The sequence below is a fragment of the Chamaea fasciata genome, unplaced genomic scaffold (genome assembly GCF_029207755.1).
Source record: "Chamaea fasciata isolate MVZ Bird 193981 ecotype frontalis unplaced genomic scaffold, bChaFas1.0.hap1 SCAF_51, whole genome shotgun sequence".
Classification (NCBI taxonomy): domain Eukaryota; kingdom Metazoa; phylum Chordata; class Aves; order Passeriformes; family Sylviidae; genus Chamaea; species Chamaea fasciata.
Genome location: NW_027094136.1, coordinates 413,954 through 484,631, shown reverse-complemented (window position 1 = coordinate 484,631; position 70,678 = coordinate 413,954). Strand labels below are relative to the sequence as shown.

Sequence of the window (70,678 nt, the reverse complement as noted above, 5' to 3'; positions counted from 1 at the left end):
CCAGTCTTTTTTAAAACACATCCAGAGATGGTGATGCCACCACCTCTCCAGTCAGATCATTCCAGAACTTTATCACCCTTTCCGTAAAAATCTTTTTCCTAATTTCCAACCTATATTTCCCTTTGTGCAGCCTTAAGACTCTGTCCTCTCATTCTGTCAGTGGCTGCCTGGAGAAAGAGTCCAAGCCCCACCTGACTACAAACACCTTTCAGGGAGTTGTAGAGAGTGATAAGGTCACCTCTGACTCTCCTTTTCTCCAGGCTAAACAACCCCAGCTCCCTCAGTCGTTCCTCACAGGAGTTGTGTTCCAAGCCGCTCACCAACCTTGTTGTCTCCTCCGGACACATTTAAGCATCTCAAGGTTATTCTTAACTGAGGGCTCAGAACTGGACACAGCACTCGAGGTGTGGCCTCACCAGTGCCGAGTACAGGAGAAGAATGACCTCCCTGCTCCTGCTGGCCACACCATTCCTGATCCAGGCCAGGTGCCATTGGCCTTCTTGGCCACCTGGGCACACTGCTGCCTCATGTTCAGTTGGCTGTCGACCAGAACCCCCAGGGCCCTTTCTGCCTGGGCACTGTCCAGCCACACCGTCCCCAGCCTAGAGCACTGCAGGGGTTATTGTGGCCAAAATGCGGAACTCAGCACTTGGACTTAATAAACTTCACCTTGTTGCACTCTGCCCACCCATCCAACTGTTCCAGGTCTCTCTTCAGAGCCCTCCTACCTGCCAACAGATCGACAAATGTTCCCAGCTTAGTGTCATCTAAAAATTGACTAATAAGAGATTCAATAGCCCCATCCATGTCGTGAATACAAATGTTGAACAGAGCTGGCCCCAGCACAGACCCCTGAGGAACACCCCTGGTGACTGGCTGCCAGCTGGATGCAGCACCCTTCCCCACCACTCTCTGGGCCCGGCCATGCAGCCAGTTGTTAACCCAGCAAAGAGTGTTCCTGTTCAAGCCGTGGGCTGCCAGCTTTTCCAGGAGCGTGCTGTGGGAGACAGTGCCTAAGACCTTGCTGAAGTCCCAACAGACAACATCCACAGCCTTTCCCACATCCACCACACAAGTCACCTGGCCATAAAAGGAGACATAAAAACTGGTCAAACATGACCTACCCCTCCTAAACCCATGCTGGCTGGCTCTGATACCCTGTCCATGAAACAATATAAACTGCTCCGTGACCTTTACCATGTACTGAGGTCAGGCTAACTGGCCTATAATTACCAGGATCCTTCTTCCCACCCTTCTTGTGAATGGGTGTCACATTGCCCAGCTTCCAGTCATCTGGAATCTCACCAGTGGGCCAGGACTGTTGGTAAATGATGGAGAGCGGCTTCACAAGCTCATCTGCCAGCTCCCTCATCACCCTGGGGTGGATCCCACCTGGGCCCATAGATCTATGAACATCCAAGCAGCTCAGCAGTTCTCTGACTGCCTCCTCCTGGACACTAAGTTCCCTCCCACATCCAGTACAGAACAAAGGTTGGCCTTCCTATTGCAGTTAATATATTTGAAAAACTTTTTTTAATATCCTGTACAAAATTGCCAAATTAAGTTTGAATTGAGCTTTGGACTCCCAAACACTTTTCCTACATGCTCTAGCAATCCCCTTAAATACTCCTTGACCTGACCCTCCTTCCAAAGATGATACATGCTCTTTTTATTCCTAAGTTCCTTCAAAACCTCCTTGCCCATCCAGGCTGGACGTTTGCCTCGTCAGCTCATCTTTTGGCACACAGGGAAAGCCTGTTCCTCTGCCCTCAAGATCTCTGCTTTGAAGCACGCCCACCTTCCCTGGACTCCTTTGTTTTTAAGGGCTGCTTCCCTAGCAACTCCCTGAATAAGTCTTGTAAATAGGCCAAAGTCTGCTGATTGGAAGTCCAGTGTAAAAGTCTTCTTGATGTTCTTCCTGATTTCACCAAATATCGAGAACTCTATAATTTCATCATCACCGTGTCCCAAGGAGCCTCCAACCACCACATCTCCCACCAGCCCTTCTCTATTTGCAAACAACAGGTCGAACATAGGCCCTCCCCTGGTGGGGCTCACTCACCAGCTGCAACAAAAAGTTGTCCTCCATACACTCCAAAACCTTCCTGGACTGCCTCTTTCCTGCTATATTAAGTTCCCAGCAGATATCTGGCAGCTTAAAGTCACCTACAAGAACAAGGGCTGGTGATCCTGAAACATTCTCCAGCTGCTTTTAGATTAAGTTGTCCACCTCTTCTTCCTGGCTGGGTGGATGATAACAGACTCCCAGCAGGTTCCCCTGGTACCCCGTCCTGTTTTCTTAGGGTACAACGGTAACAATGAAAACCTTACCAAGGGCACAACTCCCAAGTCCACAAGGAAAAGAACAGACAAGCTGTCAAGTTCTTCAAATATTTGTCCTGCTTTGCTGCAAGACTCCTACTGCACACACAGTGTGGAAAGCCAAAGGAAGCTGTAGTTGGTGGCACGTCTTGTGACAGAAGCTGCACCTCGTTCTCCAGGAAGTGTTCTTGGAAAGAGCAGACGGGACTGTGGAGAAGATTCTGGGAAAACTGAAGGATCTTTTAAGAAATGAAATGAAAATGTATAGAACCAATACTAAGATGTCCTTGTCAAATGATTTTGATGCTCCCCTTTTCCATCTTGCACTACTTCTCCATCCCATGAACTACAAATGGATCTCACCTCTAAGATCCATGATTTGGCAAGTTTGAGATGCTGTAAAATACCATGAGCTACACACAATTTGCCTTCCCCTGTTTTTCTTGGAAAGCAATGCTGGAGACACAAGTGCAGTGCTTGGGCCAGGTACAAATTCTGCATTCAGGGAACGTGCTCTGACAGTGTCTGACCCTCAGCAGGGACAATGCACAGCAGCAACCAAGGGGAATGCTCTGCCACAGTGCAGGAGTCAAGACTCTGTGTCTTGGCTCCTGTGGGCAAAGTTCCCGTGTTTGGACAGGCTCGGGGCTGCCCCCGGGGAGCGCGGGGCTCGGCGTGGGGCTGAGCGGGCAACGGACAAACGGACCTGGGGAAAAACGGCCCCGGGGCTTCAGTTGCTACAGCAGCAGCGGCAGCAGCGGCAGCAGCGGCAGCAGCAGCGGCAGCAGCAGCAGAAAAAGGACTTTTCTAGACTTCCTCCTGCTTTTCCTCTTCCTCTCCTGCAGGCCCGCACCCTCTCCCTTAGTCCCGCACCCTCTCCCGATCTCCCTGTCCCGGTGTCCCCATCCTCTTGCAGTCTCCCTCTCCCCTGCAGGGCCGGGCCATGCCCCCGGCCCGCCCCCGGCCCCGGGTGGGGCTGCCCCGTCCCCGCCCCCGGCCCCGGGCCTCCCGCCGCGGTCTCGCCTCCGCCGGGCTCTGGCTGTCCTGGTGATGGCGGTGGCGGACGAGGATCAGTGCCTGGGGCTGCAGCGGCATCGCCGCCCTTTGCCTTCGCCTGTGCCGAGCCCGGCCCCGGCCCCGGCCCCGGCCCCGGCCCCGGCCCCGGCCCCGGCCCCGGCCCCGGCCCCATCCCCGGCCCCGGCCCCGGCCCCGGCCCCGACCCCGGCCCCGGCCCCGGCCCCGGCCCCGGCCCCTCCCGGGCCCCGCGGAGGACACAGGCGGTGCGGCTGCTCCCGCGGCCTCCGCCGCGGCTTCCCCGGCCCGAGCTCCGCCGCTCGGCAGCGTGGCCGCCGGCCCCGAGCTGCCGCTGTCGCGTTGCCAGGAGCGAACGCCTGGGGATTCCCGGCCCGGGGCGGTTGAGGGGCGCTCGGGGGCCGTTGCTGGCCCCGGGCCGAGCACTGACAGCCACGTCTCGCCGGCAGGGAAGGCGCAGCAGGGCCTCCAGGAGCAGTACCGGCTGGGTTCGCTGCTGGGGCGCGGCGGCTTCGGAAGAGTCTTCGCAGGGACGCGGCTCTCGGACGGCGCACCGGTGAGCGGCGGGGCTGGCGGCGGGCGCAGGAGGAGGAGGAGGAGGGCGGAGGAGGAAGAGCATGGGGCTGGGCAGCGTGGGCAGCGTGGGCAGCGAGCTCAGGCCGCTGCTCCCCTTGGCTTGCAGGTGGCCATCAAAAGGGTGCCACGGAACCGCGTCCGGCACTGGGGAGAGCTGGTGAGTGAGCGGGGGCCAGCGGGAGAAGCCGGGGCGTGCCGGGCGGGGACGAGCCGAGGCCCGGCAGGGTGGAAGCCGCCAGGACGCCTCGAGGGAGAGCGGGCGTGGGGCCAGCGGAGGGTGCAGAACATCCCGGGCTGGGTGAGGGCTTCCCCACCCCTGGCACGGCCTCAGCCCCACTGACGGCATCGTGGTCATCCCACAGCCCAACGGCACCAGCGCACCGCTGGAGATCGTGCTGCTGGACAGGGTCTCCACTGGCTTCCCTGGTGTCGTCCAGCTGCTGGACTGGTTTGAGCTCCCCAGTGAAATCGTGATGGTGCTGGAGCGCCCGCAGCGGTGTCAGGACCTCCAGCATTTCATTCGGGCACGGAGGTTCCTGTCCGAGGAGGTGGCGCGGGAGCTGTTCCGCCAGGTGCTGGAGGCCGTGCGGCACTGCACCAGCTGCGGGGTCCTGCACAGAGACATCAAACCAGAGAACATCCTGGTTGACCTGGCCACCGGGCAGGCCAAATTGATCGATTTTGGCTGTGGCACCTACCTTCAAGACACGGCATACACGCAATTTGCAGGTGAGCCCACGCAAGGATGTGCTCCCAGCTCCTGACATCTCATGGCCCAACATCTCACAGCCCAACCTGGGTGTGGCAGTGGGGATTCTCCCTTTTGCTGCCACTCATGGCACTGAGACTTCAGCTGAGTTGCTTTTGAGCAGGGGTGGGTTGGGGCCCAGCTTCCAGCCCTGCTGGCAGCCTTTGCCAGTCACTGTGCCCAGGACTGGGGCTGGGGCAGCCAGCCCGACAGAAACACCCGTGGGTGGGGCTATCAGAGAGCGTGGAGTCAGAACCTGTGCACCAGCCAGTTTGGTGTGCAGGTGAGAAAGGGCTTGGACTGCTCCTCTGGCCTTCTTTGTCTTGTGTTCATAATGTTATTTGGGGCAATGCAAGCAGGGAGGAGGAAGGCATGGTTTTCCTCCTGCTCTGAGTGGGTTTTTTCTTGTTCTGTTCAGGCCTGTCCAGGGCTTCTGCCGCCCTTTTCCTACACCAGTGGTTTCTTTTCCAATGGCAATTTTTCACACAAGTCGCAGGTCCTGGTGGGAGGGCAGCGGGTCACACCATGTGCCACTGGGGCAGTCCCCACATGCCCAGGGATGCTGGGGCCAGGCTCTGGGAGCAGCAGCATCCCCCTGATGAACTCCATCTCTATTCCACAGGAACACCAGCATACAGCCCCCCAGAATGGACCGACTTTGGCTGGTACTATGGCGAGCCAGCTACCATCTGGTCCCTGGGCATGCTCCTGCACCAGATGGTCTGCGGGCAGCACCCTTTCAGGAGTGGCTGGAACATCAGCTGGGGCCAGCTCCCGCTGCCACAACGGCTCTCTCAAGGTGGATCCTCATCTCTAGGCACGGGGGGAATACCAGTGCTGGGAGACAGCAGTTGGCTCGTGAGCATCCTGCTCTGGCAGCTGCTGAGGAGGTGGCACATGTCCTGCTCTCCTGCTCTCCTCCAAAACAGGGAATTGATGGGAAAGTTTAGGCCCAGCTCTGAGCACATCCAGCATGGCCTGGGCATGGGAATGTGAGGCAAAGCAGCCAGGGGCCTTCTCCAACTGACTGGCAGTTTCTGGTTTCTCTTCCCAGAGTGCAAGGATCTCATCAGGTGCTGTTTAGCCGTGGATGACATGGAAAGGCCTTCATTAGAAGACCTTTTTGGTGATCCTTGGATGCAGGAGATTCATCTGGAGTAGAAGAAGGGAGAGAGCCAGAGGCTCATTTTGATGCAGGGCCCTGGTAAGTTTCAGCTGCACACATGCCTTGGCAATCAGAAGCAAAGAAAGCCAGACTTTTTTGTGCTGCCTGTGTCACTGCACAGGGGTGATCAGGTGGGCACAGGCAGCCCTTGTGCTGGAGCTGAGCTGCTCTGCCCACCACTGGTGGCTGCCGTGCGAGTTGTTTTGGCTTGTGCTGGTTCACTGACAGCTGGGGCCCTGGGCAGAACACTGACAGCCTGGTCTCACCCCCAGGGAAGGAGAAGGAGCCCCTGGAGAAGCTGGACCAGGTGGGGCTGCTGCTGCTGGAGACAGTGAGGACGACAACAAGGATGACAACCTCTTCCTGAACCTGGCCACCAGCAATTGAAGGTGATGGACTTCAATTCTGGCACCTTCTTCAAAGCCAGGCTCCACAGCCAATTTGCAGATGACTTCACACACAGGGGGATGCTCCCAGATTTGGGCATTGCACAGCCTGGCCAGGAACCAAAGGTTCCCCCCTTTACTGGGGCTGATGCAACTGATTGTTCAGTGGGCTGCCAAGCTGCTTTTTGGCAGGGCTGGGGGCACGGGCTGGGGTGGTTCTGAAATGGGAGTCGGCTCCTGGCCCTGCCAACAGCCGCCACCCCCCACCATGCCCTGAGCTGGGGCTGGGGCAGCCAGCCCGACACAAACCAACCCCCAAGGTGGGAGCAGAGGTGGGACTCCAGAACCTGTGCTCGGCTGCTTTGCTTTGCCAGCAAGGAAGGACTTGGGCTGCTCCACTCCCTTTGTTTTCTTTGGGATCACCATTAGTTTGGGGGGCAGTGTAGGGGGGGAAGAGTGAAAGCATGGGCTTCCCTCAGTGGTGGGTGGGTTTTTCCCTAGCATGCAGGGCATGGGGGCTTCCTCAACCTCTGACAGAGATAGGATCTTTTACCTTTTCCCTTTTTTCCCTTTTTTGTCTGTAATCTCTTTTTGTTAATTTGATGTTTTTTTTTTTTAAAGGAAGCCTTCTAGGTGGTGTCCAGTCTTGACTGGGAAGTGCTTGGGACCAGCTGTGGAGTGGATGAAGGAGAAGGCTGAGGACGTGGTTTGGGAGCAGCTTTTCTTCCCGCAGCGGATGTCGTGAGGTGTGTCGCCCTCTTGTTGGCACGGGTGGGGTAAGAGCTTTTGGGAGATGGCAGCCAGCACAGGAGCATCCTGCTCTGGGCAGCTGCTGGGGAGGTGGATCTGCCCTGGCTGGCTGCAGGCTGGGCACGTGTCCTGCCCTCCTGCTCTGCTGCCAAAGGCAGCAATGATGGGCAGCTTTGGGCCCCGCTCTGAGCACGGCCAGCATGGCCTGGGCACCGCGGGCGGCTGGGACAAGGGCACAGGAGCCTTCAGCTGACGGGCGGTTTCTGGTTTCTGTCCTTGCATCCGGGCTCTGCGGATGCTGAGGCTGCTCTGGGCTCTGCCAGGGCTCTGCTGGAGCTCAGCACCGGGCCGGGATCAGCCAAAGAAGAAACGGTGTGACCTGCAGCAGACTTGCCTTGAGCATTTCGCCAATGCAGCTCAAGTTTGCAGAGGATGCATCTCCAAGGGAAAACATGACACCCCCCCAAAATAAACTTGTTTAATACCTTCTGAAATGAAATCAATCTGGGGTGACGCCAAATGACATTTTTCAGCTTGCTCAAGCTGTAGCTCAGGCCTTCTCTGAACAGTTCTGTCCCCCACCTGCATTTTCCTTCACAACTGCTCCCTATTTTCCCCCAGTGAGTTCCCAGCTGATTGCAGTCTCCATCACACACAGGGCCCCCCAAGTGCCCGCCCAGACCCCGAATTATCCGACAGAATCCTTTAGTGCCCCGCCAAGGGCCCACACGGCTCCCCCAAGTGTCCTCCAGACCCTTAAGTTCTCTAGAAATTCCTTCCCCAGCTCCAAAACATCCCCAAATGTGCCCCAGAAACGTCTCCGTGGACCCCAAAGTAGCCCCTTTTACCCTGTCTTAGAAAATGATGAATACAATTACAAAAGGACTAAAAACCGGACTAATTAGCATAAGAAGGGACAAATCAATAGCCAATAGAGGTCAATGAATTAATGAAGGGAATTGTGTTACTTAGAACAAATGACCAATATTGTCTTTAGTTGCTAAACATGTGTACCTTTTTCAATTTAAATCTAAAATTAGGTATGTAAAGAACAATAATAACATAAATCTGGAAAATATAATTATAATTTTAAAATTAATTACATTTTATTTTTTAACATAATTTTTTTTATGTTTTGGGAGGTCCGTCCGTGGTGGGTGAGGTTAGATATGGTGAAGTTGGGGTGAGGAGCAGGTTGTCCAAACAAGGTCAGCCTGCAAGGGGCTCATTCTTCACCATGCCCAGACCTCCTAAGGAGACATTCTGAATTAAGATCACTTGGGGAATGCTTCTGTCACTTCTTCAATGAACTGAAATATTAAAAATGTGTCTTTTATTAAAAAAAAAAAAAAAAAACAAAAAATAAAGAAAAGCACACTTGGAAATCTTCCTCCTTAACAGAACTCCAAACTGACTCCAAGCAGCTGCACAAGCCTTAAATGATAAGGACGGGCAAGGAGACCAGCTCCTTCTCAATGCCATTACTAAGATCAGCTATGGGTGTGGGGGGCTCGAAGAGCTGCGCCCACCGCCACTGCCCCCGACGAATAACGCAGGGAAGATGCCAATCACCATTGCCACAGGGCAGAGCCAGGCTTTCCACCCTCGCGAAAGTCCCTTGGACAGAACCCCAGGAAAAACACTCATAACTCGTGGGCTAGAGATGCCTGTCTGGTCGAGTGCTGTTCAAGTTATGGTGATGAGGCAGAATCTGGCTTTGATTGCTGTCAGGTTCTCTATGGTTCTGCCGACCCAGAGGGGTTTGTCTTAGCCCTTGGTTTCATGTTGGCTCGTTGTTTTTAGGGTTTTTTTCCGCTCCTTCTGGGCGCTGAGGTCCGTGGGAGTCTTCTTCATTTACATACCGGGTGGAGTCACCGGTTGCTGTGCGGGAGCCAGCAGGGCGGGAGCCGGCAGGGCAGGAACAGGTACTCGACGGGGAAGAATACAGTTCTAAAGGAAGAGACTTTGAGGTAAATAGCATTTACCAGGGAAAGCATTACAAAAACAATGGGTATGGGGTAAAGAGTATTTAACAAAGCAGACCTTTCAATAGGTATGAGATACTGCGATAAGTAGCCTTTAACGAGAGAAGGCAGGTGTGGGGTAAACGGTATTTAACAAAAGAGACCTTTCAATAGGTACAAGATAACAAGGTCACCAGTATTTTAACTGAGAGAAGGCACCTTACAGTAGAAATCTTTAACTGTGTTTAGAAATTTGTATTTTATTTCTTACATTGGAGACATGAAGACAACTGAAGAGAGAGAAAGAGCTCGTGAAGGTATTCTGTATTTTCATGAGCCCCACACTGGATTTGGGGCTGAGTCCAGAAGCTCCAGGCACTGAGAGAGGGTTGAAGAAGCTGCTCAAGGAGGCAGAAGCAAAACTCCAAGTCCCTTGGAGCATCCCTGGGCCCCACTGAGGGCAGGGAGTGCCAAAGGCTCCCCAGGGACTGCTGAGAGCAGATCCTTGAGGCCAGGATTGCAGGGAGCCGCAGGCTGTGAGCAAGGAACTGCAATGCTGAGCAAGGCCTGGGCTGGTTGGAGGCAGCAGAAAGGCCAAGCCCTGAGCCCAGGCCTGGCACAGCAGGGCCTGTCCCTCCCGGGTGGCTCGGGGCTGCTTGTGGGACAGTGGGATGGGAGGGGCAGCGAGGACAAATGGCACAAAGCTGCAAGCCCTGCCAGCCTCCTCAGGGAGGGGCCGGGCAGGAGCAAAGTGCAGCCCCTGAAAGGAAAGTTCCTTCTGTGGGGCCTGCAGAGGCGCTGGCAGAGCCCAGGGGACAAAGGCCTGGGTGCCAGCCCTGCCCAGCCCTTGGCCATGTGTCCTGCAGGCTGTGCCCCCTGTGCGTGCTGCTGCTGTGCCCTGGCCGGCTGCACACACCCATCTCGCTGTCCCCCCAGCATTTCTCAGCCCAGCATTTCTGTGCCCTCCCTGGGCTCCCTGCACCCAGCGCTGCCGGCTCCTGGCACACAGAGCCAGGCCATGGCCCGGCCTCACGCTGGGACACCTCCTGCACCAAAATTCTGCCCTGGAGGGACTTTTCTTTTTGCTCAGCTCCAGACTGAACCTTTCAAGCTTTGGGGAGGTTTCCTTCTCATCCCACTGCCAAGGAAAGCTCTGTCTCTTGCTGTTCAAAAACAGAGAAGGGCTGGTGGGAGATAAATGGTGGTCAGAGGCATTTTGGGGCAAAGTGACCATGAAATTACTGAGTTTTAAATAGTCTGTGAAAGAAGGAGGGGCATCAAAAAAACTTGTACACTGGCCTGACAGAGAGCAGACTTCAGTCTAATCAGGATGCAGATTTGGGGAGTGCCAAATCAGGTACTGATATTTTTAAGGGAAACAGCCCTTTAAAACAAAGGATTCCAAGAAGGATGGACACACTTCAAGAAAGAAATCTGGAAGGAGCAGGAACAGCGTGTCCCTCTGTGCCAAAATATGAGCTAGCAAGGAAAATGACTGGCCTGGTTGGGCATGGGGCCTTTGCAGGAACTCATGGGAGAAAAAGACGGTGCATCCCCTTTGGACAGATGAGCAGGCAACTCAGGAAATGTTTAAAGATGTTGTTAGGTCAAGCACAAAGAAAATTAGAGAGGTGAAAGCTCAATTTGAGCTTAACCAGGCCACTTCGGTGATAGATAATAAAAATGTTCTTATAAATACATTAATGGCAAAATGAGAAAAGGAGAGGTCAGGACAAAATCCATTCTTTATTAGATATGGTGGGGGGAATATAGCAACTAAAGATAAGGAAAAGGCTGAGGTACTTAACCCCTTCTTTGCCTCAGTTTTCAACAATCAGTCAGGTTGTCTTTAGGACAAGTGTTCTCCTGAGCTGGTAGATGGGCACAGGGAGCAGAACAGCCCCCCTGTAATCCAGGAGGAAGCAGCTGCTGACCTGCTGAGCCACTCAGATGCTCACAGGTGTCCCTGGGACCAGATGGGATCCATCCTAGGGGGATGAGGGAGCTGGTGGATGAGCTCCCCAAGCTGCTCTCCATCATTTCTCATCAGTCCTGGCTCCCCAGGGAGGTCCCAGAGGACTGGAGGTGCCAATGTGAGCCCATCCCCAAGAAGGGCTGGCAGGAGGATCTGGGGAACTCCAGGCCTGTCAGCCTGACCTCGGTGCCCAGCAAGGTTATGGAACAGATCACCTTGAGTGCCATCACACGGCACCCACAGGATGGCCGAGGGATCAGACCCAGCCAGCGTGGATTTCAACATCTGCATTGATGGTCTGGATAAGAGGATTGAGTCCACCATCAGCAAATTCGCAGCTGACACCAAGCTGGGTGTGAGTGTGGATCTGCTGGGGGGTAGGAGGGCTCTGCACAGGGCCCTGGACAGGCTGGATCCAGGGCCCAAATCCAGCAATGGGAGGTTTAACAAGACCAAGGGCCGGGTCCTGCACTTGGGCCACAACAACCCCTGCAGTGCTACAGGCTGGGGACAGAGCGGCTGGACAGTGGCCAGGCAGAAACAGACCTGAGGGGACTGCTGGACAGCAGGCTGGACATGAGGCAGCAGTGTGCCCAGGTGGCCAAGAGGGCCAATGGCTCCTGGCCTGGATCAGGAATGGTGTGGCCAGCTGGGGCAGAGCTGCTGTGCCATCACTGATCTGTCCCCAGTTAGCACACAGACATTGCTGCTGCAGCTGCAAAGGAAGGGAACAAAACAAGGGATCTCCAGTGAAAACTTTTCTGGGAGACTCTTTAGTTCATTTAGAGCCACTGAGTGCACAGCTCCTCACTGACACAGTCTTTGACCACAGAAAATCTGGAGGCAAACAAAACAAGACAGGGCACAAACAATGGCCTTGCTTTGTGAACACCACTGAAAACTCAAAAAAAGAATAAAACCCTGACAGCCACACCAACAAGTGGTATCAAAGATGACTTTTATCACAAGTGATTTGCAGAAATAAGCAAGCGGTTTAATGTTTCTGAAATCGTCTAGTGATCAGTGTCCACACTTCAGCCTTGAGCTCCTGGTTCCTCAGGCTGTAGATGACGGGGTTCAGGGCTGGAGGCACCACCGAGTACAGAACTGACAATGCCAGATCCAGGGATGGGGAGGAGATGGAGGGGGGCTTCAGATTGGCAAATGTGCCAGTGCTGAGAAACAGAGAGACCACAGCCAGGTGAGGGAGGCAGGTGGAAAAGGCTTTGTGCCGTCCCTGCTCCGAGGGGATCCTCAGCACAGCCCTGAAGATCTGCACATAGGAGAAAACCATGAACACAAAACAACCAGAAGCTACACAGACACTAACAGCAAGAAGCCCAAGTTCCCTGAGATTGGAATGTGAGCAGGAAAGCTTGAGGATGTGTGGGATTTCACAGAAGAACTGGCCCAGGGCATTGCCATGGCACAGGGGCAGGGAAAATGTATTGGCCGTGTGCAGCAGAGCATGGAGAAAGGCACTGGCCCAGGCAGCTGCTGCCATGTGGGCACAAGCTCTGCTGCCCAGGAGGGTCCCGTAGTGCAGGGGTTTGCAGATGGACACGTAGCGGTCATAGCACATGATGGTCAGGAGGGAATACTCTGCTGAAATGAAAAATAGAAAAAGAAACACCTGTGCAGCACATCCTGCATAGGAGATGGTCCTGGTGTCCCAGAGGGAATTGTGCATGGCTTTGGGGACAGTGGTGAGGATGGAGCCCAGGTCGGCGAGGGCCAGGTTGAACAGGAAGAAGAACATGGGGCTGTGCAGGTGGTGGCCGCAGGCTACGGCGCTGATGACGAGGCCGTTGCCCAGGAGGGCAGCCAGGGAGATGCCCAGGAAGAGGCAGAAGTGCAGGAGCTGCAGCTGCCGTGTGTCTGCCAATGGCAGCAGGAGGAAGTGGCTGATGGAGCTGCTGTTGGACATTTGCTATGTCTGGACATGCCAACCTGCAGATGGAGGAAAGACAGTGACATTTGAGGGGAGATTTCTCACAGAAGAGTCAAAGTCCTTTCTCAGAGAACATTCTCTGTCACTAAACACCTCCCCTTTGTCTATGTCTAGGAGAACTTCCTTCACCTTGGTTGCTCAAGCCCTGATTGCTGCTGGCCAATGTTCAGTGAGGAGCCAGACCCTGACCTGCAGGACACCTGGGAGTCAGCCCTGACCCCCAGTCAGTGCAGGGGAACAGTGAGGGCAGGGGCCAGTCCTGGTGTTAGAACTTGGACAAAGAATCTCCTGATAAGGCACGGGAGTTGCCAGGGCAAAGAGATGGAGATTGCAGGAAGCAGAATGAGATAGCTGCACCTGGGGAAAGCAGGGAGGAGGAGGATTGTCTGAGGCTGACAGCAGACTGAGGGGAGCTGCTCTGTCCCTGTGACGTGTTCCCAGGAAAGCTCAGTGTGATGTTTTAAGAGCCTCAGCCCCTGCTCTACCCTGCACAGATGAGTTTCCATTGCTGCCAAGTTGAGTCAGGGAAAAATGGGAGTACAAATTCAGGAAAGCAGAGACTCAAGCAGGGAACTCCTACCCTGAATGAGCTCATGAAAAGTCCCCTCAGAAATGACCTGGGCATGAGCTGGAGCTCTGAGCAGCCCTGGCACACACAGCACCCTCTCCACAGCAGCAGGACCTGCCCTGGCAGGAGTCACTCACTGCACCCACAGCTCCCCTCCAGCATCCGTGGCACCTGCCAGGCAGGCTGAGAGCTGCCCCTGGCAGGTGACAGATCCCCCGGCCTGGCCAAGAGCCCTCAGGGCTGCAGAACCTGCTCTGCACGACAGCCCTGGGCACCCCTGGCTGCAGCCCCAGCTTCAGCCCCTGCAGCCGTCCCTGGCAGCAGGAGCCGTCCTGCCCTGTCCCTCTGACGGTGCCCAGGGCAGCCCCGCTCTGGAGCACATCCTCCCCCAAAGCAGAAAGGGCAGCAGAGCCATCCTTACAGTGCTGACAGTCCTGTCCTGGGTCAGCTTTAGGAGATCCCTGCAGCCAGAGACTGACCGTGTCTGAAATGGTGAGGATTTCTCCATGAAGAAGTTCAGAATTTTTAAAAGTTGTGAAGATTTCTCCGTGAATTATCTCAGAATTGTCCTTCCAGTTGCTTTAAGCTTCTGTCTGCTTCACAGCTCTCAGGTGCCTGCAGGCAGTGCCCTCAGCCCTGCTGGGCTGGTAGAGGAGCTGCTCCTGAGGAGAAATGTCTTTTTAAAGTTCTTCCTGGTTGCCAGGAGGTGCCTCTGTTTCAGGAGCCCAGCCCAGCTCAGCAGCATAGACACAGTACCAGGATTTTAATGACCCTCTTGGAGCTTTGGTGTTGTTTACATCAGACTCAGTCCCTAAGAGAGTATTTAAAAAACTTTCTGAGAACTCCTAATCAGATTGAAACTCCAGAGTTTCTTGAAGTTTTAATGGGTCCCACTGAAAGACATGACTGAGAAAATGTCCCCAGGTTCCAGTTAGAGCAGAATACTGTAGTCACTGATGACAGGTGGGGACAAACAAGGCAAAGGTGTCTGTGATGCTGAGCAAACCTGCATGTGTTTCAGGAATGCAAAGGGCCAAGGCCCGAGCCCCAGCCCCTGCCAAGGCACATCCTGTCCCTCCCTCAGTGCTCAGGGCTCTTCCCGGCCCACTGGGATGTGGGGATGTGCAATGCCAAGGGCAGCAGCATGGGGCGGCCCCTGCCAGGCTGCTGAGCAGGGACAAGGAGGCAATGAGGCCCCAGGCCTGCAAGGGTCACTTGTCTCCTCCTCATGGCTCAGGCCCAGGCCCAGCAGCCATGGCCAAAGTGCTGCAGGAGTTGGCTCTGTCAGGGCCTTGCAGCTGCTGCCCATCCCTGTGCCCTGTGCAGCCCAGGCTGTGCTACGGTGTCCGTGCCCTGCGCCTCTGTCCCTGCAGGCTGTCGTCATCCCCCGGCTGCCCCACCTGGCTGGGCCCTTCCTTTGCTGACAGCTCTGCGTCCTGCCTGCCTCTGCCTGGCCACACAGAGCCTTGGGCTGCTCCAGACTCCTTCGGGGGGACATGTTGCACCACAGCCCTGCCCTGGGATGGAAATTCCTTCGTTTTTGTTCCCAGTCTGGGCTCCCCCAGGTGCCCATGGCATTATTTTTTCCTTTCTCTGGCTGTTCTCTATGATGTCAAAAGGATCCACCATCTCTGAAACCACCCTTCAAGCACTCCCAGGGCTCTCATCCCCTGTCCCCAGACTCCACTCCAATGAGCACTGAGCTCCTTTGTCCCTAGATTGTGGCCTTGTGCTTGACGCCATGGGCACCTGGACAAGTACGGTTCTTTTCTATAGAAAGGAAACCCAGGGTTTTGAAGGCAGATGAGAGGCACTCACCTAAGGCCAAAGCAAACCAGACCTGTCTGTCCTTGCAGTTTTGTCTGAAAGGAGCCCTTGATTATATGTGGAGTTTTGGAGGTGGGATTCCATTTCAGCTATTGGTGCCAGGACTGGAATGACAGTTCTTCTAAACAAAAAGGAATGGACAGAGCCCCAGTGTTTCAAAGGCTGATTAGATGCAGCCCCAAGGAAGCCAACACCAGCAAGACCTGTTTGTCTTGGAAGCTTTTGTCTGGTAGCAATCCTTGGATAGATGGAGTTTAGGGGGCCAAATCCCAGCTTTGTCCATGGATGTCAGGACAGGAAGGGTAGTTCTTTTCCACAGGAAAGAAAGTAGGGAGCCCCAGTGTTTCAAAGGCAGATGAGAGCTGGCCCTCAGGAAGCCAAGGGAACCCAGACTGTCCTTGCAGCTTTTGTCTGGGAGCTATCCTTGGATAGAAGGAGTTTTGGAGGCAGGTTCCCAGTTTTGGCCATGGACATCTGGACTTGAAAGACGGGTTGTATTTTGGGTTTTTTTTTTCCATAGAAAGAAAAGCACAGCCCTCCAGTGTTTTGAAGGAAGATAAGAGATGGCCCCTAAGAGGCCAAGGCCAGCCAGAGCTGTCTGTCCTGGCAGGTTTCATACGGGAACAATCTTTGGATATAATTGAATTTAGAGGAAAAATCCCAGTTTTGGCCATCAAGCCCTGGAGGAGGACATTTCTTTCCTACAGGCAGGAATGCACAGAACTCCAGGGTTTCAGGGGTAGATGAGAAGCAGCCCTCAACATGTCAAGGTCAGCTGGACCAGTCAGACCAGAGGCCAAGCCAGCCAGTCCTGTTCCAAGTTCTTGGATCCTTGGGGCCCTGCAGCATCACAATTGCCCCTTGGTTCCATGAGGTTCTGTACTGTACACAGATTCTCCATGGTGTGGGAGGATGGATTGTAAAGAGAATAGGGATAGTGCTGAAGGCAATCTTGCCCCTGATCAATTGCAGCGGTACCATCTCCCAGGAGTGGGAACAGCCTTGCCCTTAATAGATCCCAGCTACATCCAATGAGAATGAGTGTTATAAAACAGTGGGTTAGCTGGTTGAGAATCAGTTGGAGGCTGTGCTGTGAGGAAGAAGGGTCTAGCAGGTGTTTGATGGACAGAAAGGGTCAGGTGATCATGCAAAAGGCAGGAAAGAGTAATACAGTGCTGAAGAAGGAAGTGAGGAGGAAGAGAGTAGGAAGAGAGAAGGAGTCAGAAAGCTGCATGGAGTTGTCCGTGGGTAGGCTACAGAGAGAAAGGTATGAGAGTTTTTAGATAATGAGGGACAGACACAGGCATCAGTTGTGACTCCACTGTCAACTGGTGCCCCCTATGAGGACTGGGTGACAATGAGTGGTGACCCTGATGTGATCCTGGCAGACAACTACAGACCTAAGAGCAGTAAGATGGTGGAGCCCAGCTGAGCTGAGCCAGGCTGATCAAGAGCCTGACCAGCAGAGCAGGCGAACCTGAGAACCTGAGAGCAAAACAGGCAGACCTGAGAGCCTAAAAGTCCAGACGAGTTGCAGCCAGGAGGACCTGAGAGCCTAAAAGCAATGTAGGCAGCCCTGAGAGTCTGGGTGACTTATGAGACACCGACCCCAAGGTACGGCCGCAGTTTGCGGATCCTGGGGCGGCATGTGCCAGTGTTGGTGGCAGCACAGCGTAGCTGGAAGCAGCGGCAGAGCTCTGAGAGGCAGAGTTGGAGCTGCACAAAAGGAGCGTAAGAAAAGCTAGGAGTGACCAAATAAAGCAAAAAAACCAAAAAGAAGGTGACCGAACTTGAAGAGAAGAAATGTCATGGAAACAACTACAGAACTGCCCAAGGGGAAGCATTGGAAAGAACAAGACAAGAGGGAGAGAAACAGCAAGCAGAGATGTTGATTCAGCTGATGGAAGAACTGAAATTGCAGAAGAAAAAAGCAACAAAAACTGAAAAAGGAGCAAGACAATTTACTGAAGCAGCAGTGGGAGCTAAAGACAGATTAGTTCTATTGTTCAGTTCTATGTGTTTATTAGTGTGCTGGTGAAACGCACGTATTGTATTCAAAAGTTAAAATTCCATAGGCATTGATACCAACAGGCATTTATGCAAAAGCTAATATTCCATGTAAGAGAATGATGTTCTCTACTGTTAAAAGCAAAATTAACCAAAACAAACAAAAAAGAAAGTGTTAACAATTGATGAGAAAGGAACAGGAAAGGTTGTTTGCCACTGTAAACTTTGACTCTGAGTCTACATTTCAAATAGCAAACAAAGGTGAGCCATCTGAAGAAGGATTTCTCCTCAGGATAAATGTCTTTCTAAAAGTTTTCTTTGTTGCAAGGAGCTGCCTCTGTGCCAGGAGCCTGGCCCAGCTCAGCAGCACAGACACAGCACAAGGACTTTAATGACTCTCCCGTGGATTTGGTGTTGTTTACATTCAACTCTGTCCCTGAGAGAGTGTTCAAAAAACTTCTCAAGAACTCAAAGTCAAATTGAAACTCCAAAGTTTCTTGAAGTTTTAATGGGACATGACTGAGGGACACAACTGAGAAAGTGTCCCCAGGTTCCATCACTGCAGGCAGTGATGACAGGTGGGGACAAACAAGGCAAAGGTGTCTCTGATGCTGAGCAAACCTGCATGTGTTTCAGGAATGCCAAGGGCCAAGGCCCGAGCCCCAGCCCCTGCCAAGGCACATCCTGTCCCTCCCTCAGTGCTCAGGGCTCTTCCCGGCCCACTGGGATGTGGGGATGTGCAATGCCAAGGGCAGCAGCATGGGGCGGCCCCTGCCAGGCTGCTGAGCAGGGACAAGGAGGCAATGAGGCCCCAGGCCTGCAAGGGTCACTTGTCTCCTCCTCATGGCTCAGGCCCAGGCCCAGCAGCCATGGCCAAAGTGCTGCAGGAGTTGGCTCTGTCAGGGCCTTGCAGCTGCTGCCCATCCCTGTGCCCTGTGCAGCCCAGGCTGTGCTACGGTGTCCGTGCCCTGCGCCTCTGTCCCTGCAGGCTGTCGTCATCCCCCGGCTGCCCCACCTGGCTGGGCCCTTCCTTTGCTGACAGCTCTGCGTCCTGCCTGCCTCTGCCTGGCCACACAGAGCCTTGGGCTGCTCCAGACTCTTTCTGGGGAACGTGTTGCAGCACAGCCCTGCCCTGGGACAGAAATTCCTCTCCCTCTGTGTCCAGTCTGGTCCTCCACTGCTGCCCTTGCTACCATTCTTTATTTTTCAAGCTATTTTCTGCTCTGAAGAAGAGCTCTAATATCCCTGAAACCACCTTTCAATTCCTGCCAGGCTACTCTTTTTCTATTCTCAGTTTTCACACCACTGAGCCCTGGGCCCTCATTCTCTATATGAGTCATGTGCTTAAGGCCTCCAAATTTCATCTTGGGTGTCTTTTGTGTCCTCCAAGGTCTTTTCAGATTAAAACATTGTGGTCATACATAACCCAAGAAAGACTGTGTTTATTTTTAGGCCTTTAGTGGCAGAGGAAAGGGAATGCCTTTAAAATGGACAGGGATAAATTTAGATTTGATATAAGGACAAAATATTTTATGATAGGTTGACAAGACAGAAAAACAGGTTGTCAGTGGGAGTGGATGTCCCATCCCAACGGTGTTCAAAGTCAGGAGATATTAGCATCCTGCACCCTGGTCCAGTGGTAGCTGTGCCTTCCCATAGCAGGGACAGTGCAGTAGAGGATATTTTTGGGCCATTCTAATTAAAAACAAAAAAAATTACTTCAAGGAAAGTTCTGACACTTCTTCCTGAAAGACTCACCAAGGGAGTCTATGGCAGAGCTTTCCTGCATGACCTTGCCAGTTGAGCATGGGGGGGTTCTGAGATACATGATAAGCATCCACAAAGGGCATTTGGAGCCTGTGCAAGATTTCCCATGGAATGTCTGAGAAAAGAGCAGAGGAACAGAAAGGATTCGGAGATCAAAGTGGTTTTATGAGGAACAGGCATAAGAAAACAGAGAGAAAGAAGGATAAAAACAGTATCATAATGTATAAAAAGCATTTACACTATTTGCTGGTCAGGACAAGTTTTGGCTGTGCCCTGTAGCTGATCCCCACAGCCTGTGGAATTTTCCTAAACCCTTGATTGCCAACAACTCTCTGGGACAAGGCAGCTCTCTCTGCTGTGGTACTGAGGGATGTCCAAGTGCCAGATACTGGATTGGGGACCACAAACCATCAGGGTCTCAGCTTATATCCAGGCTGGAATGCTTGGTTCCTCCCTCTGGGCAGAGCATCTCACAATGGGATAGTGAGTCATGTGATAAGGCCTGATGGGCCCATTAACAGGAGGTAGTCCAGGAGGGGGTCATGTGTGAGCTGTGCAGCAAAGGTGCTGATGGGCCCATTAACAGAAGATAAGCCAGAGTGGAGGAGGCAGGGAGCATTGCCTCACCTGGTTTCAACAGTTCATGAAGATGGTGATAGAATATACTTCAACCCAGGACATTGCCCCTCTCCGTAGACACGTGAGCGTTGTCCGCTTTCGGGATGACCCCGGCTGTGTCAGGGGGTGCTGCTACGTGGACACGAGACAGCCGGTCCTGTCCTGCTGAGTCCCAGCAGTGCCTCACAGCAGTCCTGCATCCCCGTCAGGATGCCGGCCAAGAGAGGTCCTGGAAGATGAGGGAGCTGATTTGAAGCTTGCGCAGGTGCCTACAGGTCAAGGCCAAGGGCGTTCCCTCAGGATAGAGCAGTCCTGAGAGGTCTCTAGAATTCAAAGAAATCAGCAGACAAATGCATTGTCCACCAAAAGCTCTTTGATTGGCAGGAGGTTAGGGCTCTGCACCCCACCACAAGGCTTCTTTGCCACGTCCAAATTGCAGTGGCTTTCTGTAGGAATTCTATCAAAAATACCTTCCGTCTTTACACTGCTGAGGTGATTCCATAGGCAGGGGCTTAGAAAGAAACACATTGCATCGGAATCCTAGACTTGAAGCTAATGTCCACCTGCTGGCCAGGAGGAGTCTCAGCGCACCAAAGCAGCTCATCTTCCTCACCCCTTCCCTGCACAGGGCTGATTCTGTAGCCGCCCTTAGGTCTTCCCCAAGGCTATGTCTAAAGCTTTTTGTCAAGTCACTCTCTCGCCAAGTTAGCCTTCCAGGTTTTTCTTATGTTAACTGGTGCTAAGTACTTCTGGATATCTGTGCTAAGTACTCTTTCCTTCTGTCAATTGCCTGTGCTTCCTTACATCAAACAAAGGCCCTGTTTGGTTCCTAAATGTGCCTGATGCTGGCCCAAGTTTTTGGCACTGCTTGCTTTCCTGTGGCATGTTCTACCTCCCCCGATAGTAAAGAGGGAGCTGGAGAAGGAGCTTGCCAGGCTGCTCTCCATCCTTTACCAGCAGTCCTGCTGAAGCGGACAAGTCCGAGCTGAGCACAAATGGAACAGCCGAGCACGGGAAGGGTGAGTGGGAGGGATGATCCAGGAACCGTAGGCCTGGCAGCCTGAGCTTGCTGCCGGGGAAGGCCTTGGAGCACATCCTCCTGAGTGCCATCCCACAGCACGTGCAGGGAAGCAGGGGGTGGGAAAGCTCTGCGGAGGGATGGGGACAGCTGCGGGTCTTGGCAGGGCGTTGAGCTGAGGTTGGTGTTGCTGGGCGTGTTGGGGAAGGAGTCGTCTGGAAGAGGAGAGGTCTAGGCTGGAACTGGAGTCACTTTGAAGGCACCACCTGTGGTATGGCACAGCTTTGGTTATGGAGGACAGAAGGAATAGCTGGGACTTCTCAAAAGCCTGATGTCTCTGTGGAAGTGAAGAACGACTCGAGAAAAATGCAGAACACTTCCACAAGCCAAACACAGGTCCCAAATGGGAAAACAAACAAACAAAACCTTGTGACCTCCAGAAGGAGCCCATGCACCCTTGGGCTAGAGCGCTGCAGAAGCCAAGACATAGAGCTTCACTGAGCCAGATGCTCACCTGGAGCACCAGCCCTTTGGTGCCTCAACATGGCAGATCAAAGCCCATTTCCCAGCTGTCACTGGCTGGGGCAAATGCTAGGTCCTGGCAGGACTGCAGCACTCAGGATCTTTAGCCAGCAGCAGCAAGTGCTGGCTGGGCAGAAACTTGCACCTCTGCCTTGCACTAAAGGCAGCACCCTCCAGAATTGGCATTTACTATCTCAGGAAAATCTGACTCTGCTGTCACCACAGCTGTAGGGTTGTGGTAACTTTGCTCATTTTGCTCCTCTTTGGCCTCTTCTCCAGCAGAAGAGAGAGCCATCAGCACTGCAGGTGGCTGAGGAGCTACCACTAACTGTAGCAATGTATCTGCAGCAATGTATCTGCATAACTTGGAATACAAAGTGCTCAAGCCCAACTACCACCTAGAGATATTAGTTACAAGTAGCAGCTCTTTGGGAATATATCAAGGCCACAGAGACACAAACTGGTCTAAAAAGAAGAGAAGCCTGGGAAATTGAATACCAGGACAAGAAGAATGAGCTAGAGGCCATGAAGGCTCGGAATTATAGCCAATCAAATTGCCTAAGGCACGTGTGCTGAGCCAACAAAGCAGACGAACCAATCAAGAAAGGCATGAAGGTGTGAACAGTGGTCTTACAATCTATAAACATAGTGTAATGTAAATATGAAATGGCTTCTGCAGAAATCCTATCGGTTCTGTCGTTCAGCGGTACCGAGCTCCCACAAGTATCATTCAGATGTATTTTCTGGCAGGCAGAAATGAAAATTCAGGACTCAAGCTGTAGCCCTAAAGAGCAGGGAGATGCTCGAGGAGGCACCACCTTTGTTTTAGCAATTCAGCAAGCGAGCGAGTCCTTCTGTGAAAGGAACCGCTACCCCCCCTTGCCTTCCTTCTGGCACCTGAGAAGGACAAAGACTGTCCCAAATGCAATTTGCAGGCTGCCACAAGTCTGTGCTTCTTGTGTCTTTTCAACACAGCTCTACCCAAAGCTGCAGCCACAGCTGACACCAGAGAGGAAAGCCCCTGAGAGCAGCAGAGTCTGTGGGGGCTGTTGACATTTACCTCTCCTCCTTCTGTGGCAGTGTTGACTGCTTTACAAACCTCTCCAAAAGTCCGAGAAACAAAAGAGCCACAAAGAAAGGAGAAAGCGTTTAGATCTTGGAGTGCAAGCCAGCCCAGACTGGAGATCTCTGCTGGAAATGCCTAAAACCTGCAGGATGCAGAAGGGCTCTGTCAGAAGGCAGATGAGGCATTTTGCTCTCAAGTGCATGGCCACTGGGCCTGAAGCATTGAGGATGACTGCCTCAGCTCAGAAGGAGAGTTTCTTCTTTCTTCTCGGGTTTCAGTCTCTAAATGATGCATTTCTAATCCTGACCACGGACTACTTCCTTCAGCAAACTCTTGGAAAGAAAGCTGTGATAGAGGGTAGGTTTCTCTTTCAGACAAGCAAGATTCTTCTCCTTCTATTTGTGTTGCCAGCTGAATATAGATATACAAAAATGCTAAGGAAATAAAAACAGAGCTGTCCCATGCTTGAGAGACCAGGAGATCTACCAGGTCATTTTCCTTGCTCCAGGCAAGACCTTGGCAGTGTGACCATTTGACAATTTGACAATGCCTTCTGGCCACGTTTACAAATTCTGACTGGTACTGACAGATGGGACAGTCTAGCCTCAGTGTCTGAACATTTTTGCAGCTTGCCTGACTTCAGACTTGATAGATATTCTACCAGGAAAACACCTGGCCCATGGTTTTGTGGTTGGACTCACCTGTTGCCGATATTTTTGACTTTGATGGATTTTGTCATGGGATTTTCCATGCTCACAATTGTCCCTGAGGAAAACAAAATTCAAGATGCTCGCTTTGAAGCAGAGATCCCAGCTTCCAGGAGGCACAAAAGGCAGCCCCATTGCTGGGGCTCTGAACACTTTGTGGTCAACTGGGTAACAACAACAAAACAACCAGACAGACAGCTTTGAAGCAGAAATGGCCAGCAGAGACTGATTTTCTCTAGAAGTTCCTATGGGGAATCCTAAATGTCCCTGTGATATCAAACTGAGGAGGAACATTTGGTCCAGCTACACTGCCACGTGCACACAATACGCTATCCTCCAGACAACAAATACACAAGACATACTCAGTAGCTCCAGGGAGTCCTCCTCGATCTGCTGTTGCTGAGCAGCAGCTGTGTCAGTGCAGGAGATGAACCGACTGCCCGGGATCACCGTCTCAGCTTGGGGAGCAAAGGCTCCTTGACACAATGCTCCTGCTGCAGCTGGTTTGGTGCAAGAGCCTGTGTAGATCTGGGAGAAGAAATGAGTTTGGTTCAGAAAGGTGGCTGGCAGAGATGACCCTGAGATGCCATTCCAAATGCAAGCCCTTAGGAAGATGCTGTCAGCCTGCCACACGCAGGGCTCTTCAAATGGATTTTTTGCACGTCCACTTCCCTTTGACTGGATGGGCCAAAGCCAAAGGCTGGTTTTACTGGAGTTCATGGCCAGATTCATCTTCCATTTTCAGGGATTTTCTGAAGGAGGACTGCCACAAGGACCATTCCACCTCCTCCCAAGAACCATATTCCACTTCCTCCCTCTTTTCCCCTCCAAGGGCTGCAGACACACTTGCAGTTCCTTGTTCAAATGTTCTACCTCCTCCCACGGAGTGCTCTTTTCCTCCACCACGTTCAGGTCATGCTTAACCGGCAGCACTTCTGGTGGAGGCAGTTCCTGTGGCTCACACTGATCCTGGGGCTCCTCCTCCTCAGTCATTTGCAGGAGGCCTTTGCAGGCTGCCTGGCCAGATGTCAACACTTCCACCTCGAGTCAAACAGAAGAAAGCAGTCAGAGACTACAGCTCGTCCCTGTCAGCCAAGAGTCATCAGCTGTGAGCAAAGGGAAAGAAGAGATTTACAAGGGCTACAGACAGCTTGTTTCCATCCTCCGTCTTGGGCACCATGTTCCACTGTTAAAAGACCACAGGATCAGGAAGGGCAGAGCCATGGGGGAGGGAAATGCACAGGGACTCCCCCTGGGAGGGTCCTCGGGAGGTTTCCAGGCCAGGCCAAAGCACAGTCAGTGGAGAAAGGGACACAGGGAGGGGCTGTCTGTGTGCTCTGCCATGGCAGGATGAGATGCAGAGCTGCACAGACACCCAGACCATGTGGATCCCTGCAGGAGCTGATCTCACTCAGTGGCTCCCAGGCCTCTGCTGCTCTCTGTTTGCTCTGGTTTGATGTTCCCTGGTGGTCACACCCAGCCCCACACACACCAGTGCTGTGTGCACACACACCAGTCTCAACAGTGCCTGGGCCCCAAAGGACACAGGACCTGATAGTTTGTGGTCCCCACGCCAGTATCTGACACTTGGACATCCCTCAGTACCACGAGCAGAGAGAGCTCCCTTGTCCCAGAGAGTTCTTGGCAGCAGGGGGTTTAGGAAAATGGCACAGGCTGTGGGGATCAGCTCTAGGGCATGGCCAGGGATGGGCACTGACCATCACCTCTGAGCAAACCACCTTGATCCCCCATCCTTTCCCTTCCTGGGGCCCTTTCTTAGATACCCCATGGGAAATCTCGCACATTGCCCAAATGCCCTTTGTGGATTTCCATCATAAATCTCAGACCTCAACGCACAACCTCCCATGCTCAGATGACATCATGCTGGAAAGCTCTGCCATTGACCCCCTTGATGAGGCTTTCATGAGGAGGTGTCAGAACTTCCCTAAAATTAAATTTTTATCTTCTGGTTTTTTTAAAATTGGAATGGCCCTAAAATATCATGTACTGCAGCCCCCTTGCTGTGAGAAGGCACAACTACCACTGCAACAGATGGTCAAAGCTCCAGATCTTGAACACTTTTTGGGATGGGGCACTCACTTTTGTGGACAACCTGTTCCTGTCCTGTCAGCATAAACACAATATATTTCATTCTTATATCAAGTCTGAATTTATGCTTGACAATTTTAAAGGCTTTTCCCTTTCCACTGCCAATACAGGCTTGTAAAAACATGCCAATTTTTCTGGGATTATGACCATGATGTTTTAATCTGAAAAGACCTTGAAAAGACACAAAAATCTCCCAAGATATGATCTGGAGGCCACAAGCACAAAGCCCGTGAGACTAGGGGCCCTGGGCTCAGTGGTGTGAGTAGCCTGAGAGGGCCTGAAGGGGTGTTTCAGAGATGGTGGAGCTCTTCTTCATTGTGTGAAACTGCCTGAGGATGAAATAATGCCAAACAGATCTCCTGGGGAGTTCCAAACTGGACACAGAGGGAGAGGAATTTCTGTGCCAGGGCAGGGCTGTGGTGCAAAACATCCCCCAGAAAGAGTCTGGAGCAGCCCAAGGCTCTGTGTGGCCAGGCAGAGGCAGGCAGGACGCAGAGCTGTCAGCAAAGGCAGGGCCCAGCCAGGTGGGGCAGCCGGGGGATGACGACAGCCTGCAGGGACAGAGGCGCAGGGCACGGACACCGTAGCACAGCCTGGGCTGCACAGGGCACAGGGATGGGCAGCAGCTGCAAGGCCCTGACAGAGCCAACTCCTGCAGCACTTTGGCCATGGCTGCTGGGCCTGGGCCTGAGCCATGAGGAGGAGACAAGTGACCCTTGCAGGCCTGGGGCCTCATTGCCTCCTTGTCCCTGCTCAGCAGCCTGGCAGGGGCCGCCCCATGCTGCTGCCCTTGGCATTGCACATCCCCACATCCCAGTGGGCCGGGAAGAGCCCTGAGCACTGAGGGAGGGACAGGATGTGCCTTGGCAGGGGCTGGGGCTCGGGCCTTGGCCCTTGGCATTCCTGAAACACATGCAGGTTTGCTCAGCATCAGAGACACCTTTGCCTTGTTTGTCCCCACCTGTGATCACTTCCTGCAGTGTTCTGCTCTAACTGGAACCTGGGGACATTTTCTCAGTCGTGTCTGTCAGTGGGACCCATTAAAACTTCAAGAAACATTTGACTGTGAGTTTTGAGAAGTTTTTTGAACATACTCTTAGGGACTGAGTCTGATGTAAACAACACCAAATCCACAGGAGGATCATTAAAGTCCTTGTGCTTTTCCTGTGCTGCTCAGCTGGCCTGGGCTCTTGGAACAGAGGCAGCTCCTGGCAACCAAGGAAAGTTTCAAATAGTCATTTCTCCTGAGGAGAAATCCACCTTCAGATGGGCCACCTTTGTTATTTGAAATGTAGACTCCAAGTTTTCAGTGGCATAACATACTTTTCTGTTCCTTTCTCATTAATTGTTAACCCTCTCTTTTTTGTTTGTTTTGGTTTAGTTTTGCTCTTAACAATATAGAACATCATTCTCTTACATGGAATATTAGCTTTTGCATTAATGCCTGTTGGTATCAATGCCTATACAATTTTAACTTTTGAATACAATACGTGTGTTTCACCAGCACACTAATAAACACATAGAACTGAACAATAGAACTAATCTGTCTTTAGCTCCCACTGCTGCTTCAGTAAATTGTCTTGCTCCTTTTTCAGTTTTTGTTGCTTTTTTCTCCTGCAATTTCAGTTCTTCCATCAGCTGAATCAACATCTCTGCTTGCTGTTTCTCTCCCTCTTGTCTTGTTCTTTCCAATGCTTCCCCTTGGGCAGTTCTGTAGTCATTTTCATGACATTTCTTCTCTTCAAGTTCGGTCACCTTCTTTTTGGTTTTTTTGCTTTATTTGGTCACTCCTAGCTTTTCTTACGCTCCGTTTGTGCAGCTCCAACTCTGCCTCTCAGAGCTCTGCCCCTGCTTCCAGCTACGCTGTGCTGCCACCAACACTGGCACATGCCGCCCCAGGATCCGCAAACTGCGGCCGTACCTTGGGGTCGGTGTCTCATAAGTCACCCAGACTCTCAGGGCTGCCTACATTGCTTTTAGGCTCTCAGGTCCTCCTGGCTGCAACTCGTCTGGACTTTTAGGCTCTCAGGTCTGCCTGTTTTGCTCTCAGGTTCTCAGGTTCGCCTGCTCTGCTGGTCAGGCTCTTGATCAGCCTGGCTCAGCTCAGCTGGGCTCCACCATCTTACTGCTCTTAGGTCTGTAGTTGTCTGCCAGGATCACATCAGGGTCACCATTCATTGTCACCCAGTCCTCATAGGGGGCACCAGCTGACAGTGGAGTCACAACTGATGCCTGTATCAGTCCCTCATTATCTAAAAACTCTCATACCTTTCTCTCTGTAGCCTACCCACGGACAACTCCATGCAGCTTTCTGACTCCTTCTCTCTTCCTACTCTCTTCCTCCTCACTTCCTTCTTCAGCACTGTATTACTCTTTCCTGCCTTTTGCATGATCACCTGACCCTTTCTGTCCATCAAACACCTGCTAGACCCTTCTTCCTCACAGCACAGCCTCCAACTGATTCTCAACCAGCTAACCCACTGTTTTATAACACTCATTCTCATTGGATGTAGCTGGGATCTATTAAGGGCAAGGCTGTTCCCACTCCTGGGAGATGGTACCGCTGCAATTGATCAGGGGCAAGATTGCCTTCAGCACTATCCCTATTCTCTTTACAATCCATCCTCCCACACCATGGAGAATCTGTGTACAGTACAGAACCTCATGGAACCAAGGGGCAATTGTGATGCTGCAGGGCCCCAAGGATCCAAGAACTTGGAACAGGACTGGCTGGCTTGGCCTCTGGTCTGACTGGTCCAGCTGACCTTGACATGTTGAGGGCTGCTTCTCATCTACCCCTGAAACCCTGGAGTTCTGTGCATTCCTGCCTGTAGGAAAGAAATGTCCTCCTCCAGGGCTTGATGGCCAAAACTGGGATTTTTCCTCTAAATTTAATTATATCCAAAGATTGTTCCCGTATGAAACCTGCCAGGACAGACAGCTCTGGCTGGCCTTGGCCTCTTAGGGGCCATCTCTTATCTGCCTTCAAAACACTGGAGGGCTGTGCTTTTCTTTCTATGGAAAAAAAAAACCCCAAAATACAACCCGTCTTTCAAGTCCAGATGTCCATGGCCAAAACTGGGAACCTGCCTCCAAAACTCCTTCTATCCAAGGATAGCTCCCAGACAAAAGCTGCAAGGACAGTCTGGGTTCCCTTGGCTTCCTGAGGGCCAGCTCTCATCTGCCTTTGAAACACTGGGGCTCCCTACTTTCTTTCCTGTGGAAAAGAACTGCCCTTCCTGTCCTGACATCCATGGACAAAGCTGGGATTTGGCCCCCTAAACTCCATCTATCCAAGGATTGCTACCAGACAAAAGCTTCCATGACAAACAGGTCTTGCTGGTGTTGGCTTCCTTGGGGCTGCATCTAATCAGCCTTTGAAACACTGGGGCTCTGTCCATTCCTTTTTGTTTAGAAGAACTGTCATTCCAGTCCTGGCACCAATAGCTGAAATGGAATCCCACCTCCAAAACTCCACATATAATCAAGGGCTCCTTTCAGACAAAACTGCAAGGACAGACAGGTCTGGTTTGCTTTGGCCTTAGGTGAGTGCCTCTCATCTGCCTTCAAAACCCTGGGTTTCCTTTCTATAGAAAAGAACCGTTCTTGTCCAGGTGCCCATGGCGTCAAGCACAAGGCCACAATCTAGGGACAAAGGAGCTCAGTGCTCATTGGAGTGGAGTCTGGGGACAGGAGATGAGAGCCCTGGGAGTGCTTGAAGGGTGGTTTCAGAGATGGTGGATCCTTTTGACATCATAGAGAACAGCCAGAGAAAGGAAAAAATAATGCCATGGGCACCTGGGGGAGCCCAGACTGGGAACAAAAACGAAGGAATTTCCATCCCAGGGCAGGGCTGTGGTGCAACACGTCCCCCCGAAGGAGTCTGGAGCAGCCCAAGGCTCTGTGTGGCCAGGCAGAGGCAGGCAGGACGCAGAGCTGTCAGCAAAGGAAGGGCCCAGCCAGGTGGGGCAGCCGGGGGATGACGACAGCCTGCAGGGACAGAGGCGCAGGGCACGGACACCGTAGCACAGCCTGGGCTGCACAGGGCACAGGGATGGGCAGCAGCTGCAAGGCCCTGACAGAGCCAACTCCTGCAGCACTTTGGCCATGGCTGCTGGGCCTGGGCCTGAGCCATGAGGAGGAGACAAGTGACCCTTGCAGGCCTGGGGCCTCATTGCCTCCTTGTCCCTGCTCAGCAGCCTGGCAGGGGCCGCCCCATGCTGCTGCCCTTGGCATTGCACATCCCCACATCCCAGTGGGCCGGGAAGAGCCCTGAGCATTGAGGGAGGGACAGGATGTGCCTTGGCAGGGGCTGGGGCTCGGGCCTTGGCCCTTTGCATTCCTGAAACACATGCAGGTTTGCTCAGCATCACAGACACCTTTGCCTTGTTTGTCCCCACCTGTCATCAGTGCCTACAGTATTCTGCTCTAACTGGAACCTGGGGACATTTTCTCAGTCATGTCTGTCAGTGGGACCCATTAAAACTTCAAGAAACTCTGGAGTTTCAATCTGATTAGGAGTTCTCAGAAAGTTTTTTAAATACTCTCTTAGGGACTGAGTCTGATGTAAACAACACCAAAGCCCCAAGAGGGTCATTAAAATCCTGGTACTGTGTCTGTGCTGCTGAGCTCGGCTGGGCTCCTGAAACAGAGGCACCTCCTGGCAACCAAGAAGAGCTTTAAAAAGACATTTCTCCTCAGGAGCAGCTCCTCTACCAGCCCAGCAGGGCTGAGGGCACTGCCTGCAGGTACCTGAGAGCAGTGAAGCAGACAGAAGCTTAAAGCAACTGGAAGGACAATTCTGAGATAATTCACGGAGAAATCTTCACAACTTTTAAAAATTCTGAACTTCTTCATGGAGAAATCCTCACCACTTCAGACACGGTCAGTCTCTGGCTGCAGGGATCTCCTAAAGCTGACCCAGGACAGGACTGACAGCACTGTAAGGATGGCTCTGCTGCCCTTTCTGCTTTGGGGGAGGATGTGCTCCAGAGCGGGGCTGCCCTGGGCACCGTCAGAGGGACAGGGCAGGACGGCTCCTGCTGCCAGGGACGGCTGCAGGGGCTGAAGCTGGGGCTGCAGCCAGGGGTGCCCAGGGCTGTCGTGCAGAGCAGGTGCTGCAGCCCTGAGGGCTCTTGGCCAGGCCAGGGGATCTGTCACCTCTCAGGGGCAGCTCTCAGCCAGCTTGGGAGCTCCCATGGATGCTGGAGGGGAGCTGTGGGTGCAGTGAGTGACTCCGGCCAGGGCAGGTCCTGCTGCTGTGGAGAGGGTGCTGTGTGTGCCAGGGCTGCTCAGAGCTCCAGCTCATGCCCAGGTAATTTCTGAGGGGACTTTTCATGAGCTCGTTCAGGGCAGGAGTTCCCTGCTTGAGTCTCTACTTTCCTGAATCTGTGCTCCCACTTTTCCCTGGCTCAGCTTGGCGGCAATGGAAACTCATCTGTGCAGGGTAGAGCAGGGGCTGAGGCTCTTAAAACATCACACTGAGCTTTCCTGGGAACACGTCACAGGGACAGAGCAGCTCCCCTCAGTCTGCTGTCAGCCTCAGACAATCCTCCTCCTCCCTGCTTTCCCCAGGTGCAGCTCTCTCATTCTGCTTCCTGCAATCTCCATCTCTTTGCTCTGGCAACTCCCGTGCCTTATCAGGAGATTCTTTGTCCAAGTTCTAACACCAGGACTGGCCCCTGCCCTCACTGTTCCCCTGCACTGACTGGGGGTCAGGGCTGACTCCCAGGTGTCCTGCAGGTCAAGGTCTGGCTCCTCACTGAACATTGGCCAGCAGCAATCAGGGCTTGAGCAACCAAGGTGAAGGAAGTTCTCCTAGACATAGACAAAGGGGAGGTGTTTAGTGACAGAGAATGTTCTCTGAGAAAGGACTTTGACTCTTCTATGAGAAATCTCCCCTCAAATGTCACTGTCTTTCCTCCATCTGCAGGTTGGCATGTCCAGACACAGCAAATGTCCAACAGCAGCTCCATCAGCCACTTCCTCCTGCTGGCATTGGCAGACACGGGGCAGCTGCAGCTCCTGCACTTCTGCCTCTTCCTGGGCATCTCCCTGGCTGCCCTCCTGGGCAACAGCCTCGTCATCAGCGCCATAGCCTGCGGCCACCACCTGCACAGCCCCATGTTCTTCTTCCTGTTCAACCTGGCCCTCGCCGACCTGGGCTCCATCCTCACCACTGTCCCCAAAGCCATGCACAATTCCCTCTGGGACACCAGGACCATCTCCTATGCAGGATGTGCTGCACAGGTGTTTCTTTTTCTATTTTTCATCTCAGCAGAGTATTCCCTCCTGACCATCATGTGCTATGACCGCTACGTGTCCATCTGCAAACCCCTGCACTACGGGACCCTCCTGGGCAGCAGAGCTTGTGCCCACATGGCAGCAGCTGCCTGGGCCAGTGCCTTTCTCTACGCTCTGCTGCACACGGCCAATACTTTTTCCCTGCCCCTGTGCCATGGCAATGCCCTGGGCCAGTTCTTCTGTGAAATCCCACACATCCTCAAGCTTTCCTGCTCACATTCCAATCTCAGGGAACTTGGGCTTCTTGCTGTTAGTGTCTGTGTAGCTTCTGGTTGTTTTGTGTTCATGGTTTTCTCCTATGTGCAGATCTTCAGGGCTGTGCTGAGGATCTCCTCTGAGCAGGGACGGCACAAAGCCTTTTCCACCTGCCTCCCTCACCTGGCTGTCATCTCTCTGTTTCTCAGCACTGGCACATTTGCCAATCTGAAGCCCCCCTCCATCTCCTCCCCATCCCTGGATCTGGCATTGTCAGTTCTGTACTCGGTGGTGCCTCCAGCCCTGAACCCCGTCATCTACAGCCTGAGGAACCAGGAGCTCAAGGCTGAAGTGTGGACACTGATCACTAAATGATTTCAGAAACATTAAACCGCTTGCTTATTTCTGCAAATCACTTGTGATAGAAGTCATCTTTGATACCACTTGTTGGTGTGGCTGTCAGGGTTTTATTCTTTTTTTGAGTTTTCAGTGGTGTTCACAAAGCAAGGCCATTGTTTGTGCCCTGTCTTGTTTTGTTTGCCTCCAGATTTTCTGTGGTCAAAGACTGTGTCAGTGAGGAGCTGTGCACTCAGTGGCTCTAACTGAACTAAAGAGTCTCCCAGAAAAGTTTTCACTGGAGATCCCTTGTTTTGTTCCCTTCCTTTGCAGCTGCAGCAGCAATGTCTGTGTGCTAACTGGGGACAGATCAGTGATGGCACAGCAGCTCTGCCCCAGCTGGCCATACCATTCCTGATCCAGGCCAGGAGCCATTGGCCCTCTTGGCCACCTGGGCACACTGCTGCCTCATGTCCAGCCTGCTGTCCAGCAGTCCCCTCAGGTCCGTTTCTGCCTGGCCACTGTCCAGCCACTCCGTCCCCAGCCTGTAGCACTGCAGGGGTTGTTGTGGCACAAGTGCAGGACCCGGCCCTTGGTCTTGTTAAACCTCCCATTGTGGGATTTGGGCCCTGGATCCAGCCTGTCCAGGGCCCTGTGCAGAGCCCTCCTACCCTCCAGCAGATCCACACTCACACCCAGCTTGGTGTCAGCTGCAAATTTGCTGATGGTGGACTCAATCCCCTCATCCCGACCATCAATGCAGATGTTGAAATCCACACTGGCTGGGTCTGATCCCTGGGCCATCCTGTGGGTGCCGTGTGATGGCACTCAAGGTGATCTGTTCCATAACCTTGCTGGGCACCGAGGTCAGGCTGACAGGCCTGGAGTTCCCCAGATCCTCCTGCCAGCCCTTCTTGGGGATGGGCTCACATTGGCACCTCCAGTCCTCTGGGACCTCCCTGGGGAGCCAGCACTGATGAGAAATGATGGAGAGCAGCTTGGGGAGCTCATCCACCAGCTCCCTCATCCCCCTAGGATGGATCCCATCTGGTCCCAGGGACACCTGTGAGCATCTGAGTGGCTCAGCAGGTCAGCAGCTGCTTCCTCCTGGATTACAGGGGAGCTGTTCTGCTCCCTGTGCCCATCTACCAGCTCAGGAGAACACTTGTCCTAAAGACAACCTGACTGATTGTTGAAAACTGAGGCAAAGAAGGGGTTAAGTACCTCAGCCTTTTCCTTATCTTTAGTTGCAATATTCCCCCCACCATATCTAATAAAGAATGGATTTTGTCCTGACCTCTCCTTTTCTCATTTTGCCATTAATGTATTTATAAGAACATTTTTATTATCTATCACCGAAGTGGCCTGGTTAAGCTCAAATTGAGCTTGCAGCTCTCTAATTTTCTTTGTGCTTGACCTAACAACATCTTTAAACATTTCCTGAGTTGCCTGCTCATCTGTCCAAAGGGGATGCACCGTCTTTTTCTCCCATGAGTTCCTGCAAAGGCCCCATGCCCAACCAGGCCAGTCATTTTCCTTGCTAGCTCATATTTTGGCACAGAGGGACACGCTGTTCCTGCTCCTTCCAGATTTCTTTCTTGAAGTGTGTCCATCCTTCTTGGAATCCTTTGTTTTAAAGGGCTGTTTCCCTTAAAAATATCAGTACCTGATTTGGCACTCCCCAAATCTGCATCCTGATTAGACTGAAGTCTGCTCTCTGTCAGGCCAGTGTACAAGTTTTTTTGATGCCCCTCCTTCTTTCACAGACTATTTAAAACTCAATAATTTCATGGTCACTTTGCCCCAAAATGCCTCTGACCACCATTTATCTCCCATCAGCCCTTTTCTGTTTTTGAACAGCAAGAGACAGAGCTTTCCTTGGCAGTGGGAAGAGAAGGAAACCTCCCCAAAGCTTGGAAGGTTCAGCCTGGAGCTGAGCAAAAAGAAAAGTCCCTCCAGGGCAGAATTTTGGTGCAGGAGGTGTCCCAGCGTGAGGCCAGGCCATGGCCTGGCTCTGTGTGCCAGGAGCCGGCAGCGCTGGGTGCAGGGAGCCCAGGGAGGGCACAGAAATGCTGGGCTGAGAAATGCTGGGGGGACAGCGAGATGGGCGTGTGCAGCCGGCCAGGGCACAGCAGCAGCACGCACAGGGGGCACAGCCTGCAGGACACATGGCCAAGGGCTGGGCAGGGCTGGCAGGGCCACAGGCACCCAGGCCTTTGTCCCCTGGGCTCTGCCAGCGCCTCTGCAGGCCCCACAGAAGGAACTTTCCTTTCAGGGGCTGCACTTTGCTCCTGCCCGGCCCCTCCCTGAGGAGGCTGGCAGGGCTTGCAGCTTTGTGCCATTTGTCCTCGCTGCCCCTCCCATCCCACTGCCCCACAAGCAGCCCCGAGCCACCCGGGAGGGACAGGCCCTGCTGTGCCAGGCCTGGGCTCAGGGCTTGGCCTTTCTGCTGCCTCCAACCAGCCCAGGCCTTGCTCAGCATTGCAGTTCCCTGCTCACAGCCTGCGGCTCCCTGCAATCCTGGCCTCAAGGATCTGCTCTCAGCAGTCCCTGGGGAGCCTTTGGCACTCCCTGCCCTCAGTGGGGCCCAGGGATGCTCCAAGGGACTTGGAGTTTTGCTTCTGCCTCCTTGAGCAGCTTCTTCAACCTTCTCTCAGTGCCTGGAGCTTCTGGACTCAGCCCCAAATCCAGCATGGGGCTGATTCAAATCCAGAAAGCAGTCACGACCTCCTTTTCTTCCTTCACTTGTCTTCGTCTCCAGGGCTTGTGCAGCTGCTTGGAGCCAGTTTGGAGTTCTCTTATGGAGGAAGATTTCAAAGTGCCCCTCATGATTTTTTTTCTAATCAAGGCTGCATTTTTTTTTATTTTTCAGTCCATTGAAGAGGTGAAAGAAACATTCCCCAAGTGATCTTAATGCTGAGTGTCTCCTTAGGAGGTCTGGGCATGGAGAATGAGCCCCTTGCAGGCTGACCCTGTTTGGACAACCTGCTCCTCACCCCAACCTCACTGTGTCTGAAATCATCCACCAAAAACTGACATCTGAAATAATTTTTGTAAATTAGCAATTTTTCTTTAAAAATAAAATTTATAAGGAAATCATAATAATATTTATAAATATATAAAATATTATTATATATGTTCTTACCCATGTTTGACATATATTTAAAAAAAACCAAATTGCGACATATTTAGCAACCCAAAAAATTATTGGTCATTGGTTCTAAGTAACACAATTCCCTTCATTAATTCATTGACAACATCTGGGTATTGATTCCTCCCTATTTATGCTAATTAGTCCTATTGTTACTCCTTTTGTCATCCTCCTTATCGTTTTCTCAGACAGGGTAAAAGGGGCCACTTTGGGGTCCACGGAGACATTTCTGGGGCACATTTGGGGCAGTTCTAAACCTGGGGATGGAATCTGAAGAAAATTTGGGGTCTGAAGGACATCTGGGGGAGGCGGGTGGGCACTTGGAGGTCAGGGAGGGGAATCTGGGGCCCTTCGGGGTCCGGGCGGGCACTTGGGGGCCCTGAGGGGACTCTCTGGGGCGCGGGGGATGATGGGAGTTGTAGGCGCGGGTAGAACACGGTGTAACGGGGCCGCGGAGCATCACGGGAGTTCGAGGCGCGGCTCCAATGGCTGTCGGTGGGGCGCGGGGCATGACGGGAGATGGAGTCACGGCTGGAATAGGGCTCCGTGTGCGCCGCGGAGCATGCTGGGAGCTGTAGTCCCGGAAGTGCATAAAGCCGAGCTGTGGCGGGGCCGGGAAGGCGCTTGGCGGACACTTCTGCGTCCGAGTCGCGACTTGAGGCCCTCGGGGGAAACGTGTGCGGTTCGGGAGGAATTGGGGGGAACTTGGGGAGCTCGAACCGGGCGCTTTAGGACACGGGGCACAGCAGGAATTTTCGGCGCGAGACTGTGTTGGGCAGAGCTCTGAGAGCACGGGGGATGATCGGAGATGAATTCCCAGAAGTGGCTCTAACGGGCATCTCTGGGGTTGGGAGCATTCAGGGGAGTCGGGGACGATTTTGGGGGGTTCCAAATAAATACTGAGGGGGCACTTCGGGATCCTGGAGGGTCTGGGGGAAACGTAGGGTACACATGGGGGGGAGGGGGGATACGGGGGCGGGGTTCTGTGGAGCGCGGGGCATGACGGGCATTGTAGTCCGGGGTGCAATGGGGCTCAATTGGGCCGCGGTGCATGACGGGAGTTGAAGGCAAAACCGACACGTGGCACCGACACCAGGCACCGCCCCGAGGCCCCGGTTTCCTGGCACTGATTGGGTGCTGGCGGTGACGGGCGGGAGCCTCGGCAAATGGGAGTTTGCGGAGGCGGGAACAGCCGATTCAGCCCCTCTAGTCCTTCCCAGTACAGCCCAGTTCATCCCCAGTACAGCCCAGTTGTACCCCAGTGCCCCTTCAGTCCCCCCCTTTACAGCCCATTTCATCCCCAGTACAGCCCAGTCCCTCCCAATACACCTGAGTTCATTCCCATTCCCTTCCAGTTCTCCCCAGTATCTTCCATAGCACGCCCCAGTATTCCCCAGTCTTCCCCACACTGTTGCCATTGTCCCCAGTTTGTCCCAGTGTGTCCGTGGCCACAGCCCCTTGCAGTGGCCCAGGGCAGGTTGGGATGCTGATCCACCCTCACAGCCGGCCCAGGGCAGGGCTGGAGTGGTTTTGGTGGCCCCTTGGGCTGGCACACACTTGAGGAGTGTGTCTGTTTTCAGTGGGGAAAATTACGAGTTTTACGTTGCTTCAAAAATAGAAGAGCCCTTTTTGCCTGAGTGCAGGCAGCTCTCTGAGCAAAGCAGGTCCCAGGTGAGTGAGGACAGGCAGGATGGGCTTGGGGAATGTGGAACAAGGTTGTCCACACTGGGTCAGACCTCAAGGCACAGCTTCTCTGAGCAGGCCAGACCTAAGGAGGGACCATGGATCGACATCAATCACAGAATGCTGCAATCACCTCTGCTCCAAAGAGAACAGTAATAAAACACACCCTTTATAACAGGAATGTGAATTTCTTAGAAGCTCTTTGAAATCTTTCTCCATAACTGCAGTACAAAACCTTCCTAATGAACTGCACCAGAGCAGAGGGAAATCAAGGCAGAGCCGTGGTTTGTCAGGACTTGCTTGATCCCAAAGAGCCCCGTGGTGCATTTGGTGCTGAGCCCTCAGGGCCTGAGAGGAGATGGCACAAACCTTTCCAGGAGTCCAAGTCAGAGGAAAAACCCAACGTGTCTCAAAGCATTCCTGGGGCCCACTGAGGTCCATCCCCAACACAGGCTCCTCATGGACTCCTTGGAGGAGAGAACTGGAGGCCAAGAGTGCCCAAAAACCTCTCAGAGACGGAGTGTGGGAAGGAAAACCCAAAGTACCTTAAAAGACATTGAGTATCTCAGAGCATTAATGAGCCCCACTGAGTGTCAGTACAAAGCCTCTCTAGGGACTAATTACCGCAGATAATTGGAGGCCATGACTGCACAAACCTCTCAGAGTGATTCAGTGTCAAAAAGTAGTACTTTAATGACTCTTGAGTAACTTGAGGCATTAATGAGCCCCACTGAGTGTTGTTAGTGACAAAACATCTCAAGGGACTAATTACAGCAGACAATTGGAGGCCGTGATTGCACAAACCCCTCAGAGACTCCCAGGCAAAAGCAAAACCCAAAGTGCTTTGAAAAACCTGCAGTCCCTGGGAGCACTGAGGAGCCCCCCAGGGCCATTCCTGACCAAGGCTCCCCAGGGACTGGTCCCAGCAGATCCCTGGGGCCACTGGGATGGATGTGGGGGGATGCTGAGGGCAGGACAAGGGGGTGACAGTACCCAGCCTTGCTGGGGCTGTGCCAGGAGGCCCCAGGGCCTCAGGACAAGGTGTCGCCTCCCAGCCCTTGGTGGCACAGACCCTGCTGTGCCCCAGGGCACCAAGACTTGGCTTCTCCTGGGCACTGCCAGCCCTGCCGGGCCCTTGGCCACGTCCAGCACAGCTTGTCCTGCGCTGTCCCACAGCTGCTGCTGTGTCCCTGCAGGCTGCACACTCCCATCTCGCTGCCCCCCTGGTTCGGCCCTGCATTTCCCTTTCTCTTCTCCCTGATATCCTGGGATGGAACGTGTGAGAATGGTTCAAAGCTGTACCAGGGAGGGTTTAGACTGCACAGGAGAAAGTCTTTCTTTACTGGGAGGGTGACTTTGGGGTTTCAAACTTTGGGGTTTCAAAGCAGGGCTGATGGCTGTCCCAGGAAAGGAGCTGGGACAAGGTGTGCATCGCTCAGGAGCTGTAATTTGGATTGTCACTTGCCACTGTTCCTCTGAGCTCTTCTCTTCCAGAGATGGGCTCTTAATGAGCTGGTGGCTCTCCTGAGATGGGCCTGGGAGCAGCCTGGGCAGAGAATGAACTGAGTTTGTCCTGCTGCCATTGTTGGTGCCCTGTCTGGGAGTGCAGATGAGTCTCTTCTCTCTTAACCTGACACAATCCAGCAGGAGCATCAATCTCCTGAGGCAGCCGTGTTTGGAGGTTGCACACACAGGCACTGGTTTTGTGTAACAGATGATACCAGATCCTTGGGATGGCTTTCCAGAAATGCACCATGCTTAGAGGAAAGGCTTTGTTCTTGGCCTGGCAATGGATTTGTTCAGGGCCAGGATCACAGATTTGTTCCCAAGGCTGCAGATGAATGGATATAGGAATGGGAACAGGACTGTGTTCAGCAGAGCTCCAGTTCTGTTGGTCCTCAAGGAAACATCTTCTGCAGGACACGTGCAGAGAGCAATGCAGCTCCCACGGGCAATGGATAAGGTGATGGGATGCGAAGAACACGTGGTCAAAGCTTTCTTCCTCCCAGAGGCTGCTGGAAGATGCAGAACACAGAAAAGGACGCAGATGTCAAATGCCAGAGTCAAACATAAGGAGCCCAGCACGACACACGGTAAGAAGACAGAGTCTGTTTCCCAAAGCAGGCTGGTGTCAGAGCAGGACAGTTTGAACAAGGGGGAGTTGTCCCAGAGGAAATGGGGGATCTTGGAGCCACAGAAAGACAGCTCAGAGAGGAAGAGCAGCAGTAGCTCAGCAGGACAAAGCCGAGGACCCAAGCAGCAACACCCAGGTGGACACAGAGCTGAGGCTTTGTGATGTCAGCATAGAGCAAAGGGTGGCAGATGGCAACACAGCGGTCAAAGGACATGACAACCAGGGAAAAACTCTGTGCAGCCCAGGGCAAAATAAAAATAGTTTTGGGCAAAGCAGCTGCCGAGTGAGAGAGTGTTCTGACCAGAACTCAGCATCACAAAGCATTTGATGCTTGTGGAGGATGTAAACCAGATTTCCGGGAAGGCCAGGCTGCAGATGAAAACGTCCATGGGGGTTTGGAGGTGGTGATCCACACACAGGAGGAAAAGGATGGTTTCACTCCCCATCACTGTTGTCAGGTACATGAGCAGAAGGACCTGAGATAAAAACATCCGCAGTCTTGGATCAAGCTCTGGGAAACCCTCTAGGATGAACTCAGTAACTGCTGTTGCATTTTCTGGTGCAGAATTCCAGCTCTTCGTGCTGAGACAGGAACATGGCAAAAACAAGGGCGATAATTTCACAGTCTGGACAAACATTTCTATCCTTCCTTCTCTGCTTCTTTCTTTTCCTGCAGTCTTGCCAAAAAGCAGAGTGATTGCACTTCAAACACTTTGTTGCCCAGTACTTTTTAGAGGAGTAGTTTCCTGCCCAATAGTTTCTTGGGGATTAGTTTCTTGCCCAATATTATCTTACCCAGTAGTTTCTTGGGGAGTAGTCCCGCCGTCCCTTTTATTTAATCTTCCTTTTTTTCCTTTCTCTCTTTCTCTCTCTCTCTCTCTCTCTCTCCTTCCTTTCTTCCTTCCTCCCTTTCTGTAATGTGGTGCCCTTATCCTCCCCAAATCACTGCCACGTAACCTCAGCCCTGCACAGCTTGGGACCTTTACCTCTGCCTTCCCAATTTCACTGTGATCTCCCAGAATGCACTTCTAGGCCCCAAAATTGCTACAAGCAACAGGAGCCTCCAAAAAGTGCCTCTTGCTTTCCCTTCCTCTAGACCCACTACTCCAAGAGCAAAAATTCCCCAATACCTCATTGCAATCCCTACACCTGCCAAGTTTCTTACCACCACCCTACCCCACGGTACCCTACACCATCCCATCCCATCCCATCCCATCCCATCCCATCCCCTCCCATCCCATCCCATGACTTCGGGGCAGGAAATCCCTTCCAACCAGGACTTAAAACCTCCCAGGGATTCGGGGGCAGCCGCAGCCTCTCGGGCCAACCTGGGCCACGGCCCGACCGCCCTCCCAGGGTACAATCCATGCCTACATCCCATCTCGGCCTGGCCCCGGCAGCACAAAGCCCTTCCCCGTGGCCTCTCCTTGCAGACCCTTGGCAAGAGTCTGTCTCAGCCAGCAATTACTGCTCCTCCCTGCTGTAGGTCACAAGCTGCAAGTTGATTTTCTCCCCGTGGCCCCGGCCCAGCCCAGAGCCAGGGCCAGGACCTTTCCCCGCAGCTCTGCGGCCGCTGCCTCCCTTCGGCCGCAGCCCAGCAGACGCAGCTCGGAGCTCCCCGGGGGCTGCGGCTCCTTGCCAGGGCCGGCGCTGGGGCAGCTCCACCTGGGCCCCGGGGGAGCAGGGACAGCAGCCCAGGGAACGGCTGGGGCTGGGCCAGGCTGGCTCCGGGCCAGAGAGCAGCAAAAGCTCCTTCCCCTACAGGGGGCTGGGACACTGACCAGGCTCCCCAGGGAATGATCACAGCCCCGAGGCTGCCGCAGCTCCAGGAGCCTTTGGACACCCCTCCCAGGGATGCCCAGGCCGCCATTGCCTGCACTCCATCATTCCTCTGGGTCCCTCTCGGCTCAGCCTCTTCTGCCATTCTCACCTCTGGCTCAGCCTGTGTGTCCACTCCAGGGGCTGACAGAGCCCTTCAGAAGCTGGTGGGGTAGGCACAAAGAACTGGTTGAAGGGCTGGGAGGAAACTTCCCCTGCTGTCATTTCCTCAAAGAAAGTACCATTCTAAAAGTAACCCCAAAAACATACACTTAGAGTGTGATAGCCATGTATCTATGTGCTTTAACTTCAAGCAGAAGTTAAAAATCCATGAATTCCTCACCTTATCTGTTGGGTTTGGTCTCCTCACTTGAGCTTAAAGATGGTAAAAAGCCTTTTTTCTATCTGAAAGCCCTGAGCCAGGTCGCAAGAAAGAAGCGGAGTCCTCAAGGTCTTGTTCTCTTGATATTTCGTGTTGTTTATTGTTTCATATCTTAAAATGTTCTCCGTGCCCAGCTGAGATCTGAACAGCAGCTGGGACACGAGGCGACTCCCCCCACAGTGGGACGTCGCAGTCCCTTTATACAGAAAGTTACGTATCACCTCTTTACACTTATATTCCAATACCGATCACCTATATTAAAACGGTCAACTTTACTCTAATCCAATCTCCTTAAACTACTTTGTGCCACCATCACCAAAAGATGGAGGCCAGGGGAGAAGAAGGAAGAACTAAGGGCAACACCCTAAGTCCTCCATCTTGTCCCCCATGTACCTATACTCTAAAAACTCAAAACTACATCATTTCTCATCCTATACCAAACTAAACTACTTTTTCCACATCTTTGTGGTTTGTTATTCTTCCCTCAATGTTGCAAGCCGTTCCCATGGACTGAAGTCAAAGACAGTGTCTTCCTGAGCTCCGTGCCAGGGTCTCCAACCCCCCTGTACAGCTCCAAAACCCCCCTGTACAGATCTCAAACCCTCTTGCTCAGGTTTGTGGCCTCCCAGGGCATCCAGAAAAATGCCCTGGACTCCGACATTATCAACCCATAAAACAAACTAGATAACAGACCCAGTAGCCTTAGTTATAGGGCCCATGTTTTGATAAGGGCCTGCAAATGGGAGGAATACAGCCACAACCATGTGCCATCCAAACCAGGGTAAGTTAGACAACATGGTGTTACCTAATGAGGTTTCTATATCCAGCTCACAGAAAATTACAAGCTGGCCAGAAGGTGAAAACTTTGGTCTCACTGATGAAGAGGAGCAGAAACAAGTGACAAAGGCTGAAGAAGCTCCTCTGTCCAACCAACTGCCAGCAGAAGAAACACTCTACGCTCTTTTCACTGACAGCTCCTGTCGCATCGTAGGGATGAACTGGAGGTGGAAGGCAGCTGTGTGGAGCCCCAGGCAGGGGAGAATGGAGACAGGCCGCTGAAGCTACTGAAGGAGAAGGTGGATCGAGTCAACTTGCTGAACTGAAAGCTGTTCAATTGGCCCTGGACATTGCTGAGAGAGAGAAGCTCTACCTCTACACTGATTTGTGGATGGCAGCCAATGCTCTGTGGGGCTGGCTGGAAAGGTGGAAAAAGGCCAGCTGGCAGCAGAGGGGAAAACCAATCTGGGCTGCTGATGAATGGAAAGACATTGCCACTAGAGAACAGTGAGATGTTTCTTGGGTAGAGAAGCTACCTATGAAAGTCCGCCATGTAGATGCCCATGTCCCCAAGAGTCGGGCTAATGAGGAGCAGGTAGATCAGGCTGCAAAGATAGAGGTGTCAAAAATAGATTTAGATTGGCAAAACAAGGGAGAGTTGTTCCAAGCTCGATGGGCCCATGATGCCTCAGGTGATCAGGGCAGAGATGCCACCTGTAAGTGGGCACGAGACTGAGGGGTGAATTTAACCATGGACAGTATTTCTCAGGTTATCCATGACTGTGAGACGTGTGCTGCAGTCAAACAAGCCATGTGGGTGAAGCCCCTATGGTATGGTGGGCGGTGGTCCAAATATAAGCATGGGGAGGCCTGGCAGATTGACTACATCACCCTTCCCCAAACCCTCCAAGGAAAGTGCTATGTGCTGGCCATGGTGGAAGGTACCACTGGCTGGTTGGAGACCCACCCTGTGCCTCACGCTACTGCCCAGAACACCATCCTGGGCCTGGAAAAACAAGTCCTGTGGAGACATGGCACCCCTGAGAGAATCGAGTCTGACAATGGGACTCATTTCAAGAACAGCCTTACCAACACCTGGGCTAGAGAACATGGCATGGAGTGGGTGTACCATATTCCTTATCATGCACCAGCGGCCGGGAAAGTTGAATGGTGCAATGACCTGCTTAAAACCATCTTGAAGGCACTGGGTGGGGAGACTTTCAAGAACTGGGAGATTAATTAGCAAAGGCCACCTGGTTGGTGAACTCTTCAGGTTCCACCAACAGAGCAGCCCTGCCCAATCTGAGCCCCTGAGAACAATAGATGGAGATAAGGTTCCAGTGGCACACATGAGAGATATGCTGGGAAAAACTGGATTAATTCTGCCTTCAGCAAAGACAATCCCATCCGTGGGGTTGTCTTTGCTCAGGGGCAAAGTTGCACCTGGTGGGTGATGCAAAAGGATGGAGAGATCCGATGCATACCTCAAGGGACCCTTGTTTTAGGGAGAACTACCCGTGACACTGTGTCTGTATCCATGTTTGCATGTATATATGTATATAATTAAGGTAGTGAATGTATGTATATTATTTAAAGGTTTAAATTCAATGTAATATGTTGGTATGGGGAAAAAAAATGGGGTGGATATCGTTGGGGGTTAGATTTGTTTCTTTTTTGCTTACAGAATTTTGTCCGATAAGTTGCTAGGAGACTAACTGCTGGGTACTTGTGGGTGCTTGACTAAAACTAAGCAGTAGCCAAAAGTCAGGAGAGTAAGTGTAGCATTGGACTACACTTCTTTTGTCTCTGGGAGTTTCCCTCGGAGGGGGAAGATAATCTGAGTTTTGGGGGCAGGTAGAGGATGGGGCTGGGGGCAGCTACGCTGTCTCTTGTCCTCGTATTTAGGAGAGAGGATGGCCAGGCTGCTGCATGCTGTGGGAGGAATCCACTGACACTACCAAGTCCAGTCCTGGGAAATCTACCCTCTGCTCGTGTTCCCAGGAATTCAGGGCTGCCTCCTCCTGCCCTGCTGGAGCTGGGCCGGCCCTGTCTCACCACTGCCCCTTCTTCGGCACAGCCCTTTTTGCTACTCTGTGGGCCTGCACTCCCCTGTCCTGCCGGGACATCCCTGCCAATGCAGCTACCACCGTGGAGTTTCTGATATACCTTACCCACCAGCCCAGGATTTTTCACTGTTCCAGCTTGGTGCTCTCAGAGTCCCGCAGGGGCACCAAAAACAGACTGCCCCAAGCTTTCTGAAACAAAGACGCTCAAGGTTCCTGGTTCTGTTTTGTTGTTAATGCTGTTGTTCTTGTTTGCCTTGTTATACATACTAGAAAAGAACTGTTTTTCCTATCCCCATATCTTTGCCTAAGAGGCCCCTCAAAATTCAAAATTATAATAATTTGGAGGGAGGGGGTTTGAGTTCTCCCTGCCCCTCCCTAGTAAACACCTGTCTTTTCCAAACCAAGACACCCTTATAACCTGGAAACCGTTAAACAGTAAAGATGTTAAATTTCCCAAAAATGTTTCAGGTAAAGAGGATTAGAAGGAGAAGAAAAAGAGAGATTGAGAAAGACAGAAGATCTATATCCAAAGACACACATATAGCTAGCAACTGCTTGAGTTCCAGTGTGGGTGAGACACAAACCCCAGGAGAAGGAGGGTCCACACCATGGGCTGAGCTTGTGATCCGTCTTTTAAGCTCCTGGGCCTTTGTGTGGCCACTGTGACACTGCAGAGCCAAGGAGACCATTGCTGACAGTACAGAACCCTACAGAACCGAGGGGCCATGGGGACACTGTGGTGCCTCATGGAATCAAGGGGACCATTGTGAAACTCAGGGGCCCCATGGAAGCAAGGGAACGTGGAATAGGCCTGGCTGGTTTGGCCTCCTGGGGGCTGCTGGACAGGTCTGGCTGACCTTGGCATGTTGAGGGCTGCTGCTCATCTGCCCCGGAAGCTCTGGGGCTCTGTGTTCTCCTTCTGTGGAAAAGAGCTGTCCTTCTCCTCCAAGGGCCTGTGGCTAAATTTGCGATTCCTCCTCCAAATTTCCTTAAATGGAAAGATTGTTCCCAGATGACATCTGCCAGGAGAGACTGATCTGGCTGGCCTGGAAACCTGGGGTCCATCTCACATCTGCCATTCAAGCACTGGGACCATGTGCTTCTTTTTTCTATGGGAAAAATGCACCTTTCACTTCAAGGTGCCCATGGCCAAAGTTGGGGATCCACCTCCAGGATTCCCTATATCCAAGGATAGCTCCCAGACGAAAACTGACAGGAGAGACAAGTCTGGCTGGCCTTGGCTTCCACAGATCTGGTTCTCATCTGCCTTTGAAATACTGGGGCTCTGTGCTTTCCTTCCTAATATAAAGTACTCTTCTTCCTGCCCCAGCAGCTATGGCCAAAATTGAGATTCCACCTCCAAAATTCCCTATGTCCAAGGATTGCCCCACAAAGGTGACAAAAAGACAAAACGTGCCAAGGGGAGACAAGTCTGACTGGCCTGACCTATGGGTGGCCACCTGTCACTTTCTTCCAAAACACTTGGACTTCGTGCTTTTCCTTCCTACAGATAAAACCATCCATTTCCACCAGGCACCCATGGCCGAAACTGGGATTCCACCTCCAAAACTCTGTACATCCAAGGATTGCTCCCAAGGGAAAGCTGCCACGACAGACAGGTCAGGCTGCCCTTGGCCTCTTGGGGGCTGCCTCTCACCTGCTTCTGAAACACTGGGGCTCAGTGCTTTCCATCCAATGGAAAAGAACCATCATTCTTGTCAAGGTGTCCATGGCTAAAATTGAGATTCCTCTTCTCAAATTCTGTATGTCCAAGAATTCCTCCCAGGAAAAAGCTGCCAGGACGAACAGCTCTGGCTGTCTTGGCATCCCAGGATCCACCTCTCTCCTCTTCTGCCTTTGAAACACTTGTGCTCTGTGCTTTCCTTCCAGTGGAAAAGAACCATCCTACTTATCAACGCAGAAATGTCCGAATGTGGGATTCCACCTCCAAAATTCCCTATATCCAAGGGTTGCTTTCAGACAAAAGCTACCAGGACAGAGAGGTCTGGCTGGCCTTGGCCTCTGGTGGCCGCCTTTCATCTGCCCCTGAAACATTGGTGTTCCATGCTTTCCTTCCTATGGAAAAGAGCCATCCTTCTCCTCTAGGTGGTAATGTACAAAACTGGTATTCCGCCTATAAAGTTCCCTATATCCAAGGATTGCTCCCAGACAAAATGTGCCAGCACCATCTCATCTGGCTGCCCTTGGCCTCTGGTGACTGCTGCTCATCTGCCCCTGAGATACTGGGGCTCGGTTGTTTCATTCCTATGGAGACCATTGTGACACGATGGGGACCCCATGGAACCAAGGGGCCACAGTGACATTGCAGGGTACCAGGGATCCCAGGGGCCATTGTGACACCTCAGGGTCTCATGGAACCAATGGGATCATTGTGGCACTGCTGGGCCCCATGGGACCAAGGGGCCACTGTGCAGCAGCAGGGCTTTGTGGAACCAAGAGGCCGTTGTTGCATTACAGGGCCTGGTGGAACCAAAGGTGAACCATCGTGATCCTGCAGGGCACTGTGGATCCATGGAGACCATTGTGACATTGCAAGGCCACATGGAATCATGGAGACTATGGTGACACTGCAGGGCCCCACAGAACCAAAGGGCCACTGTGACACTGCTGGGCCTCATGGAAGCCAGAGGCCATTGTGACACCTCAGAAGGGAGAAGAACATTGTGACACTGTGGGAAATCCGCGGCGGGAGAAATGTGGCACTCAATATGAGTGATCGGCAAATCTCGTTTATTGATAATTCACACAATGCTTTTATAATAACACTAATAAGCTCATGCATATTGCAAAAGTTAAGCTCAGGATTGGTGCTCAGACTAAAAGTCAGCTACGCCTCTTTCTACATTTCTTTGTGGTTACATAGTTTGAGTAAGTTTTAGCTTTACCGTGCTTCTCCCTCATATCTTTCAGCTACAAGGTCTTGTTATCGTATCCCAGCTGTGCTCAAGGACATGCGAAGCTTACTGCCTTGCTGGTTCTCATGAGAGTGCCTGTGTGCTCAGCAAAGCTCTCTCATGTCTGCGTGACCTTTTGCAGCTAGCCAGTTATCAATCACACTCTCCACACTTCCCCGTTTTTCTGTTGGACAAGAAGAGTGGTATTAAATGCAGTATCCACCATTTTTTGCATCATTTTTTTGTAAGCACAAACAACAACATGGTAAAATCAATACAGCTAAAAAAAATCACTATACCAACTATTATAGCAAATTTGACAATAGAACATAGCCATGCACTCAAACCCAATAATTTTAGCCAGCCATCCAAACCTAACCCTGTTTGTACTCGTTAGTCAACACCACTCCCAGCTGGGCTAGGACATCATGGCAATAAGACACTGCACAGTGGGAGGCAAAGCAACAATTGAGAACACAGTTTGCACCAATTTTTTATCTAGCTTTACCAATAGTAATGGCAATTTTTGTGCCAATGTCAATCCACCGACCCCTGTAACTGGATGTACTCGACTGCAGTGGCCAATGTTGCGGCCAATATTCTGGAGCAATTATGGTAGTGTCTGCACCGGTATCCAAAAGACCTTCAAGTCTTTTCTGCTCCCCTTGGTATTCTATGGATACCGTACGCCTTGGCCGATCGTGTAGGCCCATAGTCAGCAGGGTAAGTCCTCCAGAGGAGCCAAAGCCTTGGTCACCTCTTGATTGAGCATGGTGTGGAGGTAAAGCCTTAGTAAGTTGTGGCAAAGGTACCAGCTGAGCCATACGTTGCCCCTTCTCAATTTGAATTGGGGGAGTATTAGTGTGTCCATGATACAGATTTCCCCTGTATAATCAGCGTCTATTACTCCAGGTAGAACGAACAGTCCCATCATTGTAGCAGATGAGCGACCCAATAACAGGGCTCCCATGGCTTGTCCTTTTATTACTATAGGTCCTTTTATTCCCATTGGTATTTTTGCCGGTTGGGTAGTCAGTAAAGTTATCCTTACTGCGGCTGCCAGGTCCAAGCCGAGGCTTCCTGGGGTGACTGGCTGGAGGGTTGTTGCATGTTGTTGGTCGCAGCAGCTACTTGTGTCGGAGCGTGGCGGCTGGGGGGCGTGCCGGTCTTCCCGTTTCCCGAGTGACGTCGTCAGACTCTGAGACTGTGTGTGTCCGATCGGCAGTTTTGGCACCAGACATTGTTTGCCTGGCAGTTTCGCTGTATGTGACCAGCTCCTCCACATCGATAGCACCGCATCCCGCCACTAGTGGTTGGACGCGGCGTGCTGGTTACCGTTGCTTGTAAAGGTGCAAGAGCGGCAAGTACCTGCTGTGTTGTAGCCTCTGCTTGTTTTTTCAACCCTATTCCAATTTCTCTCAAAGCATCAACTACCAAAGCCTGACTCCCCGTGGGCATGTTGGACATTCGCTCCAGAGCTTCCTCTATAGACCAATTGGCCCCTAGAGTATTTAGTACATTCTTTGTAGCCTGATTGCTATTTTGCAGCGCACACTGTTTTAATAGTGTACCTTTCATAAACTCAGGAACTCCTGCTTGGTTAATTGCATTAGTTACTTTATCTATAAATGGTCCAAAAGCCTCATCCCTTCCTTGCTTTATTCCCATATATGCAGAGATCCCACCTGGCTCTTTAATTCTGTCTAATGCCTGCCGCACCAGGCACATTGCTTCACAACACTTAAAAGGACCAAGTGTTGCCTGTGCTTCTGTTCTCAAAAAATTACCAAACCCCATTAGTTCCTCCATAATTATGCCCTGCAATGGATCACCGGGTCTCCTGTTCACTGCTACACTTTCCTGACAGAGTGCCTGCCAATGTGCATTAAATAACAGCTGTTGATGTTGTGTTAGAATAAGCTTAACTATAGAGCGACAATCATTCGGCAGCAATACCTGAGTAGTCCAAATGTAATCCAGCATCTGCCTTACAGGCTCACTAGTAACCCCGTATTTACTTGTAGTATCTCGTAACTGAGACAAAATTTTCCAATCAAGAGCAGTCATTGTCGCATTCAGCCCACCCCCTGCCACTGGCGTAAATACCACCGGACAGGCGATCCCCCTTGCCACCTCTGCGGCTTCAGAATCCCCTGAGTCCATAAGGTGTTTTGCTACAGCTGCCCAGGCTTCTCGCCGCTCCCGTGCAATGGCCCCCGCTAGGTCACTTTCAGCCCCAGGGATCGGCTCACTGCTTTGGGCGGGGGGTTCCAGCACTGGGTCAGACGGTGCTGATGCTGTGGCAATCGAAGGGGCTGAGCCAGCAGAATAGGGTGCCATTACCGGTGGCAGTTGAACTGAGGACAGGGCAGGGGGCAATGGGCAATCAAACCAACTGTTATAACTTTTATTTTTATCCTGAGCCTGCTGAGACTGAGTTGCTGCCCTTTTCTCTGCCTGATAATGTAACAACTCATTGTCCACCACCTGCCACAATTTCCCTAATTTCTTTGCAGTTTTATCATCATCTAAAGCTGCCTCCTATAACTTATCTCCGAACTTACGCCATTCTGATAATACATGAACTGTGTGGGGATTTTGAAACATACCCTGAGCATACCCATATGCTAACAACCCAGGGAGTTCCTTTTGCAAATCAATTCCCTTAACCCTACGCTGTTGCAAAAAAGAAATGAATAAATCATATGCTGCTTGCCTTTCCATGATAAATGAACGTCAGCGCTGTTGCAGCCTTACAAGGTCCGGCAGCACGTATCGGCTAGGCTCTCCAATGAGGTCACCTAGGGCGCGGCACCCTCCTTTTTCTTTTCTTGGTGCTTTTCGCCGTCCCCGCTGCTTAAGGACTCGAACTCTACGCCGTCCCACCGTGGTGTTCTATCACGTTGTCGGGGTCACCATTTGTGGGAAATCCGCAGCGGGAGAAATGTGGCACTCAATATGAGTGATCGGCAAATCTCGTTTATTGTTAATTCACACAATGCTTTTATAATAACACTAATAAGCTCATGCATATTGCAAAAGTTAAGCTCAGGATTGGTGCTCAGACTAAAAGTCAGCTACGCCTCTTTCTACATTTCTTTGTGGTTACATAGTTTGAGTAAGTTTTAGCTTTACCGTGCTTCTCCCTCATATCTTTCAGCTACAAGGCCTTGTTATCGTATCCCAGCTGTGCTCAAGGACATGCGAAGCTTACTGCCTTGCTGGTTCTCATGAGAGTGCCTGTGTGCTCAGCAAAGCTCTCTCATGTCTGCGTGACCTTTTGCAGCTAGCCAGTTATCAATCACACTCTCCACATGACACTACAGGCCTGGGGCCTCATGGAACCAAAGGAACATGGAACAGATCTGGCTGGTTTGGCCCCTTGGGGCCCTCCTGACCAGTCCAGCTGTATGTAGAGGGCTGCTACTCATCTGCCACAGAAGCACTGGGGTCCTGTGCTTTCCTTCCTATGGAAAAGAACCATCCCTATTTCCAGGTGCCCATGGCTGAAATTCGAAACCCCTGAAAAGTTCCCTGTTTCCATGGGTTTGCTCCCAGCCAAAAGCTGCCAGGAGAGACAAGTCTGGATGGCCTTGGCCTCCCAAGGGCTATCTCTTATCTACTACCAAAAACTGAGGCTCAGTGCTTTCCTTCCAGTAGATTAAAACTGCCTTTCTCATCTAGGTGCCAATGGCCAAAATTGGAATTCCACATCCAAACTTCTGTCTACCCAACGATTCCTCCCAGACAAAAGCTGCCATTACAGACAGGTCTGTCTGGCCTTAGCCTCTGGTAATTTTCTTAAACTATTAGCAGAACATTTTAATTTCTCAAAAACTTGGAGAGGGCCCAGAGCTCTCCCAACATCGGTTTTGGAGGCCTCAACCACATGACCACAATAGAGGGACAAAGGAGCTCTGTGCTCACTGGAGTGGAGACTGAGGACAGCAGTGGAGAGCCCTGGGAGGGATTGAAGGGTGGATTAAGAGATGGTGGATCCTTTTCACATACGAGAGAACAGCCAGAGAAAGAAAGAGTTAATGCCAAGGACACCTGGGGAGGCCCAGATTGAGAACAAAGAGAAAGGAATTGCACTCCCAGGGCAGGGCTGTGGTGCAACACGTCCCCCCGAAGGAGTCTGGAGCAGCCCAAGGCTCTGTGTGGCCAGGCAGAGGCAGGCAGGACGCAGAGCTGTCAGCAAAGGAAGGGCCCAGCCAGGTGGGGCAGCCGGGGGATGACGACAGCCTGCAGGGACAGAGGCGCAGGGCACGGACACCGTAGCACAGCCTGGGCTGCACAGGGCACAGGGATGGGCAGCAGCTGCAAGGCCCTGACAGAGCCAACTCCTGCAGCACTTTGGCCATGGCTGCTGGGCCTGGGCCTGAGCCATGAGGAGGAGACAAGTGACCCTTGCAGGCCTGGGGCCTCATTGCCTCCTTGTCCCTGCTCAGCAGCCTGGCAGGGGCCGCCCCATGCTGCTGCCCTTGGCATTGCACATCCCCACATCCCAGTGGGCCGGGAAGAGCCCTGAGCACTGAGGGAATGTGGTGGTTTAGCATGAATGTAAAAGATTTTTTTTTTTTTTTTTAAGAAGGAATAGTATGGATTGACAGCTTGGTTGACAAATAAGAGCGTTGTACATGTCTCTTGGGACCCAGTCTTGAATCAAAGGTACCAAGTGACTCAGTCATCTTTCTATATCTGGCTGGCGAGGAGTTAACACCACTTCATAAGTCAGAGGTTCGGGCTAGGCCTCCCCAGAGCCAGGCCCGGCAAGGCTTTGGGAGGGCCACTGCCTGTAGGAGAGCTGCCTGGGCCGGCACTGTCCCCTTTTTCTTCCAGCTCCTCTGACGGGGAGAGGAGGAGGATTGCAGATCGGCAGTGCTGGCCCTGTGCCAGGGGCCGCGGCGGCCGGTGGCCGTGCTCTGGGCTTGACTGCTGGAACCTCTTGTCTCACAAAATCACAGAATGTGTAGGCTGGAAGAGACCTTCAAGGTCATCGAGTCCAACCCAGCCCTAACACCTCAACTAGATCATGGCATCAAGTGCCACATCCAGCCTCTTTCTCAACACATCCAGGAATGGTGATGCCACCACCTCCCTGGGCAGACTATTCCACTTTTTAATCACTCGTTCAGTGAAAAACTTCTTCCTAATTTCCAACCTGGATTTCCCTTGATGCAGCTTAAGACTGTGTCCTCTCGTTCTGTCAGTTGCTGCCTGGAGAAAGAGACCAGCCCCCCCTGACTACAAACACCTTTCAGGGAGTTGTAGAGAGTGATAAGGTCATCTCTGACTCTCCTTTTCTCCAGGCTAAACAACCCCAGCTCGCTCAGTCGTTCCTCACAGGACTTGTGTTCCAAGCCCCTCACCAGCCTTGTTGCCTCCTCCGGACACATTTAAGCATCTCAAGGTTATTCTTAACTGAGGGCCCAGAACTGGACACAGCACTCGAGGTGTGGCCTCAGCAGTGCCGAGTACAGGAGAAGAATGACCTCCCTGCTCCTGCTGGCCACACCATTCCTGATCCAGGCCAGGTGCCATTGGCCTTCTTGGCCACCTGGGCACACTGCTTGCTCCTGTTCAGCTGACTGCTGACTAGAACCCCCAGGTCCCTTTCTGCCTGGGCACTGTCCAGCCATGCCGTGCCCAGCCTATAATGCTGCAGAGGGTTACTGTGGCCAAAATGCAGGAATCGACACTTGGACTCATTAAACTTCATTTTGTTAGACTCTGCCCACCCATCCAACTGTTCCAGGTCTCTCTGCAGAGCCATCCTATCTTCCAAGCAGGGGCACAGGTGGCATTTTGCCCACCACACGGAGCTCTGTGGGTGCCCCTCGGGGAGTTCAGGGGCTCTCAGACCCTCTGTGTGTGCAGGGCTGTGAGGCCAGAGCTGCTGTTGTGTGGGGATGGACAGGAAGGCACCAGGAGAGAGGGAGAGATGTGGAGAGAGAGAGAGGAGGCGGCTCAGGGCTGACCTCGTCACTCTCCACAACTCCCTGGGAGGAGAGGGCAACCAGGGTGGGGTCAGGCTCTGATGCCAGGCGACAAGTGACAGGAGGAGGGGACATGCCCCCAGCCTGAGCCACGGACGATTCAGGCTGGACATTTGGGGTCCATTCTTCACAGAAAGGGCTGTCAAACATTGGCAAAAGCTGCCTGGGCAGGTGGTGAAGTCATCACCCCTGGAGGTGTTTAAGGAAAGCCTGGACCTGGCATTTAGTGGCAAAGCCTGGGTGACAAGGTGGTGTTGGGTCAAAGGTTGGGCCTGATGACCTCAGAGGTCTTTCCCAGCCTAATTGGTTCTGTCAAAGCCTTCCAAGGTCTGATCAGCTCTGGGGACTGCCTGGCTGAACTCGCAAAAATGGGTAAAGCACCACGTCTGCTGAATTTGTCCAATGCAGCACACAGCAGCATTAAAAATGGCACACAGCCAAGGAGGTGGTGGATGCTTTATTCAAACACAGACACCAGTACCACACACACCTGAACCTCTTCCACACTGACACAAGAAGCTGCTGGTGTCACTGTGGCTCTCCTGGTGGCTGGAGTGAGCTTTTTGGGGGAGTACATGGGATGTGTAGTTATCTGTAATGAATAAGAAAGACTGTATTCTACTAGCAATACCAGCTAGTAGACACCAGATAAATGGTAATATTTCTCATAAATATTAGTTGTGATCTGTGTCTCCCCCATCTTCATCCTCTACCAGGGAAAAGGGTATTTACTGTACTCCAGCAGGTTTTTCTACTTTGAGGAGATGAAGGATGAAGCCCTTAATGAGTTCTGTTCATGTGGCTGCAGAAAAGCCCCCTCTCACTGGGGGAACTTCATTTCCTGACCATGCCCATCCATTATCCCCTACCAGCAATAAACATCTAGAAATTGGTTTTAGTAAGAGCTTTAGGAGCCTTCAGCTCATGCTAAGATTAAAAGGGTCATATTCTTTTGTGTTTATACAGTGCAATGGATTCTGATTTTGTGTGGGTTTTTTTTTTCCCCCTTTTAAATCTTAGCCGGAATCAGAAGGAAGGTTGGATCATCACTGGATATAATGCACTACCATTAACTTCATGAAGCAATTTCTCTGGTACCATTTTGCTAGTCCAGGCATTCTAGCTTTTATTTTAATTGAGTTTGTTGATAAATCTGTCATGACACGCTTTCTGTATATGATCTTCCTATAAAAAAAATTATTTCTATGAAATAAAATTAATTCCATGAACAGGATTAGAACAAAGCTTGTGCATTTTTTAATCACGTACTCAATTGGTTTCTAACAAGCAGTAGCAATGACTTAGATTGGCCTTCTGTTCATTTATGACATTCCCATTAACATTTGCAAAACATGCAGTGAGGAAAAAAACGTATGTTGAAATCACACAGTTCAGCAGTTTTCATTAAATATTACCAACTACGCTCCCTGTGGAAATGAAATATTCTGATTCAATCAATGAATCCAGTAAATAAACACACAATTGCCCGCGGTGCCTTTGGCATCAGGATTTCAGAATTTCAGTTTCCACACTTGTCCCCAAGACCAGCAAAGAGCATGGCTTCGTGCTGGGGATGTGTTGTGCTTCATCAGGTCATGTCTCAGTGCATACATGTCACTTTAGGTCTGAGCAGATGTGACAGAAGGTAACAGACTATCCTGTGCTGCTGCAACGTTGGCCCTTGCACCGGGGAGATTGGAAAATGCAGTGACCAGGAAAGAGAAAAAAAAACGGAGTAAAAGCTAATTTTCTGACAGGGAGTCAAATAAATGGAGTTCACATGCTCCTTCATTGCAAGAAAAAAACAAAAAACAAAAAACAAACAAACCAACAAACAAAAAATAACCCTGTTACTATCATGAGAATAATAATTATTTGTCATTCTTTTCGTTTTGGCAGCAAGCAATTATCACCTTCCACAGGACTGAGGCAGCCAGAGACTCCAGTGAAAGGAAATAGTGACTACAGGTGTCAACTGCATTTAAGACATTTTATTCCTACATGCTGTTTTATGGATTTCAAAAGTGGGATCAATTTTCCCTTCCTGAATTCTGACTGCAGTAATATTTTTTTTTATTTATTTCTTTTCAAATGAGAATGCTACTGGCTTCCTTTGGCATATTTCTTGATAATATGACTGCTTTGGTTATTGCAGTGGTATACCTTTCATGTCTCTGGCCATAATACAAGATTCTTCATTTACTTAAAGCTTTCTTGATGTTATTGAGCTGAGAAAATTTACTTCAGTAGTCCTAGAAGCAATTCCAGGAATAGGACTTGATCCTCCACTCAATTATCTGTCCACATTCCATCAAGCATCTGTAGCCAGGCTAAACAAAATGTAAGGACACCCGGGCCTTAGATCAGCCAGGAAATGTTATCTTGGAATTTACTTTTTTCCTCCTAATGTAACAAGAATTAATGCCAGCAAGTCTCCTGGCTCTATGGAAGCCAGGCTCACCTTCATGACTGCCAAGCTGTTTTAGCAACTCAATTATCAGTCATTTTAATTTCACTATATTTTAGGAAAAATGCAGAGGAAGACTCACATCTCAGCAGAGGATGCAATCCTGGTGTGGTCATGCAGAACAGTTTTGTCCTCAAAAGTTATTAGAGCCAGTCAGTGGGAGAAGGGAAATAAAATTAGGTTGTCTTAATTTAAAGATCTATTTTATTTTCATTGCCATTTGGCTTTTTGTAATCATCAGCCTTATCCAACCATCACACTTGTTATTATCTCTTTCACTGGATTTTGCAAACATGGAAAAGTTTACCTTTGAAAGTTTTTGACTAGTGAGCTCCTCAAATTTTTATATTAGACTTTCCCACCTTCCTTTTGACATTGAATAATTCGGAGAAAGATACAGAGATGTAGAAAAAGAAAATACAGAGTTAGCATAATTTTTATGTTACCAAATGAGGGACCAAAAGCCAAAATTGGAATGAAAGAAGAGACACCCAGTCATAAATTTGGTGCTTGGTATTTATGACAGTTTCTAAGACCTTTTTTAGCATAGCCTGAAAACAGAATGGCAGATTATCTTCTGACAGGAGCAGTAAAGCCAGGGGTGCCAGGTGCACCTGTAAGCAGAGTAATGCATGTGACAGCACAAGAGGCAAGGGAGAGGGAGCCTAAGTGCCTGGATAAGTGGAAAGGCAGTGAATAACCTTAAGGAATAAAGTGCATCAGATCCTTACAGCAAATGACACAGGCCTGACGTCAGTTACAGGAAAAATCCCTCTGTGCCTTTCATGGAGCAGCTCTCCCACTGAGAATTCAAGGACAAAAAGAAGAGGGTTGGTGGTTTGGGGTGCTTTTTACCTTCAGGTTATAGTATGCAGGCATGAAGAAAATCCAGGCTGTCTGTGAGTTCTGTCTGCTGCTTTGGTGCATGATCAACTCCAACACGCCAGTCCCTTTTTGGGGCACATAATGAGAAGTGAGAGGCCTAAAATAAAAGCAAAAGAGTTCACAAATCTGTTGGTTTAGTGAAGATATGGACGGGGGGGGGAAGAAAAGCAGACAGAATGATCTAAGCAATATGAACAAACATAGCACGAGGAAAAAGAAGATGAGAGATTTTAATATTGTAGTAAGCTGGCTGAGACTTTGTTTTCTTCATGCAAGAAAAGCCAGTTCTTTATCCACATCAGTTTTTTGATTCAGTTTTCACAGACCTCGTGTGCTGGTAGTTTTCTTACCACTCCATTTTTTGGTCAGAAGGTGATTTGTGCTAAGATTCAGGTTGTTGGCATTTTTGCCTTATGGGTTCTCATGGGACAGGTCTTATTTTTTACACAGGTGCACTTATTTCTCAACCCAAAACCAGGTTGTTGTGTTAACAAACCTTTCATACCAAGACTGTTTTTGCACGGGATCTTGCAAATTGCTTAGCTACACTTAGAAGAGATGACAGGCCAGCTACTAATTTATTGGAGCAGGCCTGATTTTGATGAGCCCTTTCTTTTATAATTCTTCCACCTGTCACATCATCTCCCTCTATTTTATAAATTTAAAAAAAGCTCGTATATTCTGATGTTAGAACAGTTTGCATATTATTAAGGCTATTACCAGTTATCTATTAAACACAGGACAAGATACATTTAAAAAAAAAAAATTAAAATGAACAAAACTTCGTGGAGCTGGCACAGCCCCAAACACCCGTGGAAGAAACGTGGAGGGGAAAAAGCAACACACACCCCCCCCCCAAAAAAACAAACCCCCAAAACAAAACGAAACAAATAAAAGACCCCCTCAAAAACCAAACCTAACCAAACCGACAACAACAACAACAAAAACCCCCAAAAAACCGCAAAAAATCAAAAACCTCACAAACAAATAAACCCCTCAACACCCAAAAACAAAACAAGAAACCCACAAAAACCCCAACCAACCAAAAAAACAAAACCAACCCGCCCCAAAACAACAAAAAAACCCCCAAAAATCCGAAAAAAAACCCCGAAAAATCCCCAACAAAACCAAACGAGAAACCCCAACCAAAACCAAAAAAACCCCAAACAAAACCCCCCCCAAAACAACAAAAAAACCCAAACACCCCAAACAACAAAAAACTCACCGAAAACAAACAAAAAACCCCCCCCACACACACACAAAAAAAAAAAAAAAAAAAAAAAAAAAAAGAAAGAAGGAAAAAAAACCCCAAAAAACCTAGAGAGCGCATGTTGAAAAGGGGGGAAACCCACCGAAAACGGACACAGAGAAGGGTTACAAAGGCACAAAGCGCTTTGTCCGGCAGAGCCGCCGGCTCAGTCGAACATCCCGCGCACGGACCGTGAGGGAGCGCCATTGGAGCCCTCAGCCCGGGAACACCTTGTGCCGCAGGAAATGCGCTCCGCCTGCTGCCGTCCGCACAGCTCACTCGTTCCGTGTCGAGCTGCGAACCACCGGTGCCCGGGGCTCGAGGCTTTCTGGAGGACAAAACTCACCCCGCGGAGCTCCCCGCGGCCACCGCCCGCCACCGCGGCCACCGGGACCACCGCGGCTTCCCCGGGGAGCCGCTCACTCCGCATTGCCGCCCGCGGGCACTGTGTCCCGCCGGAACCATTTTCCAGGGGCGCACGCACACAGGTTTCGCCCGCCGGCTTTTTGTGCGTTTGTTCATTTCAGCTTAGGCTGAAAGCGGTTTCAAAGTGGCTATAACACTTTTTAATAGTCTTTTCAACATGAAAAAGGAAATTTAAAGGTAGCTTTTCCATTGTCCGTAGGTAGAGGGAACAGAAAGGGCCCTGCAGACACAGGAGATAGTGACCGAGAGGTCTCTGGAGCCCGCGGGGAGGCGATTGCCGCAGAAGCTGCGGTCCTTTCAGCAGACTGTATTTTTATTTTTAATGGATTTTTAATAAAATACCATGTAGGTATAGATTTTGTGGCTGCCACATCTTCCCCAGTGGCCGCTGCACACAAAATCTGCCCCAACGCGTCCCACCTTCCGATAGAAAAGGAATTTTGTACATCTACCCTCACGTCACGTTTTCTACGCCGCAGCAACAAAGTCCGCAAAACTTCATTTTACCCCGTTTTATCCCTTTTGCGCAATATAAGCGCCCACATTACTGCTCTTCCCTAGGCTGAAATCCGCTAGCTGAGATCTCAAGGTGGTTTGCCTCTTTTTATTTTAAACTCTCAGTTTACCCCGCGGCCGACGTGCGGACCGTGGCCCGGGTTACGCTCCGCGGATCATCCTCCCTCTCCCCACCTCTCATTTTCCGCAAGGCATTTTTCGGCGGCTTCCCGGGAGCTGTGGTTGTTTTCTGTGCTCGTTCTTGCGTTAGTTTCTCTGTTTCTCTGTTTGCTGCTGTGTTTGTTTCTATCCCCGTGCGCTCCCCGCTCGGGTCCCGCTCCGCCCGCCCGGTTTTTGTCTTGGTGTGTTTCGTTTCTTTCTGTAGTCGCCGCTTGAATTTCCTTTTACTGCGGGCTGTTAGTCCCAGACTTTGTGCATTCCGTCTCTCGGCTTGGCCCTGCGTCCTTTTTCCCCTCCCGCGATCGCCTCGGGTCATCGGATGTTGTAAATAAGTCGGCCGAGACTTTGTTTTTCTTTATGTGGGAAAAGCCAGTTCTTCATTCACATCACCTCTTTTATACGGTTCTCAAAGACCTCCTGTGCAACACCCGTTGGCTGGGAGTTTTCTTTACCACTCCGGTTTTTTTTTGATCAGAAGGGCTAAGATTCAGTTTGTTGGCGTTTTTCCTTTATGGGTTCTCATGGGACAGGTCTTACTGTTTATACACATGCACTTACCTTTCAGCTCAAGAATAGGTTGTTGAGATTGTTTTTGCATGTTAAGCAACTTCTAAGTTGCTTAACTTCACTTAGAAGAGATGACAGGCTATCTATTAATTTGATAGAGCAGGCCTGATTTTATGAGGCCTTTCTTTTATAATTCTTCCCTCTGCCACAACAGTTTAAAAGAGGAAGAAAACTCAACTGAAATGAAAAAAACTCTTGATGGTTCTTCATCAGTACAGAAATCTGTGTGGTTATTCAGAAATACTACTGAGGAAACAGTGAACCCAATAATGCTATTTCTTCCTAGCAGAAGGAATCTGTGGCATGTTTTGCCCCATCCTCCTCCTTTCTGGATAAAAAGAGTAAAATTTGTAATGTTGCAATGGCTCTGGGATTTTTTTTTTTTTTTTGTATTTTTTGTATTTTTAAGCATATGAGTCCATCCATGGGAGCTCCTTTTCCTTTTTTTCAGCAGCTTTACAATGGCTTGGTTTTGTTTCTGAGAAATTATCCAGGCCTCGAGACAAGGATGTTCAAAAGCCCTGTTTTTGATCATTTAAACATCAATACCACACAGAAACTATTCAGAATCCTTTCACAGGGTTGGCAGGAAGCAAAGATAAATATTTTTCACAGCAGTGAAAGACTCTTGCCTCCCAGAGGCAAGCTTGTCTTGGACTTGTGCTGTCCCAAACAGATTTGGTCCCTGTCAGCCTCAAAAAGAAACCAGGAATCCCTCCTGTGATCTCAGCTTTGTGATTGTAGATTGATGTTCTCAATGTAAAAAAATGTGATGAAACTTCATGGTGGAGGAAGAAACCTCATTTCCTCTCTCTACATGTAAAGTCCTGGTCTTGCTTGCTTGTTCCACCCCTTTATCCGTGGTAAACTACTGGTTTGTCTGGGACACAGTTACTAACTGACCCAGTTTATAAAGTGTCTGGGCAAGAAACAGTCAAGTCTGTGTATGTGCAAGGCCAATCCCAATCAGAAATGTTCCAGGAACTTTTTCTTTAAGTGAAATATCTCTGCATTTAATGAAAAAACAACCCAGGAAACTTCAGCAAGTATGGTGGGTAACAGTTCTGCAGAGGGATAATTTTCCTTGTTCCTTTGTTTCACCTAGCAGACAGACAAACCCAAACAGGAACATTCCATACAGCATTTATTTCTCTCATGTAAGTGGTTTGAATTCCTCCATTCCTAAAATCAGGAGAAAAATGGAAAATCAGGAGAAAAATGGAGCAAGCTCAGCAAATTTTTTATCCAATGTTTCCTGCTTGTCCAGGGAATGTCGCTGTATGTCCACCCTTGTTTCCTCCCTTAATTTAATAATGTCCATGGCACCTCCAGGGCACCAGGTAGCAGAATCTTAATGAAAGATTCATTATCTTTCAAATCCTCTGAACAATTTCACTCCCATATTGTCTCCTGACACATCCAAACAGCCTTAAAGCCCAACTAGAGCTCATCCAGTTGGTCTTTCAAGTTAAAAATCAAGTAGCCATTGGTATTTATAAGTAAATACATAAATATATATGATTTTTTTCGTTATCTCATCTACATGTATATGCAATATATTTTACAAGCACTACCATTAAAAAAATACATTAACACATTAAGTGCCCAGTGTGTCACTGTAGTACCAGGAGCATTAGATTTAATTAGGTAGCAAAAATAGAAACTGGAGTCTGGTTAATAACTTCCAAAGCTGATCATAATTGGCTTATTAGTTGGAGATCAAGCAAAAAACCAATAAATTTCAGACATCAGTTTAAGCTAATACTGAATAAATTATTCAAAATAACTTTGAGAATCAAATAATTAGACAAATAATACGTAAAATCAATAAAGTGTGACCATCAACAAATGGCAAATGGATGAACAATGGAACAGTATTATTATTCTACTTCTACTTAGCTACAGAGAGTTCCTGTGTATCCATCAGATTAATTGTTTATTCCAGTTATTACATTCATTCAAATGTATGAGAAAGCAAACCATTGATTTATTGCTGTCACGGGGTACTTAGTGCAGCAGTTTAAACAAAGCATGGCTGTCTCCATATATAATTCATGTTTATTAGAAATGTAAAGGAGAAGGAAAATGCTACAGGAGCTTGTGTAGGCTCAGCCATCTAAATTTCTGTTGCTTTCTGAATGTAATAAATACAATGTTTACCTGCAGAAATAACCAAACAGAAATTTCCTGCACTGAATAGGTAATTTCCAGAGGGAGAGACAATGCTATTAAAGGCATTTTTCCAAACACTGATTGCTTCATTCTAAACTAAATCACATCATTTGGTATTTAAAAACTGTCTGGATTTGCTGCTTTGTTCTTAATATGCTTGACACATTTGCCTCACAAATCTTCAAGTGGATCTAAAATGTGTCCTGAGTTATTTTTTGCTGGGATAGCACTGGTTTGGAGGATGCACAATGGTGCAGTCTCCCCCGCTCTCAGAACTCTGCTCCTTCCTAACTGAGCTGGTTGAAATTCCAGGAGTGCTCCCATATAAAAAGGGTTTTCAGACCCTGTCACTCTCATAGCCCTGGCTGCAAGGCTGAGTTATATTTTGGTTTTAGGCTAGTAATATATCAGTGCTTATGTCAAGTCTTCTTTAGAATTCTGAGCTTGTGGTTTGCTCCATTTCATTAGCTGGTGGAGGTTTTTTCCTTTCCCACCACGTTACAGCAGTGAACTCTCCTTCCAGCAGTCTGTGGTGCCTTCACTGGATGCTCCACGCTCCTCTCTTAGCCTAACAAAAAGTAGAAAATCACTTGGGTTTGTTCCTCAATTACTTATTCACCATGCAACTCTGAAAAGTGAAGTTCTAGCTATGTGATTCTAATCAGAATACTATTCCAATTACTAACTTGGAATCAGAATCCTGCTGTGCAATATTCTAATATGAAATGTACCCAAAGAAAGCAACAGAGGACAATGCAGAGTGCCTTTTTTTTTTTTTTAAAAGTGACTTCAGCAAAATAATAGACCCAGCACTCCAAGCTAGTCAGACATTGAATATCAGAGTGAAGGAGAGTGAGTAAGTCCCTTGGAGGCATAATAATGATAGTGCTTGTTAAGGTCACCATTTTCATTTCAAACTACAGCAACAGCCATTTAAAAAATAACTTTACAACCAAGAAGATCTTGGAAATAGCACAGCACTGCAGTGTATTTACAGATGTCACACCATGTCTGTATAAAGAAAACCAACTCCTACAGTAAATAATTTCAACTGCCTCAAACACAAGACCTCATTTAGGCCCTAGAGAATAATTGACCAGAAATCCCAAATATTTTGGATGACAGAAGGGGTCAATCATCATCTATCCACCATTGTATGTAGGATGTGTGCTTTCAAAAAAATTCTTCCTCTGTTAATTCTTGTCTGTTTCTCTGCCTGCAAGGTCTTGAAAAAAATAATAAATCTGATCTTGAAATAAATAAGGTTTGAACTTCTCTTATGCTTTATTATAATTTTTAGCAGATTAGACTTGGTAAGACTCTTAGCATTTTAAATCTCAAAATACTGTCTTTAAGTAAGCATGTCTTTGCTGACCTGTCACCTTTAAGTTATTTGCAGGGAACTTTGATTAAGTAGCATTAACTAAGTCTTCTCCTTAAATTATTTGAAAAATGTAACTTGAAATAGGTCATTAAAAAAAAAAAAAAAAAAGCAACTTTCTGAGCTACTTTGCTTGAGTCTCTCCCCCACGGATTGTCTTAATAGGTAAAGCACTGTCTGCATTTGCTGGAGGTTGCAGCCTTTACTGACAACAAAGTCAGCGTGCTCAGCAGACAGATTCCTACAGAGACCTCGGGCCTTTCATGTGGGACCTCTGTCTCCTGGAAATGATATTGTGTTTTACACCAAAAAAAGCACCTTCCTCACTCCAGCTGTTACAACCCCTGAAAAATGTTGAGTTCTGCAGAACACACAACTCTGCAATCCTGTTTTATCAGTGACAGAGGCAGCCCTCCTCAGCTGTGGATGGTGCTGGAAGATTTTATATTACTTTTATCATTCTTGCTTGCCTCTAAGAACATCCTGTTACATAAAAAGATTATTTGTGAATGATGGGAAATATTTATTTTTCTGTATGGCCAGCCTGAAGCTCCGTTTCTTTGTTTTCCCCTTGTGGTTGGGGTGAATAGCTAGTTCTAATTATTCCATTGATAATATTTTTCAAGAGTTTATGTTTCCAAAGCTCTGTGACAATTTGCAGACACAGAGTATCATCATCTTCACACCCACCACATGAAGTAAATCTGCAAACTTGGCCTGGTCAGCCTGTGGAAAAGCACAGGAGCAGAATGGCACCTTTGTGTGCTCACATTCTCATTTTTGACAATGGAATGGATTTTTTTTTTTTTAATTTATACAGAAATCCTGGGCTAAAGACTTCTGTTATTTTTGTCAAGTTACGTTCTGTATTCAGTCACCACTGCCAGACTACAGTCACTGCTAAGGTGAGCAGATATTCATGGGAGGCTTTAAAATTACTGTCTGAAATCGGGTCCCTGCTCTGTCTATCTGGTGGCCTGGAATTGAAAGGCTTTTGTGACATTTTTAAGTCCCTCAGTCCCAGGATCTCCTGAGAACTCCCTGGCAGCAAGGGAAGTCTGAGTGAAACACGGTTTCATTAGCAAATACATTTCTGTTACCTTTGAGAACTGCATATCCAGCTGCAATTTGCCATTTCAGTTTACAGGGCTGGTATATCACAGTCACTCTGTTAGCTCATGCATTGGGAAGTAACCTACAGCAAAAACAAAGCCACTGGACACATTTACCTACCAATAAAACACCCTTCCCCCCTGGAATATTTTCAGCTGACCTTTCTGGTCTCGTTAACTGGGAAAAGGAGATGTTACTGAGATTGTTTTAGATGCAATCATTGCTTGAACATGACATTTAGGACTCGTGTGAAGGTGAGACACAGCAAAGCACCTTTTTCCCATCAGTGCCTCACATTTCTTCCCATGCTCCTTATCCTCAGCTGTTCACAAATACATCTCATACCCAACAACCTCTCCAGAGGTTGCAGCAAATTTTCAGGCTGTGGGAAGTTTGAGCTGTTAAGAAGACTAGCGCAGCACTAATAAAACCTAAACACTTACAGTCAAATCTTATTCCTGATGCTGCTAAATGGGAACTTACAGCTTAACATAATAGGCAATTTAGCATACAAATGTGCCCCATAAAAGGAAGGATGTTGGCAGTTCAAAGCCATAAATGTTAACCTTTGGGCAAGCTGTTACAAATGTGCTACAGGCTCTTGCAATTTTAATGAACTTGTTTGCACACACGAGGTTTATATTGTGCTAAACGCTGGGATACACACACCGAGAGAGAGGTGTGTTCAAATTCAAAAATTGGGATTTGTGGGAGTTTGGCATGTCCCACTCATCTGCCATCAGAGGTTTACAGCAGCAGGTAAGGAAAATGGCCTTTTTGTCCCCAGAAATGGGATGGAGAAACAATGCATAACTCTCCTGACGGTGTTAGAGAATACAGGAAATATTTTATAAGTACAAGTGTTTGCACTCAAGCCTTTTATTCTGGACAAGCACAGATGATAATGAATGTGATTTTCCTGAGTCGTGGTTTCATTATTTTTTGGTAAGTTCCTGTAAAGGCACAGGTTGTTGAAAATGTGAGAAATCCATAGCAATTCCAACCCTAAATCAGGGCTAATAGTTATCTTATGAACAAGTAGGCACCTGTGACCTTTCCTTGTAAGCAATTTGGGTTTGATGAATCAATGTCTAAGCATCCTCACAATCAAATAATCCTGCAGAGCAACCAAATTAAGTTGCTCCATTTCAGGGAAGCACTTGGAAGAAAACCACACATTTTCAAGCAGCTTTGTTAGTCCTGAACACTCACAACCCAGCCTTGGTGGTGGGCATGTTTTCAGTCCAAGTCTCTCACGTTTTTTGGCGTTGGAAGGCCACTTCATTCCAAAGCAGAATTATTCAGAGCTGCTCTTTCAAGCAAAATGTGGGGAAAAAAAAAAAAAAAAAAAAAAAGAAAAAGAAAAAAAAAAAAAGAAAAAAAAAAAAAAGAGAGATGATGTCTCAGTCTTATCTGACTCCACTGCCAAATTTTCTTCACCTTACACCCTACGATTGCGGCAGCAAAATATGGAGTTTTCAGTTTGCATTCACACGGTTTAAAAACGGTTTAACAACGTCTACTGGAACATTCATAGCCAAGAACCTTCTCACTTGCTTATTCCTTCACGTAAAGAGAAGAAATTCAAAGAAATTTCTTTTTAATTGGCTGTGAAGTTCTTTTAGTTTGGTTAACAGCCTTAAGTGCCAACAAAGCATGGAACTAGATTGTAAACAGAATTCATGCAGAGACCAGAAAGTACTTGCCAGGTATTTCTCACCTCACTAACAACTCATCTGCTTCCCTATTGTTAATATATGTGTCTGTATACGCAGGTAACAATCTGAGACTCATTAGGATGTAAGGTGAGAAGAAAATGCAGCTTTTCATAATAACTTCCATCATTATGAAGCCTAAAAAATTTTACATATGCATTAAGTGGAAAGTCAAAACATGAAAGGGAGTAAAAATATAGGGAACTGAAAATAAAGGGAGTTTACATTTTCAGACATACAGGCAGTGAGAAAAGTTTCTCTAATGTTATCCTTCAATATGCTAAACTGGGATCCAAAATATCGAAGTATTCCACTTCATTGTTACTTATGTACAAGCTCAGAACCAGAGTTTCGTGTACAGTGTAACCTGAAAATCAGAGGTTCATTAATTAAAAAAATTAATCTTCACTCATAAAAAAGTATTTCATACTAGAATGATTAAATTGAATTAATGGAATTAATTTTATTGTACCCTACTATGTATGAACAGCACTTGACACACACAGGTCTGAAAAACCATTTTAGGTTTGATTTGAAGAACAGAACTTTACCTGCATGGTTGGTTGCTTTGGTTGCTCTGTATTATGTCATCTTACGTGGTGTAAAATATGTCCTTGACATTAATTTTCTGTAGAAAACAACCAGGAACACTATTTGCATAACTGTAAAAACAAAACCCCTTCCAGTCATTAGTATTGAAAAATACTCATGTGCGTTTAAAGCTGGCCTGAGAAATGTACAGTTCAATGCTTTCCAGGTCCAATTTCTGAGCTTAACTTAATCAAGTCTAATGGTGCAAAGGTGATTATCTGTCTTCTGCTAAGTTCAAGGCTGTAATAAAACTGGTTACATTAGGAAGACAATTTATTATCTGTACAATGGCAGAGAAAGGTAAAGAAAAGGAAATTTATGGTGGCGCTTAATGGATTAGTTGTAGCAGAGGTTAAAACTTTCATCTTACCTAAACTTGGAGAAATGAGAAATACGAGACAGAACATGTGAAATAACATAGAAATTACACTTCTGTGTTTTTATAGCAGATGGAGATTCATTCTTTTGGTGTTATTCCAGTAATATTTTGTTTTATGGTATGAAGAGTTACCCTGAACTACAGGAGGAAAATCCTTGGGGTTGCATTTTCTTTTTCAGGTTGTTGCCTTTTATGATCCCTTGGGAAAAACTGCTCAGCTGGATTGTGGCTCCACTTATGGCAAACAACAGAATCAGAGCAGGGATACATTTCTCATTGCTCTTATTAGTTTGGGGGAAGAGAGTCAGTGCCAGTAGGACTTGGGGATAACAGGGAGCAGCACACAGACCTTGGATGAATGGCACAAGAAGCACAGTTTCTTCTAGCTTTATTGCCTCTACCTTTTCTGAGAATAATCAGTAAGTCAAGTAAAACAAACAACTGAGATATTTTTTCAGACAGGCATTTTCTGAAAATATCCCAGTGCTAACAGGAAAAACACAGTTTTCCATTTGCTGGTTTAGGAAGCCGAGCACTTTCTTGCCATATTGCACCTGTTGCAGTTGCACTGCAGCAGCCTCACATGTCAGGGGAGCATGAAGCTGAAATGCAGCAGCCTATCTTTGGCTCATATTACTGAAAAAATTATGGGTTTGTCTCTTTTCTCCCCATGTACCAAAGTGTCTTTGACCCCCAGCCTCTCTCAACCTTCTGATTCATGAAACTTGGGAATAGTCCCAGGGAGATTGAGGATGATTCCAGACTGAGCTTGATTGTCAGGTTTAAAAACCTGTCACTCAAATGTTTTTAATTTTATTACATTTTATTCATTATCTACAAAGACATTTTCTCAATTTTGTTTCCTAAGTTACCAAAAAAAAAAAAAATTGGCAAATTCTTAAAAATGCAAGGTAGTTGTCAACTGTGAGAATTCTCTGCATTCACCCCAAACATCTCCATTCCAAATGTAGTCATTTTTGTTTGCTATTAAAGCAGATTGTGTGTGTTTGGACACCCAAATCCAACAGCTCTTTGACAATATGATTTTTCTATTCTATTAGAATAATATTTCTTCGGTGTCAAAATTAGGAGAAAAAAATAAATCAGTGTACTGTAAATGTGTGTGATTTCATACTGAAGTGAAGCAAAAAAAAAAAAAAAAAAAACCAATCAACCAACCAAAAAAAAAAAACAAACAACAAAAAACAACCACAAAAAACCAAAAAACAACTCCATGGAGTGGACTATGCTTTAAATGACAGTAAAAACTTGGGATACCATTTTCTGAATCTTCCACAACATTCAGCAACACAGCCACTTCTGCAGTGTAAAACAAAGTTTCCACAGCATCCAGCACCTCACTCCACTCAAGATGCATCACCTTTCAACTCAGAAACGTCACCTGATTGAATTAGGTCCATTAAGAATTGAATCTCATGCACGGTTTATTAAATCACAGTTGATGAAATCAACTTGTGATTACGGAATAATGCACTGACATCCTTGCCTGGATTGCCTGCATCTGTCAGGAAGCCTGATTGTGGGTAGTTTCCTTACTGGAACTTTAGAATTAAGAATCTATGGTTCTCAGTGGTACTGACATAACTGTGAGTTGTTAGAGCCATAAGACTGGATTCACCTACATATATTCAGAAATACTGGTATTAAAAAAGTAAATTATTTTGCCCTGCATACCTGTTTTACTGCCAAACATCCCTCAGTGACTCCTTTTCTAACATAACTTGAATTTTTTGTGCCCCCAGAGTTCTGATAATCACTTGCTGAGCTTCCCTATCTACAGTTTGAGACCATTCAATCAAACACATTCACTTTGCTCATGCAAAAACCTTGGTGAGATTGGGCTTATCAGAAAAAGGCTTTCTGAATGTGCTTGGCTTCACTTTTACGGTCCCATTTCAGGACTCGTGTCTGTGTCCAGATATCCCAGAGTAGTGATAAATAGAGCCAGGGGTTGTTTATAACAAACATTTGCTATCTGGAATGTGCTGCCATCTCATTACAACGTGTTTCAGCTTCTGCATGGACAGGTCTCTTATTTACACTCGGCTTTATTCATGGAGGGAACACTGGTATAGAGGCAGTAGAAAGCAGGGTGAAAGGGTTCTGTTTTGTTACACTGTTAAAATAATCCCTTTCCACTGCCTGATCATCAGAAATTTATATCTCTGTATCAAAAATTTAGAAGTTTCTGATTTGAAGATCCTCAGGTAAAAATGTTAATGGTGAAAGCCTGGAAGTAAGGTAAAAATTCATGACAGTCTGGGTCATCTGAGCTTCTGGGAGCTGTCAGCCTACCTGCACACACAGACAGTGAGAAGTATGGATGGCTTTTGACTCAGACTCCCAAGGCAAGTTTGAGGGCACTACAATACCATAAGGACTGCTGGACTCAGAAATTCCGGATTAAAAGGCACAAAGTATCTGTTATTCTGCCCTGGTCTCTATAATGTCGTTATGTCATTTGTGATATAAATGAACATGACAAATTTTACCTATATACCTCTAGAGAGCCTCAATGGAATATTCCCAGGTAGATAATCAGGATATTTCTGTAAGCAACTCTTAATTTAGCTGTGCTCTCAGTGAAGAACTAATTTTACTATCGCATATAAAAAGCAATGAAATGATACTTAATTTCTAGGATTCCTTAAATAGATAAAGAAATTACTCTAAAAATAAAGTAAAATTCAGGCCTGAAATGCACCAGCTTCATTCTCTGCTGCATTTTAAAAAGCACAGCCAGCAGCTCAGGAGAAGGCATTATTCTCTTTTACCTGGCACTTATTGAACCACACTTTGCCTAGTTTTCGACACTTAGTACCCTGCCAAACTTTTTTCATGAGGGATTACTAGTGAGTTTTTCACAGGGAAGACAAAGCCAGACATTTCTCAGAGATTTTGTGGCCATGGGCATAAGTTGAAACAGAAGAAAGGCGTTATTAAAGCTAAGCAAAAGTTTCTTCGTGCTGATGGTGGTCAAATATTGGAGCAAGGGCTCAGAGAGGCTGTGAAATCTTCATTACTGGAGATATTCATCACTCAAAAGCAGAAAATGCTGAGCAACCTCACCAAACTAAGCCTTATTTTTAAGGGAGTAAAACAGGGGATGTTCAAAGGTTTCCAACCTGCAGTAGTCGATGTTCCTGTGGTCCTAGAATTGTGCATCTACAGATAATTTGGTTGCTTTTATCCCCAACCAGACTGTTCCCACCAGTCACAGGTTTTCCCAGTGTTGCTGGTTTGGGGTGTTTTCCAGGGGCTGTGGGGCTGACTTTTCTGAGAAAACCATTCTTAGCATCTGGCTTACAAAGTAAGAATCTGATGACAGAAACATTCTTCATAAGACAGCGACTGACTGATATTATTCTGTATTACAGATTTCCAAGGAGGGTAGTTCATGGCAAATACAATGTTTTGCCCATACTTGTTACGAGCCATTTCTTCAAGATCCAAATAAATGCTGTCAGAACATGGAATAAACTGTTCTTCCAGAACGTGAGAAGTGCAATCTGTTCACATTACACTATCCTGCTCTCCAAGGAGAGAGAAAGGATCTGCTTCAGTAAAGAAGGCACTCTGTTATACAGCTTTTTCTTTTCTAGTCTCATATCTTATGTTTCAATGGATAAACTCTGGAAGTCAGATTTATATTCAAGTCTAAAGTTATGTTTTGTTGCAGTAAAATCAGAGGAAGCAATGGCAGATTGATCTATGGAAGAACAGGTGGGAACTGAGCAGAACTTATTAATCTTTTTCTCTACTCAGTGGCACTCAAGGGCCTTTAATACACAGAGAGAACTTTATCTGTGCCATGTGAAGTTAACCTTGAACAGGACTTGGATTTCTAGGAGTCAAATTAAATTTTTTCTGAGTTAATAACTTGCACTTTTTTTCAATAAGTCAGAGATTTTGGGAACATCCTCTTGTCCTCAGTGTTCTCTGCCCAGCTGAGCATTTTTAATAATTTAATGTGGATCCCCTTCTGATACAGCTCTTTCCATGTTTTACACCTGAGGCATCTTCCCATGGTGGGAGAGAGGTCTCTGCAACTAAACTTTCAGGCGCCTCATTCCACTCTCTAAGGCATTGTAAAAATTTTACAGTGCGTGACAAAGAACTTCATCTTCCTGTTGAAGCAACTTTGTTTCCATTTAAGGCGTAAAAATTAATTGAGCTAAATCCAGGCTAGTTTAAGCACGT

General features: G+C 49.3%; 2 protein-coding genes, 1 long non-coding RNA gene and 1 pseudogene across 3 annotated transcripts; 1 reads left to right on the top strand and 3 right to left on the bottom strand.

Annotated features, from left to right (window-relative positions):
* Window positions 1-11,912: 11,912 nt before the first annotated feature.
* LOC136304114 (olfactory receptor 14C36-like) lies at window positions 11,913-12,932 on the bottom strand. The gene has a single exon (XM_066207769.1). It carries the CDS (start codon window positions 12,843-12,845, stop codon window positions 11,913-11,915), a length of 933 nt encoding a protein of 310 aa, XP_066063866.1. The 5' UTR covers window positions 12,846-12,932.
* An 18,033-nt stretch (window positions 12,933-30,965) lies between these two features.
* LOC136304116 (olfactory receptor 14I1-like) lies at window positions 30,966-31,951 on the top strand (annotated as a pseudogene).
* A 6,571-nt stretch (window positions 31,952-38,522) lies between these two features.
* Window positions 38,523-43,983, bottom strand: LOC136304117 (olfactory receptor 6F1-like; the record flags this gene model as incomplete). Its single annotated transcript, XM_066207771.1, is given in 5 exon segments — window positions 38,523-38,971; window positions 38,974-39,104; window positions 39,106-39,462; window positions 42,394-42,462; window positions 43,913-43,983. Coding segments are annotated over 5 exon segments (1,077 nt in total), but the record flags the coding sequence as incomplete, so codon positions are not given.
* A 9,311-nt stretch (window positions 43,984-53,294) lies between these two features.
* Window positions 53,295-57,645, bottom strand: LOC136304125 (uncharacterized). Its single transcript, XR_010724389.1, has 3 exons — window positions 57,542-57,645; window positions 56,160-56,286; window positions 53,295-53,429 (listed from the first exon to the last, which is right to left on the bottom strand). It is a non-coding gene; the product is annotated as an uncharacterized lncRNA (long non-coding RNA).
* Window positions 57,646-70,678: the final 13,033 nt, after the last annotated feature.

Bases quoted from the DNA above. Each gene is read 5' to 3' on its own strand.
- LOC136304114 (XM_066207769.1), bottom strand. From the start codon at position 12,845: ATGTCCAACAGCAGCTCCATCAGCCACTTCCTCCTGCTGCCATTGGCA.